The following is a 68,108-nucleotide window of genomic DNA, read 5'->3' as shown; positions in this document are numbered from 1 at the left end:
AAGCCAGGACAACTAAGAACAAGGACATTTTGACCTCTGGTGGACAACCAGAGCCTTACACCAATCAACATCTTCCCTGTAGAAGGATTGATTGGTTTCAACAGAGCTAGACGACGAACAAAGGCATCCACACGTAAATACATTCATTACTTATTTTCCCAAAACGGGCAGTGGTTCGTGTGCAAGGTATATGATTAATGTGAGAACAGTCCTAGAATGTATCCACGATAAGTGTCCTTTTCCTCTCTATCCCTCTTCCCCCCTCAATTAATGTTGTAACAAGCCATCATATCTTGTCAGTCCACTAGAGACTTTTGTCTCAAGTAAGTGTGTATGTGTTTTCTGTGTTATTATTTAGTTAGTTAGAAAATAAATAATTAAACCAATTTGTGTAGTACTGAATAATCAGCAAAGGCTCAGGTTCTTGCAGATCCAAGATGGTTATGACTGTTCAGAATGAGAACTGATGAGGTAATGATTAATAAGTGACTGTTATCAATATATACCTTATATATATATCATCTTCAGTTTAATTTGGGAGATGGTAACTCGTTAAACAACTTCTTCCGTGGTGCCCCAAATTCCTAATTAGTTAATTGTTACATGATTGATTTAATTGGGTAATAATTAAACATAGTTAGTGGCTTGAATAAATAACAGTCATCAGATTATATTGGGCTAGGGGGCAGTATTGAGAATTTTGAAAAAAATATGTGCCCATTTTTAACTGCCTCCTACACCAACTCAGAAGCTAGAATATGCATATTATTGTTCAGGTTTGGATAGAAAACACTGAATTTTCTAAAACTGTTTGAATGGTGTCTGTAAGTATAACAGAACTCATATGGTAGTCAAAACCATGAGACAAATTCTGACAGGAAGTGGATACCTGATGTGTTGAATTACATTTAAGCCTATACCATTGAAACTCACAGGGGCTTATTAATCGTTGAGCACTTCCTATGGCTTCCACTAGATGTCACCAGTCTTTACAAAGTGTTTTGAGTCTTATACTGTGAGATCTGACCGAACAAGAGCCTTGGAACGGTGGTGGCCGATTAGACTCTGGCGCGCGAGTTCATGTTGGGTACTCTCGTTCCAATACGTTTTAAAAGAGAATGCAATCGTCCGCCTTGAATATTATTCATGTTCTGGTTAAAAAAGGCACTAATGATTTATGCTATACAACGTTTGACATGTTTGAACGAACGTAAATATTTTTTTTCCCCTCGTTCATGAAGAGAAGTCCGGCGGGCATAGATAATGTGCTAACAACACGGAGCTTTTTGGACATAAATTATGAGCTTTTTCGAACAAAACTACATTTGTTATGGACCTGGGATTCCAGGAAGTGACATCTGATGAAGAGAATCAAAGGTAATGGATTATTTACATAGTATTTTCGATTTTAGATCTCTCCAACATGGCGGTTAGTCTGTATCGCAAAGCGTATTTTTCTGGGCGCAGTGCTCAGATTATTGCAAAGTGTGATTACCCAGTAAGGTTATTTTTAAATCTGGCAATCCGGTTGCGTTCAAGAGATGTAAATCTATAATTCTTTGAATGACAATATCATATTTTACCAATGTTTTCGAATAGTAATTATTTAATTTGTTGTGCTGATTGACTGGCGGTTATTGGAGGGAAACGATTTCCTCAACATCAACGCCATAGTAAAACGCTGTTTTTGGATATAAATATGAACTTGATAGAACTAAAAATGCATGTATTGTCTAACATAATGTCCTAGGAGTGTCATCTGATGGAGATTGTCAAAGGTTAGTGCATAATTTTAGCTGGTTTTCTGCTTTTGGTGACGCCTGTCTTTGAATTGACAAAACATTACACACAGCTATTGTCAATGTACTCTCCTAACATAATCTAACTTTATGCTTTCGCCGTAAAGCCTTTTTGAAATCGGACAACGTGGTTAGATTAAGGAGATGTTTATCTTTCAAAGGGTGTAAGATAGTTGTATGTTTGAGAAATTTGAATTATGACATTTAATTGTTTTCAAATTTGGCGCTCTTGATATTTCACTTGTTGTTGATAGGGTGTACCAGGGGTGGGACGCTTGCGTCCCACATAGCCCCTAGAGGTTATTAATGAAAGTCACGTCATTACACTCTATTGCGCCTTACGGTCAGATGCCGAGCAGTTGCCATACCAAGCGGTGATGCAACCGGTCAGGATGCTCTCGATGTTGCATCTGTAGAACCTTTTGAGGATCTTGGGACCCATGCCAAATCTTTTCAGTCTCCTGAGGGGGAAAAGGTTTTGTCGTGCCCTCTTCACGACTGTCTTGGTATGTTTGCACCATGATAGTTTGTTGATGTGGACACCAGGGAACTTGAAACACTCGACCCGCTCCACTACAGCCCCGTCGATGTTAATGGGGGCCTGTTCAACCCGCATTTTCCTGTAGTTCACGATCAGCTCCTTTGTCTTTCTCACATTGAGCAAGAGGTTGTTGTCCTGTCACCACACTGCCAGGTCTCTGACCTCCTCCCTATAGGCCGTCTCATCATTGTCGTTAATCAGGCCTACCACTGTTATGTCGTCAGCAAACCTAATGATGGTGTTGGAGTCGTGTTTGGCCACGCAGTCGTGGGTGAACAGGGAGTAGAGGAGGGGACTAAGTACACACCTCTGAGGGGCCCCAGTGTTGAGGATCAGCGTGGCAGGCGTGTTGTTGCCTACCCTTACCACCTGGGGGCGGCCCGTCAGGAAGTCCAGGATCCAGTTGCAGACGGAGGATTTTTAGTCCCAGGGTCCTTAGCTTAGTGATGAGCTTTGTGGGCACTATGGTGTTGAACGCTGAGCTGTAGTCAATGAACAGCATTCTCACATAGGTGTTCCTTTTGTCCAGGTGGGAAAGGGCAGTGTTGAGTGAGATTGAGATTGCGTCATCTGTGGATCTGTTGGGGCAGTATGCGAATTGGAGTGGGTCTATGGTTTCTGGGATAATGGTGTTGATGTGAGCCATGACCAGCCTTTCAAAGCACTTCATGGCTACCGACGTGAGTGCTACAGGGCGGTAATCATTTAGGCAGGTTACCTTCGCTTCCTTGGGCACAGGGACTATGGTGTTCTGCTTGAAACATGTAGGTATTACAGACTCGGTCAGGGAGAGGTTGAAAATGTCAGTGAAGTCATTTGCCAGTTGGCCGCACATGCTTTGAGTACACGTCCTGGTAATCCATCTGGCCCAGCGGCTTTGTGAATGTTGACCTGTTTAAAGGTCTGGCTCACATCGGCTACTGAAAGCGTTATCACACAGTCGTCCGGAACAGCTGGTGGTCTCATGCATGCTTCAGTGTTGATTACCTCGAAGCGAGCATAAAAGGCATTTAGCTCGTGTTGTAGGCTCACATCACTGGGCAGCTTGCGGCTGGGTTTCCCTTTGTAGTCCGTAATAGTTTTTACACCCTGCCACATCCGACGAGCGTTAGAGCCAGTGTATTAGGATTCAATCTTAATCCTATTCTAAGCGTCCAGATTAGTGTCACGCTCCTTGAAAGCGGCAGCTTTAGCCTTTAGCTCGCTGTGGATGTTGCCTGTAATCCATGGCTTCTGGTTGGGATATGTACGTACGGTTACTGTGGGGATATAGTCGATGCACTTATTGATGAAGCCGATGACTGAGGTGGTATACTCCTCAATGCCATTGGATGAATCCTGGAACATATTCCAGTCTGTGCTAGCAAAACATTCCTGTTGCGTAGCATCCGTGTCATCTGACCACTTCCGTATTGAGCGAGTCACTGGTACTTCCTGCTTTAGTTTTTGCTTGTAAGCAGGAATCAGGAGGATAAAATTATGGTTAGATTTGCCAAATGGAGAGTGAGGGAGAGCTTTGTATGCGTCTCTGTGTGTGAAGTAAAGGTGGTCTAGAGGTGTTTTTTCCTCTGGTTGCACATGTGACATGCTGGTGGAAACTAGGTAAAACAGATTTAAGTTTGCCTGCATTAAAGTCCCCGGCCACTAGGACTTCCACTTCTGGATGAGAATTTTCTTGTTTGCTTATGGCCTTATACAGCTGGTGCCAGCATCAGTTTGTGGTGGTAAATGGACTTCTACGAATAACATAGATGAGAACTCTCTTGGTAGATAGTGTGCTCTAAAGCTTATCATAAGGTACTCTACCTCAGGCGAGCAATACCTTGAGACGTCTTTAATATTAGACATTGCGCACTAGCTGTTATTGACAAATAGACTGTCAAAGCTATCCTTGATAGCAGGAAGGGGTAGAGTCAAGTGCAGGAGACTGAGGTCCGTTTGAACAGATGTTTAATAAACAGCGAAAAATAAAGTTGCCACAAGGCAGGGTGCACAGAACACAAGACAGGAGGACAGCTCCAAAAATCAAAACACACGGGGCGCAGTCCGGCAACCCTAATGCCTAATCCAAAATTACGCGGCGTAGCTGAAGCAGTGTAAAATGCCGACTACCACACAGAACATGACATGTAATATTCCCGCACGAATTCACAAACAAAAAAGACAAACTAAATACCCCCCACTAATGACTAACAGGGAACAGTTGCGGACCTAGACAGACAAAACCAAAAGACACAGAAACGTAGATCGGTGGCAGCTAGTAGGCCGGCAACGACGACCGCCGAGCACTGCCCGACCGGGGAGGGGCGCCACCTTCCGTGGACGCTGTGACAGTACCCCCCCCCCCCCCGACGCGCGGCTCCCGCAGCTCGCCGACGCCGGCCTTGGAGACATCTCGGAGGGCGAAGTGCAGGTCGATCCGGATGGAGGCGGTGGAAATCCTGCAGCAGGGCTGGATCCAGAATGTCCCCCACTGGGACCCAGCACCTCTCCTCTGGGCCGTACCCCTCCCATTCCACGAGGTACTGCAGGCCCCCAATCCCGGGAGTCCCGGATGGACCGGACTGTGTACGCCGGGGCCCCCCCGATGTCCAGGGGGGGCGGAGGGACCTCCCGCACCTCAGCGTCCTGCAGCGGACCAGCTACCACCGGCCTGAGGAGAGACACATGAAACGAGGGGTTAATACGGTAATATGAAGGAAGTTGTAACCTATAACACACCTCGTTTATTCTCCTCAGGACTTTAAACGGCCCACAAATCGCGGACCGAGCTTCCGGCAGGGCAGGCGGAGGGGCAGGTTCCGGGTCGAGAGCCAGACTCTGTCCCCCGGGTTAAACACGGGGTCTCACTGCGGCGGCGGTCAGCGCTCTCCTTGTACCGTCTTACAGCTCGCTTCAGGCACTCCTGGACAGCACTCCAGATCTCTTTTGAGCGCTGTACCCATTCCTCCACCGCAGGAGCCTCCGTCTGGCTCTGATGCCATGGCACCAGGACTGGCTGGTACCCTAACACAACCTGGAAAGGCGACAGGTTAGTAGAGGAGTGGCGCAGAGAGTTCTGTACCATCTCAGCCCATGGCACGAACCTCGCCCACTCCCCTGGCCAGTCCTGGCAATAGGACCGCAGAAACCTACCCACATCCTGGTTAATGCGTTCCACCTGCCCATTACTCTCGGGGTGAAAACCCGAGGTCAAACTGACCGAGACCCCCAGCCTCTCCATAAACGACCTCCACACCCGGGACGTGAACTGGGGACCCTGATCAGAGACGATGACCTCGGGCACCCCGTAGTGCCGGAAGACATGCGTAAATAGGACCTCCGCGGTCTGTAGGGCCGTAGGAAGACCGGGCAAAGGGAGCAGACGGCAGGACTTCGAGAACCGATCCACAACGACCAGGATCGTGGTGTTCCCCTGAGACGGCGGGAGATCCGTGAGGAAATCCACCGACAGGTGGGACCAAGGTCGCTGTGGAACGGGGAGGGGCTGTAGTTTCCCTCGAGGCAGGTGCCTAGGAGCCTTACACTGGGCGCACACCGAACAGGAAGAGACATAGCGCCTAACATCCTTAACCAAAGTGGGCCACCAGTACTTCCCCTTCAGGCCCCGCAACGTCTGTTCCACACCAGGATGACCCGAGGAGGGTAGAGTGTGCGATCGGATCAGTCGATCGCGAACACCGAGCGGAACGTACTTCAGACCCGCGGGACATTGAGGTGGAGTGGGTTCTGACTGACCCGCCCGCTCGATGTCCGCATCCACCTCCCAGACCACCGGTGCCACCAGACAGGAGGCAGGGAGTATGGGAGTAGGATCAATGGTCCGCTCCATCGATGTCGTGGAGACGCGACAGTGCGTCGGCCTTCCGGTTCCGGGAACCTGGAATGTACGTGAGGGTAAATTGAAACCTCGTAAAAAACATGGCCCACCTGGCCTGACGAGGGTTAAGTCTGTACTCCAGGTTACGGTGGTCAGTCCAGATGAGAAAAGGGTGTTGTGCACCCTCAAGCCAATGTCTCCACACCTTCAGGGCCTTGACCACGGCTAACAACTCCCTGTCCCCCACATCATAGTTGCGCTCCGCCGGACTCAGCTTCTTAGAAAAAAACGCACAGGGGCGAAGCTTCAGAGGCGCGCCCGAGTGCTGCGACAGCACTGCTCCTACCCCAGCCTCGGACGCGTCCACCTCCACTATGAATGGCAAAGAGGGGTCCGGATGCGCCAGCACCGGGGCATCGGTAAACAGAGCCTTCAGACGACGAAAGGCTCTGTCCGCCTCTGCCGACCACCGCAGCCGCACCGGACCCCCCTTCATCAGTGAGGTAATGGGAGCCGCCACCTGGCCAAAGCCCCGGATAAACCTCCAGTAGTAATTGGCAAACCCCAAGAACCTCTGCACCTCCTTCACCGTGGTTGGGGTCGGCCAATTACGCACAGCCGTAACGCGGTCACATTCCATCACCACCCCTGTGGTGGAAATGCGATATCCCAGAAAAGAGACGGCTCGTTTGGAGAACTCACATTTCTCAGCCTTGATGTATAGGCCATGAAACCCGGTAACTGAAACCCACCGTGATAGAATTTAGACCTCTATAGTCAATGCACGGGTGCAGACCTCGCTCCTCCTTCTTCACAAAAAGAAGCTCGAGGAGACGGGTGACTTGGATGGCCGAATGTATCCCTGTCTCAAGGACTCAGTGACGTATGTCTCCATAGCCGCTGTCTCCTCCTGAGACAGAGGATACACGTGACGCCTAGGAAGGGCCGCGTCAGCCTGGAGGTTTATCGCACAATCCCCTCGTCGATGAGGGGGTAATTGAGTCGCCTTCGATTTACTGAAGGCGATAGCCAAATCGGCATATTCTGAGGGAATGTGCACGGTGGAGACTGGGTCTGGACTTTCCACTGTGGTTGCACCGATGGAAACTCCTATACACCTACCTGAGCACTCCCTCGACCACCCCTTAAGAGCCCTCTGCCTCCACGAAATCTGAGGGTTGTGAGTGGCTAGCCAGGGGATTCCCAGAACCACCGGAAATGCCGGGGAGTCAATGAGGAACAGGCTGATACGCTCCTCATGCCCCCCCACGTCACCATGACCAGTGGCACTGTGACCTCCCCCACTTGGCAGGACCCTAGCGGTCGACTATCTAGGGCGTGCACGGGGAAGGGGTGGTCCAGCTGAACCAGGGGAATCCCTAACTTCTTGGCTACCCCACGGTCCATAAAACTCCCAGCTGCGCCTGAATCGAATAGTGCCTTATACTGGAAGTGAGGGGAAAACTCAGGAAAACAAACTGAGGTGTACATGTGGTCGACAGGGGGCTCTGGGTGTGGCTGGTGCTGACTCACCTGGGGGGGTCAATGTGGTGCTCTGCCTGCCATCCGAACTCCCTGGTGGACCTCTCCAGCACCGGTCCGCAATGTGTCCTCTACGACCACAGTGGGTGCAGGAGAGGCCCCCCCCCTCCGGTCTTCCTAGCTGCAGCCCCTCCTATCTCCATGGGCATTGGAGCAGGAGGGCTGGGAGGTGGAGCAAACAGGCCCCGACTGGAACGTCCCCGGGCAGCCAGCAGGTTGTCCAGCCTGATGGACAAATCTATAAGCTGGTCTAGGGTGGTGGTGTTGTCCCGACAAGCCAGCTCCCGGCGGACGTCCTCTCGGAGACTACATCTGTAGTGATCAATCAGGGCCCACTCATTCCACCCCGATCCTGCGGCGAGAGCCCGGAATTCCAGGGCAAAGTCTTGAGCGCTCCTCGTCTCCTGTCTCAGGTGAAATAATCGCTCACCCGCCGCCTTGCCCTCCGGGGGATGATCGAATACCGCCCGGACGCGGCGAGCGATCTCCGGGTAGTCGCCCCTAGCCGAGTCTGGGCCATCCCAGACTGCGTTGGCCCATTCTAGGGCTCTACCCGTGAGGCACGAGATGAGGACGCTCACCCTCTCTTCATCAGAGGGAGAGGGGCGGACGGTCGCCAGGTACAGCTCTAACTGGAGTAGAAACCCCTTGCACCCAGCGGCCGTCCCATCGAACTCCCTGGGAGGCGTGATCCTGATCCCACTCGAGCTTGACTCTGTAGGTGCCGGTAGGGACGCAGGATGGGGAACCGGCACTGCTGTGGATGGGGAAGCACCTCTCTCCCAGCTCTCCAACCGGGCTAGCACCTGATCCATAGCCGAGCCCAGGCGGTGGAGGAGGCTGGCATGTTGCGACACCTGTTCGGCCATGGACGGCACTTCTGCTCCTGCTGACTCCATCTGGGGTGCGGGATACTGTCAAAGCTATCCTTGATAGCAGGAAGGGGTAGAGTCAAGTGCAGGAGACTGAGGTCCGTTTGAACAGATGTTTAATAAACACCGATAAATAAAGTTGCACAGAACACAAGACAGGAGGACAGCTCCAAAAATCAAAACACACGGGGCGCAGCCCGGCAACCCTAATGCCTAATCCAAAATTACGCGGCGTAGCTGAAGCAACGTAAAATGCCGACTACCACACAGAACATGACATGTAATAATCCCGCACGAATTCCCAAACAAAAAAGACAAACTAAATACCCCCCCACCAATGACTAACAGGGAACAGGTGCGGACCTAGACAGACAAAACCAAAAGACACAGAAACGTAGATCGGTGGCAGCTAGTAGGCCGGCAACGACGACCACCGAGCACCGCCCGACCGGGGGCGCCACCTTCCGTGGACGCTGTGACATAGACTCACACCCCCACCCCTCATTTTACCAGACATAGCTTCTCTGTCCTGCCGATGCATGGAAAAAACCCACCAGCTCTATATTTATTCATTTTTATTTAACCTTTATTTAACTAGGCAAGTCATTTAAGAATCACAGGACAAGTACTTTCCAATAAGGACAAGTTATTGGAAACATAGCTACTGTGCACACGCAGAATAATAATAATTTGATTTAACAAGGCAAGTCAGTTAAGAACAAATTCTTATTTACAATGACAGCCTACCGGGGAATAGCCTTGTTCTGGGGCAGAACGACAGATTTTTACCAGCTCGGGGATTTGATCCAGCAACCTTTCCAGTTACTGGCCCAAAACTCTAACCACTAGGCTATCTGTCATCCCAGTTAATCCAGTGCAGAGTTAACACTGAAGGATTCCATTTTAAATCCACAGACTGTGGCTCCCCCTTGCCTCACACTTTTACCCCTTTCCTTTCCCTCTCTCCCTTCATCCCTCCTCCCCTTCATCCCTCCTCCCCTTCATGGGTGACACACAAACACAATGTCCCTGAGCAGTGTTTCTCAGCTTTAGAACTTCCCAGGAAAAGCAGAATTAAGAGGAGGAAGAGTAAAATAGCTTATATGACTAAAACTCAAGGGACAATCTACCGATAATCTTCAAACGGTACTTTAATCTCACAGAATTAGTACTTTTGATGGTACAGAGATTGTATGCCAGATTTGACAGAGACTTTTTGTTCTAAGATGTGTCTTGAAGAACCAGTAAGTCAGAAATGTGTGTTTGTGCTGGAACAGAACACACATTCCCCAGGAAAGGCCAGAGAGCACAGCAAAAAACAACTCAGAGAGAGACCACATGTAACTCTCCCTCTCACTGTTACTGTGTGGGACTGATCCTAGTCCCTGACCGCTGGGCAACCTCTCTGACCGGATTTGAAGTGTTTGTGGTTGTAGGGCGGAGAGAGAGTAGTTGTCTTAATCATGTCCTAACAACTCACCCGGGTCTTAGTCACTTCTCCTTGGAAGCTCAGTAAACAACATTCTTCAGTTCTCTCATACAAACTCTTAGACCGAACAAGTATTCCCATACACACAACAAAGCTCAGCTGAATGTCAGCCACTGCCACTCTCACACACAGTTAAGAAGTGGTGTCCTGTACCCACATCCAGTTAGGCTACTTTCAGCTACGAGGTACCAAAGGTAAAGTCATGAAAGAAAAACAGACATCCGCACACTGCTGAATGCCTCTGCAGTTCATCAAGGGGTGAATCTTAACTTCCACTTAAGTTGAATTTTGACTCTCAATGACATCAATGCGTGACTAAGTTATATTTGAAACTCAAGTGGAAATTATGATTCAAGCCAGGACATTGCACTCGATGAACAGCCGCAGCATTCAGCAGTGTGCTGGGGTCTACTTTGCTTTCACCACGCTCTCTCACACACAAATACACACAGATGTCGATAGAACACACTCAGCTCATTGGATAGTCTATGAATCAAACACACACACACACCGTTGAGGACGGCTCAAAGCAGGAATGTCTGTGTGTGTTTTGTCATAGATGTGTCGTTAAAACATGTCAATTCTACCAGTGTGCAGCTGCATGCACTGAGCTCTCCCCGCTATGTTTCTTCAAGCTCTTTCCCTTCCTGGTATGCAATTAAACTTCCTATTTTGTACATTGGGAAAACAGACAATACAGAAACACCAGTCATTTTTTAAATCATGTCAGCAGTTTATTGGAAGCCTTTTCCATGGGAATCACAATAGTAACACTTAGGAGACAAACTAACAGAGAGAATGTTGAAGAAACACACTGGTAATGTTTGTGAAATCTGTTTACAATAACAGTCATGCCCAAAGTTAGTCATTCAAATGCCTACATACTGTAGGCCTACAGTAATATTACCCAGCATCCAAGTTTATGTTCTAGATTATTCATATTTACATTTCTGCCTGTCTAGGATTTCTGACTCTGTTTTAATGCAACACACAGGCTCTTTTAAAGCTCGATAGCGACAGATAGGATTGTTGGTCAAATTCAATCCACACACAGTTCATTGAGAAGACTAGCTATATACTTGAATGTGTGTTTGGGTCCTGAACCGTGGGGCCCATGGGCTATAGCTCAGGTACTCAGTCTGATGGGTTAGCCAACTCTGTAAAGTCACACATTTAAAAACAACTCAGAAAACACCCATTAGATTTCATAGTGATCATCTAAATATGGTCATTTATACCAGCTAGCAACTGGTCTGGATACAGTCACAACAGCCACCCTGAGTCAAAATAACATACATCGTCTCAAGGACCAAATAACACTCTCAAAAAGGAAAAACAAAACAACAATCTATAAAACATTTTTTTGCATGAAAATCGCTTCACTGTCCAATCACTAATAGGCTACTGAAATAGTTTCATCAAATCATTGCTCTCTGAAATGACAAAAATATATTTATTCAACAAGTGAAGCATTCAAAGTAATTTCATCTCATGTTATCAATGCATTCTCATGTGTCTGTGTCTCTGTGTGTCTAAGTTTGTGTGTCAGTGTCTGTGTGTCTCTGAGTGTCTGTGTGTGTCTGTGTGTGTCTGTGTCTCTGTGTGTCTCTGTGTCTCTGTGTGTGTTTGTGTGTGTGTCTGTCTACTACTGTATGCATGTCTAATTATCTGTCAACATGTATGGTGCAGTTCAGAGGGAGTTCAGAGGGAGTCCACAGAAGGCAGGTCGGAGGTGAACAGCTCCTTGTATAGAGGAGGGAAGACAGAGTGGACGGTGAGCGGGTAGCGCTGGCTGAACCAGTGCAGCTTCTCTACATGCAGACTGCACAGAGACTGCAACACTGACACCTTCTGGTAGAGCTGGGGACATCACACACACAGAGCTAGTCAATGATAGTTCTACACACTGTCCAGTGATGTCATAGAGGGTAAACACCAGTGGTGGAAAAAGTACTCAATTTTTATACCTGAGTAAAAGTAAAGATACCTTAACAGAAAATGACTCAAGTTAAAGTTAAAGTCACCCAGTAAAATACTACATGAGTAAATTGTCCAAAAGTATTTGGTTAAAAATATACTTAAGTATCAAAAGTAAATGGAATTGCTCAAATGTTCTTAAGTATCAAAAGTAAAAGAATAAACCATTTCAATGTCCTTATATTAAGCAAACCAGATGGTAACATAAACAAAAAACATTAACGGATAGCCAGGGGCACACTCCAACACTCAGACATAATTTACAAATGAAGCATTTGTGTTTAGGGAGTCCGCCAGATCAGAGGCAGTAGGGATGACCAGGGATGTTCTCTTGATAAGTGTGTGAATTGGAACATTTTCCTGTCAAAATGTAACGAGTACTTTTGGGTATCAGGGAAAATGTATGGAGTAAAAAGTACATTATTTTCTTTAGGAATGTAGTGAAGTAAAAGTAAAAGTTGAGAAAAATATAAATAGTAAAGTAAAGTACAGATACCCCAGAAAGCTACTTAAATTGTACTTTAAAGTATTTTTACACCACTGGTAACGCTCTCCACTCACTACTCCGTCAAACTTGAATGTGTGAGTGTGTGTCTGTGAGTGTGTGTGCACGTGTGTATGTGCAAGTGCCTGTGTGTGTGTATGCCTGTGTGTGCGTGTATGTGCAAGTGCCTGTGTGTGTTACCTTGTGCTGAAGGCTCTCCTGGTTGTCTCTGCGTAGCATGTGGCTGAGGCATACCTCCAAGTGTCTCCTCATTCTATGTACTCTGCCTCTATCCTCAAGACAGGGGCGATCTACACACACACACACACACACACACACACACACACACACACACACACATTAAAAAAAAGACAAAAAAAAAGATTAGATAGAATAGATCATTTGATACCATTAATCAGCTTATGTTCTATGACATTACGAATCTATGACTTTATGGATCTATGACTATGACTTTACGGATCTATGACTTTACGGATCTATGACTTTATGGATCTATGACTTTATGGATATATGAGTTTACGGATCTATGACTTTACGGATCTATGACTTTATGGATCTATGACTTTATGGATATATGACTTTACGGATCTGTGAGTTTACGGATCTGTGACTTTACGGATCTATGACTTTACGGATCTATGACTTTACTGTTCCAGGACATTACTGTTCTATGACTTTACTGTTCTATGACTTTACTGTTCCAGGACTTTACTGATCTATGACTACAGATCTATGACTTTACAGATCTATGACTTTACAGATCTATGACTTTACTGATCTATGACTTTACTGTTCCAGGAGTTTACTGTTCTATAACTACTGATCTATAACTTTATTGTACTAATATTATCTGCAGTATCATTTTACAGAATGTGTGTGCATTTGTGTGTCTTACCTGAGTTAATGAGCACCAGTGAGCTGAAGAGAGCCATCTGCTGCTCAGTCAGTCTCAGGGCACACATACTGTGAGCAAAGTCGAACACCGCCACCATCAGATCACCACAGCCTGCAACAACACAGTTAGCACAGTTAGCATCACTAAGACTAGGAACCAATTGGCAAAGTTAATATGAGATCATGTCCTCCGTAATTATTGGGACAGTGAAGGATTTTTTTATTATTTTGGCTCTATACTCCAAAAGTTTGTATTTGAAGTTAAAGTTCATAAGGTTAGACACACCAATATCATACAGCCTCCACATTAACGTAGAAGTGTTAGCAAACATATTGTCTTCTTTACAATAAAAGTGACTCCAAAATGACACAATACATTATTTACCATTCATTTCTATTGGGCACAAAATAATCTGAAACACAACCAAAACAAACAGCAAATGCATCCAATAAATGTTTTGAGTCACAAGCTTGATGTAGTCATTGTGTGCTATGAATATGGGACCAAATACTTAACTTTTTACTATTTTAATACACATATAAGTGAATTCGTCCCAATCATTTTGGTCCCCTAAAATGGGGGTGCTATGTACCCTCAAATTAAAGTGGACGGTCTGCACTTTAACCTCAGTCATTGTTTGATTTAAAATCCAAACTTTTGGAGTATAGAGCCATAAGAATAAAAAATACTTCACTTTCCCAATAATGACAGAGGGCACTGTAGCATCCATTCAACAGCTAAGACTAGGAGCCAATGGACTTACCCAGAGACTTGAAAAGTTCAGTGCTGGCAAACTTCCCATCGAAGAAGACGGTGCTGTTCTCTGTGTTAAAACACCTACTCATTCTGACCAGAACCACCTCCATCGAACCTGAGAGAGAGAGATGGAGGGAGGGAGAGAGAGAGAGAGAGAGAGAGAGAGAGAGAGAGAGGGGAGAGAAAATTTAATAATGGCAATGTGCACTTCTTACAGGAAGACTTTTCTTGAGAGGATAGTAGAGTAAGTAGTGATTTAAAGGTGGGTTTGGCTCACCAGTCTTGAGCAGGGTGATCTGGTCGTTCTGTCCGAGCCCACGGAACCCTGGGATGCGTTTGGCGAACTCCACCACGTACTGTACTGCTTCAGTCAGCCTCACGGCACAGTGCTGCCACATCTCATCTATTGACTGGAGGGAGGGAGGGAGGGAGGGAGGGAGGGAGGGAGGGAGGGAGGGAGGGAGGGAGGGAGGGAGAGGACAGGAGGGAGGGAGGGAGGGAGGGAGGGAGGGAGAGGGCGGGAGGGAGGGAGAGAGAGAGAGGGCGGGAGAGGGAGGGAGAGGGGGAGACAAGAGAAAAAGAGAGATGTGAGGGGAGAGGGAATTCCAAAAAGAGGTGAGAATAAAGAGACAAGATTTCTTGACATCTGGGGCAGCAGGTAGCCTAGTGGTTCGAGCGTTGGACTAGTAAACGAAAGGTTGCAAGATCAAATCCCCGAGCTGACAAGGTAAAAATCTGTCGTTCTGCCCCTGAACAAGGCAGTTAACCTCCTGTTCCTAGGCCGTCACTGAAAATAAGAATTTGTTCTTAAAACCTGTTGGGGATACGGGGTAGCAATGAACCCCGAGACGGGATTGCTAGCAAGGCTGGAAATTCAAAACATCAAAAATCTAATAATTTCAATTTCTCAAACAATCAACTATTTTACACCATTTAAAAGATAAACATCTCCTTAATCTAACCACATTGTTCGATTTTCAAAGAGGCTTTACGGCAAAAGCATAAAGTTAGATTATGTTAGGACAGTACATAGCCACAAAAGTACAAACATCCATTTTCAATTCAAGGTCAGGCGTCACCAAAAGCAGAAACCAGCTAAAATTATGCACCAACCTTTGACAATCTCCATCAGATGACACTCCTAGGACATTATGTTATACAATACATGCATTTTTTGTTCCATCAAGTTCATATTTATATCCAAAAACAGCATTTTACAGTAGCGGTGAAATTCAGATTTTTTTCTTTCTGACTTACTTCGCTAAATAAAGGTCAAATAAAAAATAAAATGAAAAACTTGATTTCAGGGGTCAGACTTCTTTTAACTTACTAACGAAACTGTTATTTATTACTGACGACTGACTGATGATTTATAAGAGACCAGTGATGTGTTGGTACAGTACCTTGCTCTGGTAGGCATGAATCTCCTCTCTGCTGAACAACTTCCATCTCAGAGCCTGCAGATCCTCCAGTCTGAACTGACTGGTGTCCCTATGGGACCGCACGATACTGTCACACAGCTCCTCTATGTGTAGCAGGGAGGGGGGGTAAGGGCAGTAGGGGTCTTCTGGGTCATACGATCTAATTCCCATCCCTATTGTCTGGTCAGGAGACGGCTGACGGGAGTCGAACCCTGAAGAAGAGGGAGTGAGAAGGGGAAAGGGGTAATAGATATTAAACAGTGTTAGTCTGATTATGTGTTTATGTGTCCACTCCCTTACCTCTTTCATCTGAGTGCCCACTGCCAGGAGACACACAGGAGCCCTGGTAGGCCAGACCTGGAGCCTGGGACTCGCCTGGGGAGCACACCAGGTAGGGGAGCACATCTGTCGGGCAGGGTGGCAGCTCTGGCTCTCCCGGGAAGGAGTAGGCCAGAACCGGGGCCTGGAGCAGGTGGGGTGTCCGGAAACAGCATGCCTTGCTGGGGTAGGGCAGGGCGGGCTGGGCCTCTGCCTGGAGATGCTGCTGCTGCTGCTGACGGTGTCTCTCCACCTCGGCACGCAGAGACTCCCGCTGACGTTTCGACATCCGACCAAACTTCACCGCTGGGGAAACAAAAACAGTTTGTGGTGGAGTTGAGTTTAATTCTCTCATATAAAGTTAAATAAAGGTTAAATAAAATATATATATTTTTAAGTAATATGATCTGAAAGTGTGTATTTATTCAACCTTTATTTTTCCAGGAGCCATCTTTTTGTTTATGTGTGCGTGCGTGTCTCACCATCCCGGCTCATGCCCTGGTTCACACACTTCTGCAGTCGGCAGCTCTGGCAGCGGTTGCGGCTGGCTCTGTCTATAGGACAGTTACTCTGTCTGGAACAGGAGTAGGAGACGGACGGCAGCTGGCTACGTCGGAAAAAACCCTGAGGGGGAGAGAGGACCATTGACATAACCGATGAAACCACTGGAAATAAGTCTGTTTGTTATGTCTGCTTGGTCAGAGTGAAATCAGCTGTGTAGTGCTGCAGTCTCACCTTGCAGCCCTCGCAGGTGATGACTCCATAGTGAACTCCTGATGATTTATCACCACAGATCTTACAGGGAATCACCTCAATCTGAGCTACACACACATTACAGTTCACACACATTACAGTTAACAGTAACACAATACAGTTAACACACACATTACAGTTAACACTAACACAATACAGTTAACACACACATTACAGTTAACAGTAACACAATACAGTTAACACACACATTACAGTTCACACACATTACAGTTCACACACATTACAGTTAACAGTAACACAATACAGTTAACACACACATTACAGTTAACAGTAACACAATACAGTTAACACACACATTACAGTTAACAGTAACACAATACAGTTAACACACACATTACAGTTCACACACATTACAGTTCACAGTAACACAAACACCTGTGGACTACGTTGGCCAGCAGAGCCAATGTAGCCAATGTCCAAACCCAGATCTTTCAGAAGTACAGTGTGAGCCCATTCAGAACTGTCTATCAAGGAGATAAGGGAGACTTAGGGAGAGTTAGGGAGACTTAGGGGGAGAAGAGAAAGTGAAATATAGATGGTAAAGAGAATTGAGGGCAGGAAGGGGAAAGAGAAACCTAGACTGCAGAGAGGTAACATTAACACAAAATCAGACTGAGAAAGTTGGTTGACCACACAAATATGGAGTGGAAAACTGGTTTTTGGTCTGTGTACGTGACACCTGATTACGTGACACCTGCGTTGTGTGTTCAGCAGGTATGTCAGTATATCTATCCCATTGAGGTTTGGCCATTCCCCTAACAAATCAACAACACTCCACATGAACACACACACACAAACACACACACAAACACACATATTGCAACTTTGCTACAATAATACGGGCTTGTTAAAAAAGAGACAATTTGCTTGGTTGTCATCAAACGTTGCAATCAGAGTGAAAGAATGAACACTCTGTTTTCCTCTCATTAGCATTTCTTACATTGTTAAAAATGAACCGAATGACATCAAATACACAGCGGCAGACAGAAGAGACAACAGTAGAGGGGGAATATTTGCGGATGGAGAGAGGAGGAGGAGGTGAAGGTGTCAACCTCAGTCTTTTCAAGTGGTTAACTGGCTTCTCTTTTGCTCTGACTATCCTTCTTTCATCTCACCTCTCGCTCTCTCCATCCCTCTCTCTCTATCTGTCTCATAAAGGATAGTGCTGCCAGTAATAGAGTCTTTCATCTTGGTTGACACTGCCAGGAATGTCCATCCTCCATCCTCCTCCCCCCCACCCCCCCTCTTCCTCCCTCATCCCCCCTCCTCATCATTCAACAAATCATACATTATTACATTCAGAACATATGAAAATAAATACGCTATTCTATCGTGATTTTAGAGTTCTGGAAGAGTGTTTGTCTTTCTTTGTGTTGGTGTGTGTAAGTTAGTTTGTCAAGCGGTGAGACAATCCCTTGTGTTTACAGTACAGCAATAAATTGTGTGAAATGTGTGTGTGTGTGTGTGTGTCAGTGTGTCAAGTGTTTGTGCCCTCTATTCAGGTGCCACAGGAATCTCCCAGGCCGTAAGAGAGGGCAGTCAGCGGTGAAACTGAGAAACCCCCTGCACATCTGATAGAATACACACTATACTGCACATCTGATAGAATACACACTATACTGCACATCTGATAGAATACACACTATACTGCACATCTGATAGAATACACACTATACTGCGCATCTGATAGAATACACACTATACTGCACATCTGATAGAATACACACTATACTGCACATCTGATAGAATACACACTATACTGCACATCTGATAGAATACACACTATACTGCACATCTGATAGAATACACACTATACTGCACATCTGAAAAGAGTAACAAACTATAACCCTAAAGACTGCATGCATGGTATTGTCTATGTGCAGTAAACCAACTGAACAACACTTCATGAAGACTGACTAATTGTGTGAGAATGTTAATGGGAAAGTGGATAGACAGAATGGATGGGTGGGTAGATAGAACAAGTAGAGTGACTGCCTGCAAAACTGTATAGAGAGAGAGCTAAAGAGAGAGCAAGAGAGAGAGAGAGAGAATGTCAGTGGTCTCTGTTTTTTGCTCTCTCAGTTCTGATTCTCAACCTCAAACAACAGGAAACCAACCTGACCCACAACCTTTCACTGTTGACGCACATACACACATGTATGTTTCTATCTTTTCCATTCATTTGGGATTGAGGACCAGTATGTACTGCAGGGCTGTATGAGGATCAGCAATACCATAGACAACATATGGTGTGGGATGTGGACTCATCTCCACATTAGATCATTGATGATTGAAAACGCTTAGGAATAATTTGCAACTGCCACAGCAAACTGTGTTTCCATCTCGGTCGCTATCTCTCAAACTCACCCTCTAGCTCTCTATTCTCTTTCTTCATCTTATTCTGAAGCCACATTGCTGATATTGCTATTTCCTCTGTGTCCTTTATTCTCATATCTCTCCACCTATACAGACCACAGGCCTCTAGATAAATCTCTCTCTCAAATATATCTATAGATCTCCATCACCAAGACCAGTCAGTGATCTTCTGTGATGTGCACAGCAGCCCTAACTGTTACAGGCATCTCTACCCCAGGCAGCCCTATCCATCTAGTTAAGATCAACAGCTAACCTGGCTAACTGCTAACCTGGCTGACAGCTAACCTGGCTAACAGCTAACCTGGCTCTCCAACTTCATCAGAGCCGTCATTTACCCAGCCTCCTTCACATCTGTTGATAGCACCAGTGGTGGTATTGCTGGAGCGGATGAGGAGCGATGGCAGCTAGCTAATATAACATGACCTCCTACACTTCCGTCTCCTCTGACGGCACTATGGGCCTGGGACATCCTACACACTAACAAACAGCAGCTCGTCTAGGGATGGCAGGTGGATCCATGTTACTGTTCTCAACCTTTACTTGACTTTTCAATCTCCCCTCCCTGTAGTAAATGATGAAATGGTCTCGACAGTTACTGACATGATACTATTGACACTGAGTTCTCAGTCCCCCCTCATCCCATCCCTGATCTCTTTAGCCGAACCAGCTATAGGCCAGCTACAGAAAAAAAGAGGGAATTACTGATCTAAATTAAGAATGAAAAGCGGGAGAGAGAGTTGAGAGAGATAATAGAAGATGAGAGTAGCAGTGAGCGAGAGTGAAGTGACTGGTAAGGAGAGAGGGAGAGTGGGGATAGCGAGGGAGAGCAAGAAATACTGTAGAGAGAGCGAGAGAGATAAATGTTATGCAACACTAGTCCACAGATACACATATAATCTCTATTCCCCTCCCTCATCATCTTCCCTCTCTGTCAATGAGCATCAGAAAATACCTAGGCTACAACTGGATTGCATTAGCCGCCCCTACATACAAGTACTTTGGAGTATGGCTAGACGGTACACTGTCCTTCTCTCAGCACATATCAAAGCTGCAGGCTGAAGTTAAATCTAGTCTTGGTTTCCTCTATCGTAATCTCTCCTCTTTCACCCCAGCTGCCAAACTAACCCTGATTCAGATGACCATCCTACCCATGCTAGATTACGGAGACATCATTTATAGATCGGCAGGTAAAGGTGCCCTCGAACGGCTAGATGTTCTTTACCATTCGGTCATCCGATTTGCCACCAATACTCCTTATAGGACATATCACTGCACTCTATACTCCTCTGTAAACTGGTCATCTCTGTATACCCGTCGCAAGACCCACTGGTTGATGCTTATTTATAAAACTCTCTTAGGCCTCACTCCCCCTATCTGAGATACCTACTACATCCCTCATCCTCCACATACAACACCCGTTCTGCCAGTCACATTCTGTTAAAGGTCCCCAAAGCACACACATCCATGGGTCCCTGGTCTTTTCAGTTCGCTGCAGCTAGCGACTGGAACGAGCTGCAACAAACACTCAAATTGGACAGTTTTATCTCAATCTCTTCATTCAAAGACTCAATCATGGACACTCTTACTGACAGTTGTGGCTGCTTTGTGTGATGTATTGTTGTCTCTACCTTCTTGCCCTTTGTGCTGTTGTCTGTGCCCAAAAATGTTTGTACCATGTTTTGTGCTGCTACCATGTTATGTTGCTACCATGTTGTTGTCATGTGTTGCTGCCTTAGGTCTCTCTTTATGTAGTGTTGTGGTGTCTCTCTTGTCGTGATGTGTGTTTTGTCCTACATTTATATTTTATTTATTTCTTATTTTTAATCCCAGCCCCCATCCCCGTAGGAGGCCTTTTGTAGTTTGGTAGGCCGTCATTGTAAATAAGAATTTGTTCTTAACTGACTTGCCTAGTTAAATAAAGGTTAAATAAAAATAAATAAATTCATAACCCTTGACTTATTCCACATTTGGTTGTGTTACAACCTAAATTCAAAATGGATTAAATATAATTTATTTTCACACAACACCCCATATTAACAATGTGAAAATATGTTTTTAGACATTTTCGCAATTTTTGGGGAAATGCAATACAGAAATTGTCATTTCTAATTTACATACAGTTAAAGTCAGAAGTTTACATACACCTTAGCCAAATACATTTAAACTCAGTTTTTCAAACTTCATGACATTTAATCCTAGTAAAAATTCCATGGCTTAGGTCAGTTAGGATCACCACTTCATTTTAAGAATGTGAAATATCAGAATAATAGTGGAGAGAATTATTTATATCAGCTTTTATTTCTTTCATCACATTCCCAGTGGGTCAAAAGTTTACATACACTCAATTAGTATTTGGTAGCATTGCCTTTAAATTGTTTAACTGGATCAAATGTTTCAGGTAGCCTTCCACAAGCGTCCCACAATAAGTTGGGTGAATTTTGGCCCATTCCTCCTGACAGAGCTAGTGTAACTGAGTCAGGTTTGTAGGCCTCCTTGCTTGCACACACTTTTTCAGTTCTGCCCACACATTTTCTATAGGATTGATGTCAGGGCTTTGTGATGGACACTCCAATACCTTGACTTTGTTGTCCTTAAGCCATTTTGCCACAACTTTGGAAGTATGCTTGGGGTGATTGTCCATTTGGAAGACCCATCTGCGACCAAGCTTTAACTTCCTGACTGATGTCTTGAGATGTTGCTTCAATATATCCACATAATTTTCCTTCCTCATGATGCCATCTATTTTGTGAAGTGCACCAGTCCCTCCTGCAGCAAAGCACCCCCACAACATGAGGCTGCCACCCACGTGCTTCACGGTTTGGATGGTGTTCTTCGGCTTGCAAGCCTCCCCCTTTTTCCTCCAAACATAATGATGGTCATTATGGCCAAACAGTTCTATTTTTGTTTCATCCGACCAGAGGACATTTCTCAAAAAAGTACGATCTTTGTCCCCATGTGCAGTTGCAAACCGTCTGGCTTTTTTATGGCGGTTTTGGAGCAGTGGGTTCTTCCTTGCTGGGCGGCCTTTCAGGTTATGCCGATATAGGACTCGTTTTACTTTGGATATAGATACTTTTGTACCTGTTTCCTTCAGCATCTTCACAAGGTCCTTTGCTGTTGTTCTGGGATTGATTTGCACTTTTTGCACCAAAGTACGTTCATCTCTAGGAGACAGAACGCATCTCCTTCCTGAGCGGTATGACGGCTGCGTGGTCCCATGGTGTTTATACTTGCATACTATTGTTTGTACAGATGAACGTGGTACCTTCACGCATTTGGAAATTGCTCTCAAGGATGAACCAGACTTGTGGAGGTCTACAATTCTTTTCTGAGGTCTTGGATGATTTATTTTGATTTTCCCATGATGTCAAATAGAGGCGTTGAGTTTGAAGGTAGGCCTTGAAACACATCCACAGGTACACCTCCAATTGACTCAAATTATGTCAATTAGCCGATCAGAAGCTTCTAAAGCCGTGACATCATTTTCTGGAATTTTCCAAGCTGTTTAAAGGCACAGTCAACTTAGTGTATGTAAACTTCTGACCCACTGAAATTATGATACAGTGAATTATAAGTGAAATAATCTGTCTGTAAACAATTGTTGGAAAAATTACTTGTGTCATGCACAAAGTAGATGTCCTAATGGACTTGCCAAAACTATAGTTTGTTAACAAGAAATTTGTGGAGTGGTTGAAACTGCAACCTAAGTGTATGTAAACTTCCGACTTCAACTGTAAGTATTCACACCCATGAGTCAAAACTTGGAAAACCTTCCTGGTCTTTGTGGTGGAATCTGTATTTGAAATTCACTGCTCAGCTGAGGGACCTTACAGATAATTATATGTGTGGGGTACAGAGATGAGGTAGTCATTCAAAAATCATGTTAAACACTATTATTGTACACAGAGTGAGTCCATGCAACTTATTACGTGACTTGTTAAGCAAATTTTTACTCATGAACTTATTTAGGCGTGCCATAACAAAGGGGTTGTATACTTGACTCAAGACATTTCAGATTTTAATTTGTAATTCATTTGTAAAAACGTAAAAAAACACAATTACACTTTGACTTTATGGGGTATTGTATGTAGGACAGTGACAAAACATCTTACTTTAATCAATTTTGAATTCAGGCTGTAACACAACAAAATGTGGTGTGAATACTTTCTGAAGGCACTGTATTATCCATAAAGCGAGTCAAATCAAATACAGTGAGGTTGTGATGGTTTCCATGACAAGGTTCATTGAGCTAATGCAGAAGGGCAGTAGAAAGCTGCTATCAGAGGCTATGCAGCCTAATAAAAAAAGGGCCTTTTATATAAAATGTCCTTTGTCCTTCATAAGGGGTTGAATATCTTTGACATGAGCAGCGAGTGCCATTCAGCACCTTTCCCTTGTCTTTGTATAAAGTCCCCTGTCAGCATTCTGCATTTTGCTCTGTAAACGGACAAAAAACCTCAACTTTCCTCCAACGGAAACACACCGCAGAATTACACCCTCCAACATACAGATGCATGACAAAGAGAACACGGGGCATACGGTTATCCTTAGAGAGTAAGAGATTTACTTGAGATAACATTGGAACATTGTGTGAATACTTTGAAATAAAATCTTAAATCTAATTGATGGCACACTGACATGTTTTGACCAAAAATAACTCGTGTTTTTCTGTCATAAAATGTTGGTCTCAATAACGATTACTTGATATGATATGATTTTTAATCATATAAATATGAATAGATTTCTTATTACTGACAAGCAGTATTTGGACAAATTTGACTATAAAAATGTTCCAAAGGGAATCAGAAATGTTTATTAAATATGATCAAAGAATAAAATAGCTATAAATGTAAATGTATTTAGGTTGATTACTGATCCTTAATGTTACTTACTTCTTGGTAGATTTCAACAATTTGCTATAAATGAATCAATTCCACATTTCAAAAACCGTAATATGAAACATTACAAAATATAGAAGCAAATATCATAATTAGAATGAAATGACTTTAAATTAAACATCTGAGACTAAGAAATATATATACTGTAAATATCAAATACGTATCCATCACACTTAACCTTAATATGCTCTTAATGCTTTACAATTAAAACATTTTGTAAATGTGCTATAACATATTTATAATACTAACTTAATTAGTAAAGGAATCTCTGGAATTTAAGACACATTTAATTGAATGTATATTTTGAAGTTTCTTGTGCCGTTTGAGATCCATTTAATGTAAGGTATTTGTTATTGGTAGGTTATTGAGCGGTGATAGCTGATGTGGGGACAGTATGCCTCAAAATGGAAGTTGTGCATCACCCAGGTGGGTGCTATATTGAAAGTGGATGTGGGAGCTATACAATTGAAAGCGCTTTGAGAGATAGTGTAAAACTAAATTTTTATGCAAGATAATCCTAGATAAATAACATAAATAACTGTTTTTTTACAGTATTGCCATGAGAATTCTCTACATGACAAGCTTGAAGACTATATCTTAAATGAAATGATATGCATCACACTGAATTTGTTTTGAGTGGAGCCTCTGAATAATTATTTTTGAACGTGTAATTTGTGAGTAATACCATGCTGTCTGGTCACAAGAACTGTGGCTCTAGTAAGTAAAAAAAGAACTGAAATCTTCACAATCAATAACAAAGGCACCTTACGTATTTCAACATAAGCATTTTAGAAAGGCTGTTTTGAACCCCAGACTGAGTCCAAGGGGAACAATAATGAGTTGTGAGGTAAACCAAGTAATGGTGATGGGTGTGTGACCGTGTGACTGTGTGACTGCTCGCTTTCATTTGTCATGTTTGGGGGTGAATGTGTTACTTCAGATTTTGGTATCGACTCTTTGAAGTAAAGTGAGGTGCTTTGGAAGTGTGTATGTGTGTGCAGCTGTATGTACCCCCAACAGCGAAAGGAAAGTCTTTTGAAGTAAGAGAACATCAATCTGAACAGGAATCCCCCAGAAGCATCAGCAGACTCTTTGTTTGTGAATGGAGAACGTCGCCTGAATCAAGCCTATATGGCTATGGTGGTGGGCCACTCTCAGAGAAAAATGAAAGATTCGAAATGCATAAATGTTCACTGTTGTATTTAAGTAATGTCATCATTGTAAAACAGTCTACAGTTGTGTTAATTATTCTAACAGGGTTTAGGAGCTAAGGTGAAACCTTTCCTTCCTTGACATTAAAATTAGAACCCAGTGTGTGTAATATTAGAAATGACATCTGCATCATGTTATATTCAGTGACATACACACAGGAGATATACACTGAGTGTACAAATCATTCAGAACACCTTCCTGACATTGAGTTGCAGCCCCTTTGCCCTCAGAACAGCCTCAATTTGTCAGCGCATAGATTCTACAAGGTGTCGAATGCATTCCACAGGGATGCTGGCCCATATTGACTCCAATGCTACCCAAAGTTGTGCCAAGTTGTCTGGATGTCCTTGAGAGGTGGTCCATTCTTGATACACACGGGAAACTGTTGAGTGTGAAAAACCCAGCAGCATTGCAGTTCTTGACACAAACCAGTGCGCCAGGCACCATACTCCGTTCAAAGGCAATTCAATATTTTAACTTGCCCATTCGCCCTCTGAATGGCACACATACACAATCCATGTCTCAGGGCTTAAAACTCCTTCTTTAACCTGTCTCCTCCCCTCAATCTACACTGATAGAAGTGGATTTAACAAGTGACATAAGGGTTGGTAGCTTTCACCTAGTAATGTTTTGTACACTCAGTGTATATCACACTACCACACACACACACACTGAGACGCCAACCACAGAGGGGCAGCTGTGCTACGGTGTGTGTGTGTGTGGGGGGGGGGGGGGGGGGGGGTACCTATGGCGCCATATGGTTGTGTAAATAGAAACTGGTGCAGAGGATGCTCTGAGAGGACCATCTCACATCACAGTACAGTCTCATGCCAAACTCACTATCCCTCTCTCCCCTTCAGCCTACACAGTCCCTGTTCCTCTCTCGTGTGTCACATCACAGACTGTGTGAATGGTAGTTCTCGTGTGTCACATCACAGACTGTGTGAGTGGTAGTTCTCGTGTGTCACATCACAGACTGTGTGAATGGTAGTTCTCGTGTGTCACATCACAGACTGTGTGAGTGGTAGTTCTCGTGTGTCACATCACAGACTGTGTGAATGGTAGTTCTCGTGTGTCACATCACAGACTGTGTGAATGGTAGTTCTCGTGTGTCACATCACAGACTGTGTGAGTGGTAGTTCTCGTGTGTCACATCACAGACTGTGTGAATGGTAGTTCTCGTGTGTCACATCACAGACTGTGTGAGTGGTAGTTCTCGTGTGTCACATCACAGACTGTGTGAGTGGTAGTTCTCGTGTGTCACATCACAGACTGTGTGAATGGTAGTTCTCGTGTGTCACATCACAGACTGTGTGAGTGGTAGTTCTCGTGTGTCACATCACAGACTGTGTGAATGGTAGTTCTCGTGTGTCACATCACAGACTGTGTGAATGGTAGTTCTCGTGTGTCACATCACAGACTGTGTGAGTGGTAGTTCTCGTGTGTCACATCACAGACTGTGTGAGTGGTAGTTCTCGTGTGTCACATCACAGACTGTGTGAATGGTAGTTCTCGTGTGTCACATCACAGACTGTGTGAGTGGTAGTTCTCGTGTGTCACATCACAGACTGTGTGAATGGTAGTTCTCGTGTGTCACATCACAGACTGTGTGAATGGTAGTTCTCGTGTGTCACATCACAGACTGTGTGAGTGGTAGTTCTCGTGTGTCACATCACAGACTGTGTGAGTGGTAGTTCTCGTGTGTCACATCACAGACTGTGTGAATGGTAGTTCTCGTGTGTCACATCACAGACTGTGTGAGTGGTAGTTCTCGTGTGTCACATCACAGACTGTGTGAATGGTAGTTCTCGTGTGTCACATCACAGACTGTGTGAGTGGTAGTTCTCGTGTGTCACATCACAGACTGTGTGAGTGGTAGTTCTCGTGTGTCACATCACAGACTGTGTGAATGGTAGTTCTCGTGTGTCACATCACAGACTGTGTGAGTGGTAGTTCTCGTGTGTCACATCACAGACTGTGTGAATGGTAGTTCTCGTGTGTCACATCACAGACTGTGTGAGTGGTAGTTCTCGTGTGTCACATCACAGACTGTGTGAGTGGTAGTTCTCGTGTGTCACATCACAGACTGTGTGAATGGTAGTTCTCGTGTGTCACATCACAGACTGTGTGAGTGGTAGTTCTCGTGTGTCACATCACAGACTGTGTGAGTGGTAGTTCTCGTGTGTCACATCACAGACTGTGTGAGTGGTAGTTCTCGTGTGTCACATCACAGACTGTGTGAGTGGTAGTTCTCGTGTGTCACATCACAGACTGTGTGAGTGGTAGTTCTCGTGTGTCACATCACAGACTGTGTGAGTGGTAGTTCTCGTGTGTCACATCACAGACTGTGTGAGTGGTAGTTCTCGTGTGTCACATCACAGACTGTGTGAGTGGTAGTTCTCGTCTGTCACATCACAGACTGTGTGAGTGGTAGTTCTCGTGTGTCACATCACAGACTGTGTGAATGGTAGTTCTCGTGTGTCACATCACAGACTGTGTGAGTGGTAGTTCTCGTGTGTCACATCACAGACTGTGTGAGTGGTAGTTCTCGTGTGTCACATCACAGACTGTGTGAATGGTAGTTCTCGTGTGTCACATCACAGACTGTGCGAGTGGTAGTTCTCGTGTGTCACATCACAGACTGTGCGAGTGGTAGTTCTCGTGTGTCACATCACAGACTGTGTGAGTGGTAGTTCTCGTGTGTCACATCACAGACTGTGTGAGTGGTAGTTCTCGTGTGTCACATCACAGACTGTGTGAATGGTAGTTCTCGTGTGTCACATCACAGACTGTGTGAATGGTAGTTCTCGTGTGTCACATCACAGACTGTGTGAGTGGTAGTTCTCGTGTGTCACATCACAGACTGTGTGAGTGGTAGTTCTCGTGTGTCACATCACAGACTGTGTGAGAGGTAGTTCTCGTGTGTCACATCACAGACTGTGTGAATGGTAGTTCTCGTGTGTCACATCACAGACTGTGTGAGTGGTAGTTCTCGTGTGTCACATCACAGACTGTGTGAATGGTAGTTCTCGTGTGTCACATCACAGACTGTGTGAGTGGTAGTTCTCGTGTGTTACATCACAGACTGTGTGAGTGGTAGTTCTCGTGTGTCACATCACAGACTGTGTGAGTGGTAGTTCTCGTGTGTCACATCACAGACTGTGTGAGTGGTAGTTCTCGTGTGTCACATCACAGACTGTGTGAGAGGTAGTTCTCGTGTGTCACATCACAGACTGTGTGAATGGTAGTTCTCGTGTGTCACATCACAGACTGTGTGAGTGGTAGTTCTCGTGTGTCACATCACAGACTGTGTGAATGGTAGTTCTCGTGTGTCACATCACAGACTGTGTGAATGGTAGTTCTCGTGTGTCACATCACAGACTGTGTGTGTGGTAGTTCTCGTGTGTCACATCACAGACTGTGTGAATGGTAGTTCTCGTGTGTCACATCACAGACTGTGTGAATGGTAGTTCTCGTGTGTCACATCACAGACTGTGTGTGTGGTAGTTCTCGTGTGTCACATCACAGACTGTGTGAATGGTAGTTCTCGTGTGTCACATCACAGACTGTGTGAATGGTAGTTCTCGTGTGTCACATCACAGACTGTGTGTGTGGTAGTTCTCGTGTGTCACATCACAGACTGTGTGAATGGTAGTGAGAAAACATGGAAATGTGGTGCTGTAATTTAAGTCTTTGAAATATAAGCAGGTAAAATACTTAGTCATATCAGGACAGTATCCACGACCACAGTAATGACACTTAAATGTCCTAGTGCCCACTTACTAACCAATGAGAGGCTTCAAAGATCCCTCATTTGGTTTCAAAACAACCTAAACAAGTAGTCATAGTTAACCATTTACATATTTAGACAAAACCTATCAAATATTTTGAAGACTGATTAGGCCCAACTTCCACCTTGACATTTTATAACTACATCACTTGTGTATTTTTACAATAAGTGATAATGCTGTGCAAGATGTTTTGAAATATATACATTATTTTCAAGAGTATTATCAAAGTAAATGGTTACATTATATCACTTCTACAGCCCTGTAGAATCAGACGAAACGGTTCTATTCTGACTCCATTATGCTTCTAGAAGAACTACAACAAAAATACGCAGACACTTGGGGGGGCAGGTAGCCTAGCGGTTATGAGTTGGGCTCTTAACCGCTTGTTCGAATCCCCGAGCCCCTGAACCCCTGAAAAATGTGTCCCTTGAGCAAGACACTTAACCCTAATTGCTCCTGTAAGTGGCTCTGGATAAAAGTGTCTGCTAAATGACTCAAATGTGAAATGTAAACTTGAAGAGCAGCTACAGAGTCAAGTTGTTGGAGGTTTTGGAAAGAAACAGGACCAGGATCTGGTGAGGATGTTGGACATGCCAACAGGCTGAAACACAACGCACTATAATCATTCTGAAAAGTCTGTTTACATGATCAGGTTTTGAGTTTAGAAATGAATATGACTGTGAGCGGATACGTTGCTGTACTTGAAGAGTTGGAGGAATACGGAAGGAGAATGGGGGACAAAAAAAAGCCAAACAAACATACTTCAAATGTAGGCTACAGTACAGTATACACTCTCTCTCACACACACACAGATACGGTACTGTACAGAGTAACACATATTAAATCAAGGCCATCACTCCTACCTCGCATCATCTTCACTCCACTTCTCAGTCTTCTTGTCCCACTTTCACAAACTCTATTTCTCTCTCTCTTTCTTGTTCTCACCCTCACCCTCAATTCACAATCACTGTCAAATTGTCACGGTCACTGTCTTGATCTCTCTCTCTTTCCTCTCTTCTCTCTCTGTCTGTCCTTTCTCTTGCAGAGTGACTATCTTAGTGCCCCTACAGCATGTTTAGGCCTCAGAGTCTCCGCTAGTCACTGCTCAAGCGCTCTGTCAGTCACACAGTGTGTGTGTGTGCGTGTGAAAGCGCTCTATCAGTCACACAGTGTGTGTGTGTGTGTGTGTGTGTGTGTGTGTGTGTGTGTGTGTGTGTGTGTGTGTGTGTGTGTGTGTGTGTGTGTGTGTGTGTGTGAAAGACAGAGGGCCTTTCCCCTTTCACTCTCGCTCTTTTCTTACGGAACTTTTTCCCCGTTTTTTGTTGTGCGTAACCCACTCACCTAGTCACCCTCAAAGCCTTAACCACTCTCTGTACCCACCGTTCTATCTCCCTCAAATATACATCGAAACACAAAAAAGTTTTATTGGCATGAAAGGACATATACTGTACTTCTCTAACACGTCAAGAGGACAGGACTGTACCCACAGCACAGAGTGACAGCCTAACTAGCCAATTGAGTATGGACTGACATCTGAAACAGCAAATAAAGAGAGAGCTTTCTGATGATACACATTCCATCATCCGTATCATTATTATTCAAAGTGAAAACTAGTATCATGAAAACCGACCAGACATTTTTCAATATTCTCCCTACACTGAAAACTAACAGGTGTGTTGTAGTCAGGAGCAGAAACAGCCCAGAAACACCACCACATGTGAAGGAGATACTATCTGATACTATCTGCATCCAGATGCCAGAATACCAATATAGAGTTTATCTCCAAACCTAAATCCAGCAAACAGGAGAATACTGTCTGTACAAAGTACCACAGGTGCATAACAGCCATAATGTTGATGTTGGCACCACAGAGAAACCTGTGTGTGTGTGTGTGTGTGTGTGTGTGTGTGTGTGTGTGTGTGTGTGTGTGTGTGTGTGTGTGTGTGTGTGTGTGTGTGTGTGTGTGTGCGTTTTTCAGCACAGGTGCAAACGTGTGCAAATACTAGCAATCCTGACATAACCACACTGCATGCTCATATAACTAGCACACACATAACATATGGGCATGAACAGACAGGCATATTGACACATAACCAAACACACACACAAACACAAACACTTACTCAAATGAGTCTTCTTGGACACAGTGTCTCCTGTAGCAAAGAAAATACAAGTTAAATGCTGCTTGAACACAAGACACACTTCCTCTCTCACATCTTAGTTCAATGATCTACTGTAGCTTCAGCCCCATGTCCCTTATCATCCCACTCACTCCTAACTGGGCTCATCTCAGTCTCTCTGACAGAGGAGGACTGAGTCTATGCCTCTCTGGCAATAACAATAGGGCTTCCGAAAGGCGCAGCGGTCTAAGGCACTGCATCTTAGTGCTAGAGGCGTCACTACAGACACCCTGGTTTGATTCCAGGCTGTATCACAACCAGCCGTTATTGGGAGTTCCATAGGGCGGCGCACAATTGGCCCAGCGTCGTCCAGGTTTGGCCGGTGTAGGCCGTCATTGTAAATAATAATTTGTTCTTAACTGACTTGCCTAGTTAAATAAAGGTTACATTTCAAATGTAAAAATAACAGAGGAGGACTGAGTCTATGTCTCTCTGCCACAACAGAGGAGGACTGAGTCTATGTGTCTCTGACACAACAGAGTAGGACTGAGTCTATGTGTCTCTGACACAACAGAGGAGGACTGAGTCTATGTCTCTGACACAACAGAGGAGGACTGAGTCTGTGTCTCTCTGACACAACAGAGGAGGACTGAGTTTATGTCTCTCTGACACAACAGAGGAGGACCGAGTCTATGTCTCTCTGCCACAACAGAGGAGGACTGAGTCTATGTCCCTCTGACACAACAGAGGAGGACTGAGTCTGTCTCTGACACAACAGAGGAGGACTGAGTCTATGTCTCTGACACAACAGAGGAGGACTGAGTCTATGTCTCTCTGACACAACAGAGGAGGACTGAGTCTATGTCTCTGACACAACAGAGGAGGACTGAGTCTTTGTCTCTCTGACACAACAGAGGAGGACTGAGTCTATGTGTCTCTGACACAACAGAGGAGGACTGAGTCTATGTCTCTCTGACACAACAGAGGAGGACTGCATCTATGTCTCTCTGACACAACAGAGGAGGACTGAGTCTATGTCTCTGACACAACAGAGGAGGACTGAGTCTATGTCTCTCCGACACAACAGAGGAGGACTGAGTCTATGTCTCTGACACAACAGAGGAGGACTGAGTCTATGTCTTTCTGACACAACAGAGGAGGACTGAGTCTATGTCGCTGACACAACAGAGGAGGACTGAGTCTATGTCTCTCTGACACAACAGAGGAGGACTGAGTCTATGTCTCTCTGACACAACAGAGGAGGACTGAGTCTATGTCTCTGACACAACAGAGGAGGACTGAGTCTATGTCTCTCTGACACAACAGAGGAGGACTGAGTCTACACTGCGTGCACAATTATTAGGCAAATTGTATTTTTCAGGATTAATTTTATTGTTGAACAAACACAATGCTCTCAGTCAATCCAAAATGTTATTGAACCTCAAACCTGAATGTTTAACAAAGGAAAAGTGAGTTTTGTCTTTCTCAGGGAAATATATAAGTGTGCACAATTATTAGGCAACTATAAGTGTGCAGAATTATTAGGCAACTAAATTACAAAAATAACTTCTCTCAACTCACTTGTTATTCTCAATTTTTAGAGTAAGTGTAACAGATAAGTAACACAAAATGACAATTACATAACATTTTTGGACTTTTAAAAATATTCAGTGACCAATATAGCCACCCTTATTTTCAATAACTGCCATGAGCCTTCCATCCATGGAGTCTGTCAGTTTCTTGATCTGTTCACGATCAATTTTCGCTGAAGCAGCAACCACAGCCTCCCAAATGCTGTTCAAAAAGGTGTATTGTCTTCCATCACTGTAAATCTCACGTTTGAGAAGGGCCCACAAGTTCTCAACAGGATTTAAGTCAGGTGAGGAAGGGGGCCAGGTCATTATTCAGGCATCTTTGAGGCCCTTGCTGGCTAACCAAGCAGTGGAGTACTTGGATGCATGTGATGGAGCATTGTCCTGCATAAAGATCATGGCCTTCTAGAATGCTGAGGACTTCTTCCTGTACCACTGTTTGACGAAAGAATCTTCCAGAAACTGGCAGTAGGTTTGGGAGTTGAGTTTCAGTCCATCTTCAACCCGAAAAGGTCCAACTACCTCATCCTCAATGATAGCAGCCCATACCAGTACCCCTCCTTCACCTTGCTGGCACCTGACTCAAAGTGGTGCCCTGTGTCCATTACTGATCCAGCCACGGGCCCATCCATTTGGTCCATCAAGAGTCACTTTCATTTCATCTGTCCATAAAACTTTTGAAAAATCTGTCTTCAGGTATTTCTTTGCCCAATCTTGACGCTTCAACTTGTGAATCTTATTCAGTGGTGGTCTTGTTTCAGTCTTCTTGACCTTGGCCATGTCTCTGAGCACTTGACACCTTGTACTTCTGAACACTCCAGGTAGGTTACAGTTCTGGAATACGGTGGCGCTGGAGGATAATGGGTTCCTGGTAGTTTGACGTTTAATTCTTCTCAAGTCTTTTGCAGTTAATTTGCATCTTTTCTTCCCCATGCGTTTTTTGCACCCCAGTTGACTATTCACAACAAAACGTTTGAATGTCTGGTGGTCACACCTCAATAGTTTAGCTATTTAAAGAGTGTCGCATCCATCTGAAAGGCATTTTACATTTTTGGCATTTCAGTGTCAGTTAAATTTCTTTTTTGGCCCATTTTACCTGAGGTAATGAGGCTGCCTAATAATTATGCACACCTTGATATAAGGTGTTATTCACTTTCGCCACACCCTCCCTCATTACACAAATACATATCACCTGAAAATGATTCAATACAATAAGATATTCAATTTAATATGGTTTGGAATTCGAAAATGTGAATAGAAACAATGATAAGATCAGAATACTCACTTGCCTAATAATTGTGCACGCAGTGTATGTCTCTCTGACACAACAGCGGAGGACTGAGTCTATGTCTCTCTGACACAACAGAGGAGGACTGAGTCTATGTCTCTCTGACACAACAGAGGAGGACTGAGTCTATGTCTCTCTGACACAACAGAGGAGGACTGAGTCTATGTGTCTCTGACACAACAGAGGAGGACTGAGTCTATGTCTCTCTGACACAACAGAGGAGGACTGAGTCTATGTGTCTCTGACACAACAGAGGAGGACTGAGTCTATGTGTCTCTGACACAACTGAGGAGGACTGAGTCTGTGTCTCTCTGACACAACAGAGGAGGACTGAGTCTACGTCTCTGACACAACAGAGGAGGACTGAGTCTATGTCTCTGACACAACAGAGGATGACTGAGTCTATGTCTCTGACACAACAGAGGAGGACTGAGTCTATGTCTCTCTGAAACAACAGAGGAGGACTGAGTCTATGTCTCTCTGAAACAACAGAGGAGGACTGAGTCTATGTCTCTCTGACACAACAGAGGAGGACTGAGTCTATGTCTCTCTGACACAACAGAGGGGAACTGAGTCTATGCCAGGATGATGCTGGGCCTCTGCACACAGGGCCTGATGTGTTTATAGTGTCTGTTGTACAAAATTAATTGGTGTGGAAGAGCCTTGAAAAAGAGACAGTTGGGAGAGTAGGAGCTGACACAAGCAGAGTGTGGATGGAGTTTGAACTCTCTCTCAGGCACACGCAGGCACACGCAGACACACACACACACACACACATTTATACACACACACCTTGGTGAGTAAGAGACAGACACAGTTATAGTGGAGGAAGGTGGGAGTCTAGCTTTCTGACCACAATTGTGAGAAAGTTCATATTAGACTGGGTGTGTGTATGTGTGTGTGTGGGTTGTTTCCAAGCTGAGGTGTGTATTTTTAGTGTGTGTGCGTGTGTGTTGAGAGAGGGCAGGGGAGATAAGCATCGCTGGGTGGAGGCAGACAGAGGCAGAGGTAGCCTGGGTCTTTATGTCTGGGGTAGAGAAGATCTGCTGCGGCTTTCACTGCTTCCCTCTGTTTCCCCTCCTCATCAAATCACGTTTGCTTCATAAGCAGAACACAGAGGTCTGGTGAGAGCAGAGCAGTTGACACACACACAGAAAACATACACACCTAGACTCAGAAAACGCAGAGACACACACACACTGCCATTTGCGATTGTACGCAAAAAGTAAGGATTTGAGTCGCTTTTCAACCTTCAGTGGACTAAGAATGTCAACCATGCTGTCGGATCATGAGTCAATTTCATATGATTCCAAACTAAACTAAATCCTAAACCTAAGTGCTAATGATCTGATTCCAGTGAGAACTGCAGTGACATCTGACCCATGCCACTGAGTATCAGCCCAAGCCACAGTGTGGGGACTAAGAGGCCATGTTACACAAGACCAACATGAAGGCAATGGAAACCGCTATCTTCTTCTAACTCCTCAATGTGCTCTACTTTTCAAAAAGACAGGTCTGTCAGCATCAATACCAACCCACCCCATCTTATCTCTCTCTATCGCTCTCTTTCTCTCCTTATCTGTCTATCTCCCTTGCTCTCTCAATCGAATCAAACAGCAGCATTCTGTCTTTTTAAATCAATGCTTTATCTGACAATGGAAGTCTTGCTAAGATTTAGACGGCGCTATTTAATCAAAAGCTGTTTCCAGGGGTTTCTCTTCTCCTCGTCTCTCTATCCTACTCTGTATGGAGATATAGCAGCTGCAGGCTGGAGAGTGACAGAAGAACACACACAGAGATAACTGCTGCATGTTACACATTATCAGCTCCCCACACACACTCCACACACAATGTGATGTAATAAGGGAGCGACTGCTGGTGCATTTACGTGTGTGTGCGTGTGCATGCATGTATGTACACAGTATAGAAGAGAGTAGCTTTCTGTTGCATAACTGTATAGCTATCATGATGTCCTGTCAATGAGTAACAGAGAGAGTAGCATGCATTGTCACGGCACCTTGAGAAAGGGTTTTAATGGGTTCTAAAGCCAGATAAGTATCTAGAGGACAACTGTGGCATCATTGCAGGATATTTGTATCAGTGCACCCTCTCAGCCAGACCTGGTTAAATTTAGGGAATAAAGATGAAAATATCAATCTGAGTCTGTAGCCTATATTTAACTATGGTGTCCATCTCACTCCATGGAGAGCCCAGTGTCTGCAGGTTCTTGTTATTGAATTTCAATTTGTGTCCAATTAAGACCTAGAGTAGACAACCAGGTGAGGGGAGCTTCTAACTAATCAGTGACCTTCATTGATTAATCAAGTACAAGGGAGGAGTTAAAACCCGCAGACACTCGGCCCACCATAGAATGAGTTTGACACCTGTGGTTTAGGCCTGATGGATGACATCATTTAATGAATGACTATGGAGTATGTGTGATAGAGACTGAAGGAATCTAAGTTGAAAGCCATGGTTTGATTTTAGACTGTGTAGTGCTGGGAAATGCAGCAGGCCCAAAACAGGCCCACACAGCTAAGAGCTAATCCCTGGTTTTATAGAGGATTACTGCCATGTTTACCCTCAAGGAGCAAGAGTTACACCATCAAGTGGACAACAGAAGAGAGGTGAGTTAATGAGAGGCAGGGGGAGGAGGTAGGGAGGGAGGGAGGGAGGGAGGGGAGGGGAGTGAATGGGCTAAGAAGAAAAAGAGTGAGGGATAGGGAAGGTGGGAAGGTGGGAGGAGGGAGAGTGAATGAGGCAAGATGAGAAAGAGTGGAGGATATGAGGGGAAAGGCAGAGAAAGAACTTGGAGGGAGGGAGCCTTGGTGATCTGACAAAGACAGAGTGAGGGGGGTAAGAGAGAGAAAACGAGACAACTGATGTGTAAGAGAGAGACATAGTGACGGGGATAGATAAGAGATAAAAAGGAAGAAGGAGCTAAAGATAGAGAGAAACGGGAGGAGAGAAGGGAGAGATAAGCATTAGAATGAGGCTCTTTTAAAGGAAGGGACAGGGTGATGGGGAGGAGAGGGAGAAAGGGGCAGTGACTGTATACCAAAACTCATACAGCACTTCTGTAATCCTTAGGTGTGCTCACACTACACAATAGTCAATGGTATAGACTGGCAAACAGGTGTGTCTGTGTGTGTGCATGCATGTGCATCCACGCACACAAGCACACACACACACACAAGCACACATACGTACACACACAGAGTATATTGCAATGTGCACACATACACATGCATTCACCTTTAAATGTGCATTAATTTAAAATGCAATTCTGTGACCTTTTCAGTTCACCCAATCCACAATGTATAGCTAAAACAATAATAGATGCATCTGCAAATAATTGACATTTGTGAAATGTAAATGACTGAATACACTAGGCCTAGCCTATCAATAATCAAGATAATATATCTCACCTCTTTTGATTGGTTCTTCTGTAGTGATGTGTTCCGGTGATTCGGGCTCCTCATATTCCATAACTCCCCCAGTCAAAACAAACTGCGTGTGCTTGCACCTGGCTCTAACACACACTACGCGCACTTCACACTCCTGGGACAAGCGTGTCTACACCCCCCTTTTTATTGTCTATTCTACCGCACGTTTTACTATGCACTTAGTATGCAAGGCACCATAAATAACTTCAACAACTTTGGATCTTTAATTCTAAATATATAGAACTACCTGCTGTTCTAGAGACAGGGCCGGCGCATGCGCTTTAAAACATACACTACCATCTCTGTTAGAGTCAGTACGCTCATTTACTCTGACGTCTTTATCATTTTGTCATTCTCTGTTGTCACTCTCTCTCCATATTCCGTCTTGTCTTCACGTGAGGATAATATCAGCCAACTTCATTTTTGCAACGAACTTCCTTGTACAAGCAGTTCAGGCTACTCCGGTTTCAACCCGCTTGCTCTTTGCGCCCTGGCTGTCGTCCCGAGCTCGCGCTCAGAGGTTATGTCACCAGGACTTATGTAATAACTCACGGCCGTTTGTTTGTTGCAGCGATTCGGTCTTTATTCTGTAGTTCCCGGTTAAAACATAGCCCAACCAACGCATTTACCTAAATAAATATGAGGGCAGGCAAGCAAAACCCAAAACGTTTAGGCCTATATGTTTGTCTGGAGGTTTTTTTCAGTAGCTTGATATGATAAGGCCTATGGAAATACAAGAAAATGTGTTATTATAGACTAATTATCAAACGTATTTGATTTTATTGCGTTCCTTTTCGGTTTTAATTACGGTCATTAATAGAAGCGCATGTAGTCTCCAGCAGTGTGAATGGTAAAGGGTTACCAAGGCCCGGTTTACCCGTTACATAATCTACAACGCACTGAATTATCCGGTGTAAACAAATTACTTTATTTAACCACTACAGTTACTTAACCTGCTTGTTGTTGATGGTTCTAACTCAGGTCATATCAGATAAAGATGATTTAAGCAGTGTAATAATTTTTTGTGGGCTACACATAGCTACAATAGTTGGGAGCAAATTGTAACCAACCGTCCTTAACTAAAGCAACAGTGGTGACCTGCGCATGCGCTTTACAACATGCACTATCATCTCTGTTATAGTCAAATCAAATCAAATGTATTTATATAGCCCTTCGTACGTCAGCTGATATCTCAAAGTGCTGTACAGAAACCCAGCCTAAAACCCCAAACAGCAAGCAATGCATGTGAAAGAAGCACGGTGGCTAAGAAAAACTCCCTAGGAAAAACTCCCTAGAAAGGCCAAAAACCTAGGAAGAAACCTAGAGAGGAACCAGGCTATGAGGGGTGGCCAGTCCTCTTCTGGCTGTGCCGGGTGGATATTATAACAGAACATGGTCAAGATGTTAAAATGTTCATAAATGACCAGCATGGTCAAATAATAATAATCATAGTAGTTGTCGAGGGTGCAACAAGCACGTCCGGTGAACAGGTCAGGGTTCCATAGCCGCAGGCAGAACAGTTGAAACTGGAGCAGCAGCACGGCCAGGTGGACTGGGGTCAGCAAGGAGTCATCATGCCAGGTAGTCCTGAGGCATGGTCCTAGGGCTCAGGTCCTCCGAGAGAAAGAAAGAAAGAGATAATTAGAGAGAGCATATTTGAATTCACACAGGACACCGGATAAGACAAGAGACATACTCCAGATGTAACAGACTGACCCTAGCCCCCCGACACATAAACTACTGCAGCATAAATACTGGAGGCTGAGACAGGAGGGATCAGGAGACACTGTGGCCCCATCCGATGAAACCCCCGGACAGGGCCAAACAGGCAGGATATAACCCCACCCACTTTGCCAAAGCACAGCCCCCACACCACTAGAGGGATGTCTCCAACCACCAACTTACCGTCCTAAGACATGGCCGAGTATAGCCCACAAAGATCTCCGCCACGGCACAACCCAAGGGGGGGGGGCGCCAACCCAGACAGGAAGACCACGTCAGTGACTCAGCCCACTCAAGTGACGCACCCCTCCCATGGACGGCATGGAAGAACACCAGTACGCCAGTGACTCAGCCCCTGTAATAGGGTTAGAGGCAGAGAATCCCAGTGGAGAGAGGGGATCCGGCAAGGCAGAGACAGCAAGGGCGGTTCGTTGCTCCAGCCTTTCCGTTCACCATCACACTCCTGGGCCAGACTATACTTAATCATAGGACCTACTGAAGAGATAAGTCTTCAGTAAAGACTTAAAGGTTGAGACTGAGTCTGCGTCTCTCACATGGGTTGGCAGACCATACCTCCAGCCGTTTGCTTAGAAATTCTAGGGACAATTAGGAGGCCTGCGTCTTGTGACCGTAGCGTCTTGTGACCGTAGCGTTACTAAACTCATCTACTCTGAGAACTTCTTGTCACTCTCCAGATTCCGCCATGTCTTCTTTTTGCAATGAACTTCCTTGTGCAATCAGTTCAGGCTACTCAGGTTTCACCCGGGATGAACAGTGTGTTCCCGTTAATTTTGGTGTGGTCTCAATAAGATGACCGTAGAAATCTCGACCACTGCGTTTGAAGCTCTGCGGACTGTTGCGCTTTTGCACATTTGATAGCGCAAGAAAGGTGCGTCAGTGCTATCCTTTTTTAATTACAGCCGTGTGGTTTAGCAACTGTCGGTTTCCTTCGGCTGGACCAGAGATATAGGCTTAACTGTCTCAGTGAGGTGATCTGCTTATTATTTATTCTATATGATATGGCATTTGTGTGAGCAAGGCCATCAATCTGTAAAGAGATAAAACAGATCAATACATAACCGACAATATGCCAGGGCCACAGATCATGGCATTCAAAATATGAGATAAAATAAGATCAAAATCTAATCTCTCACAGTGAAAGAAAGCAGTACTACTCTCTGGACATACAATGTATGTGTGTTTAAGTGGTTTTAACAAAATGAAATGACTGGAAAGTTGTCCACCTCAGTTCCACTGCACCCTCGCTCCTCAAAGCCCATCTGACCACACCTGAGTCTCAGGCTCTCCCTACCGCTGCTCTGGCTGTGTCCTCCACGCACACACACACACGCACACACACACAACTCTCTCCAATATGAGGACAGAAACTCGAGGGGCCTAAGGGAAGGGGGATGGAGGAGTTCACACCTAACCACACACACACACACACACACACACACACACACACACACACACACACACACACACACACACACACACACACACATACACACAGCAAAATACTCCAAAACCACACCAGTAAACTGTGCGCATATATTTCATGAGGAGGGACACTGTAGGGTTCCTGTGAAACACTAATTATATCAGAAACTCCAGAGAAATGAGCCACTAGCATCAGTTAGTAACCAGACATATTGTGTTCAGTTATTTATCATGCCTAGTATTATCAGTTAGTTACCAGGCCTACTAGTATCAGTTAGTTACCAGACATATTATTTTCAGTTAGTTATCATGCCTAGTATTATCAGTTAGTTACCATGCCTACTAGTATCAGTTAGTTACCATGCCTACTGGTATCAGTTAGTTACCATGCCTACTAGTATCAGTTCATTACCATGCCTGCTAGTATCAGTTAGTTACCATGCCTACTAGTATCAGTTAGTTACCATGCCTACTAGTATCAGTTCATTACCATGCCTACTAGTATCAGTTCATTACCATGCCTACTAGTATCAGTTAGTTACCATGCCTACTGTTATCAGTTAGTTACCATGCCTACTAGTATCAGTTAGTTACCATGCCTACTAGCATCAATTAGTTACCATGCCTACTAGTATCAGTTCATTACCATGCCTACTAGTATCAGTTAGTTACCATGCCTACTGTTATCAGTTAGTTACCATGCCTACTTTTATCAGTTAGTTACCAAGCCTAGTAGTATCAGTTAGTTACCATGCCTGCTAGTATCAGTTAGTTACCATGCGTACTAGTATCAGTTAGTTACCATGCCTACTAGTATCAGTTAGTTACCATGCCTACTAGTATCAGTTAGTTACCATGCCTGCTACTATCAGTTAGTTACCATGCCTACTAGTATCAGTTAGTTACCATGCCTACTAGTATCAGTTCATTACCATGCCTACTAGTATCAGTTAGTTACGATGCCTACTAGTATCAGTTCATTACCATGCCTACTAGTATCAGTTAGTTACGATGCCTGCTACTATCAGTTAGTTACCATGCCTACTAGTATCAGTTAGTTACCATGCCTACTAGTATCAGTTAGTTACCATGCCTACTAGTATCAGTTAGTTACCATGCCTACTAGTATCAGTTAGTTACCATGCCTACTAGTATCAGTTAGTTACGATGCAGCTACTATCAGTTAGTTACCATGCCTACTAGTATCAGTTAGTTACCATGCCTACTAGTATCAGTTAGTTACCTTGCCTACTAGTATCAGTTAGTTACGATGCCTGCTACTATCAGTTAGTTACGATGCCTGCTACTATCAGTTAGTTACCATGCCTACTAGTATCAGTTTGTTACCATGCCTACTAGTATCAGTTAGTTACCATGCCTACTAGTATCAGTTAGTTACCATGCCTACTAGTATCAGTTAGTTACCATGCCTACTAGTATCAGTTAGTTACGATTCCTATAAGTATCAGTTCATTACCATGCCTACTAGTATCAGTTAGTTACCATGCCTACTAGTATCAGTTAGTTACCATGCCTACTAGTATCAGTTAGTTACCATGCCTACTAGTATCAGTTAGTTACCATGCCTACTAGTATCAGTTAGTTACCATTTCTACTAGTATCAGTTAGTTACGATGCCTGCTACTATCAGTTAGTTACCATGCCTACTAGTATCAGTTAGTTACCATGCCTACTAGTATCAGTTAGTTACCATGCCTGCTACTATCAGTTAGTTACCATGCCTACTAGTACCAGTTAGTTACCATACCTACTAGTATCAGTTAGTTACCATGCCTACTAATATAAGTTAGTTACCAAGCCTAGTAGTATCAGTTAGTTACCATGTCTACTAGTATCAGTTAGTTACCATGCCTACTAGTATCAGTTAGTTACCATGCCTACTAGTATCAGTTAGTTACCTTGCCTACTAGTATCAGTTAGTTACGATGCCTGCTACTATCAGTTAGTTACCATGCCTACTAGTATCAGTTTGTTACCATTCCTACTAGTATCAGTTAGTTACCATGCCTACTAGTATCAGTTAGTTACCATGCCTACTAGTATCAGTTAGTTACCATGCCTACTAGTATCAGTTAGTTACCATGCCTACAAGTATCAGTTCATTACCATGCCTACTAGTATCAGTTAGTTACCATGCCTACTAGTATCAGTTAGTTACCATGCGTACTAGTATCAGTTAGTTACCATGCCTACTAGTATCAGTTAGTTACCATGCCTACTAGTATCAGTTAGTTACCATGCCTGCTACTATCAGTTAGTTACCATGCCTACTAGTATCAGTTAGTTACCATGCCTACTAGTATCAGTTCATTACCATGCCTACTAGTATCAGTTAGTTACCATGCCTACTAGTATCAGTTCATTACCATGCCTACTAGTATCAGTTAGTTACGATGCCTGCTACTATCAGTTAGTTACCATGCCTACTAGTATCAGTTAGTTACCATGCCTACTAGTATCAGTTAGTTACCATGCCTACTAGTATCAGTTAGTTACGATGCAGCTACTATCAGTTAGTTACCATGCCTACTAGTATCAGTTAGTTACCATGCCTACTAGTATCAGTTAGTTACCTTGCCTACTAGTATCAGTTAGTTACGATGCCTGCTACTATCAGTTAGTTACGATGCCTGCTACTATCAGTTAGTTACCATGCCTACTAGTATCAGTTTGTTACCATGCCTACTAGTATCAGTTAGTTACCATGCCTACTAGTATCAGTTAGTTACCATGCCTACTAGTATCAGTTAGTTACCATGCCTACTAGTATCAGTTAGTTACCATGTCTACTAGTATCAGTTAGTTACCATGCCTACTAGTATCAGTTAGTTACCATGCCTACTAGTATCAGTTAGTTACCTTGCCTACTAGTATCAGTTAGTTACGATGCCTGCTACTATCAGTTTGTTACCATGCCTACTAGTATCAGTTTGTTACCATTCCTACTAGTATCAGTTAGTTACCATGCCTACTAGTATCAGTTAGTTACCATGCCTACTAGTATCAGTTAGTTACCATGCCTACTAGTATCAGTTAGTTACCATGCCTACTAGTATCAGTTAGTTACCATGCCTACTAGTATCAGTTAGTTACCATGCCTACTAGTATCAGTTAGTTACCATGCCTACTAGTATCAGTTAGTTATGATGCCTGCTACTATCAGTTAGTTACCATGCCTACTAGTATCAGTTTGTTACCATTCCTACTAGTATCAGTTAGTTACCATGCCTACTAGTATCAGTTAGTTACCATGCCTACTAGTATCAGTTAGTTACCATGCCTACTAGTATCAGTTAGTTACCATGCCTACTAGTATCAGTTAGTTACCATGCCTACTAGTATCAGTTAGTTACCATGCCTACTACTATCAGTTAGTTACCATGCCTACTACTATCAGTTAGTTACCATGCCTTCTAGTATCAGTTAGTTACCATGCCTACTAGTATCAGTTAGTTATGATGCCTGCTACTATCAGTTAGTTACCATGCCTACTAGTATCAGTTAGTTACCATGCCTACTAGTATCAGTTAGTTACCATGCCTACTAGTATCAGTTAGTTACCATGCCTACTAGTATCAGTTAGTTACCATGCCTACTAGTATCAGTTAGTTACCATTTCTACTAGTATCAGTTAGTTACGATGCCTGCTACTATCAGTTAGTTACCATGCCTACTAGTATCAGTTAGTTACCATGCCTACTAGTATCAGTTAGTTACCATGCCTACTAGTATCAGTTAGTTACCATGCCTGCTACTATCAGTTAGTTACCATGTCTACTAGTATCAGTGTGTTACCATCCCTACTAGTATCAGTTAGTTACCATGCCTACTAATATAAGTTAGTTACCAAGCCTAGTAGTATCAGTTAGTTACCATGTCTACTAGTATCAGTGTGTTACCATGCCTGCTACTATCAGTTAGTTACCATGCCTACTAGTATCAGTTAGTTACCATGCCTACTAGTATCAGTTAGTTACCATGCCTACTAGTATCAGTTAGTTACCATGCCTACTAGTATCAGTTAGTTACCATGCCTACTAGTATCAGTGAGTTACCATGCCTGCTACTATCAGTTAGTTACTATGCCTACTAGTATCAGTTAGTTACCATGCCTACTAGTATCAGTTAGTTACCATGCCTACTAGTATCAGTTAGTTACGATGCCTGCTAGTATCAGTTAGTTACGATGCCTGCTACTATCAGTTAGTTACCATGCCTACTAGTATCAGTTTGTTACCATTCCTACTAGTATCAGTTAGTTACCATGCCTACTAGTATCAGTTAGTTACCATGCCTACTAGTATCAGTTAGTTACCATGCCTTCTAGTATCAGTTAGTTACGATGCCTACAAGTATCAGTTCATTACCATGCCTACTAGTATCAGTTAGTTACCATGCCTACTAGTATCAGTTAGTTACCATGCCTACTAGTATCAGTTAGTTACCATGCCTACTTTTATCAGTTAGTTACCATGCCTACTAGTATCAGTTAGTTACGATGCCTGCTACTATCAGTTAGTTACCATGCCTACTAGTATCAGTTAGTTACCATGCCTACTAGTATCAGTTAGTTACCATGCCTACTAATATCAGTTAGTTACCATGCCTGCTACTATCAGTTAGTTACCATGCCTACTAGTATCAGTTAGTTACCATGCCTACTAGTATCAGTTAGTTACCATGCCTACTAGTATCAGTTAGTTACCTTGCCTACTAGTATCAGTTAGTTATGATGCCTGCTACCATCAGTTAGTTACCATGCCTACTAGTATCAGTTTGTTACCATGCCTACTAGTATCAGTTTGTTACCATGCCTACTAGTATCAGTTTGTTACCATGCCTACTAGTATCAGTTAGTTACCATGCCTACTAGTATCAGTTAGTTACCATGCCTACTAGTATCAGTTAGTTACCATGCCTACTAGTATCAGTTAGTTACCATGCCTACTAGTATCAGTTAGTTACCATGCCTACTAGTATCAGTTAGTTACCATGCCTACTACTATCAGTTAGTTACCATGCCTACTAGTATCAGTTAGTTACCATGCCTACTAGTATCAGTTAGTTACCATGCCTACTAGTATCAGTTAGTTACCATTTCTACTAGTATCAGTTAGTTACCATGCCTGCTACTATCAGTTAGTTACCATGCCTGCTACTATCAGTTAGTTACCATGCCTACTAGTATCAGTTAGTTACCATGCCTACTAGTATCAGTTAGTTACCATGCCTACTAGTATCAGTTAGTTACCATGCCTACTAGTATCAGTTAGTTACCATGCCTACTAGTATCAGTTAGTTACCATGCCTACTAGTATCACTTAGTTACCATGCCTACTAGTATCAGTTCATTACCATGCCTGCTACTATCAGTTAGTTACCATGCCTACTAGTATCAGTTCATTACCATGCCTACTAGTATCAGTTAGTTACCATGCCTACTGTTATCAGTTCGTGACCATGCCTGCTAGTATCAGTTAGTTACCATGCCTACTAGTATCAGTTAGTTACCATGCCTACTAGTATCAGTTAGTTACCATGCCTACTAGTATCAGTTAGTTACCATGCCTACTGTTATCAGTTCGTTACCATACCTACTATTATCAGTTCATTACCATGCCTACTATGTGTTATGCGTGTCTACGATACCCAAAGAGTTGAATAAAGTAGCATTTTGAAAGGGCCAGATTGGGACCATAGTGTCTATGTTTTGTCCTCAGTATCAGTCTCAGTAGTGAGAGTGCTGGTTAAGGCTATGTGGTCTGCTGGGTTTATGCTGACAGAATCCTCTGAACTCTGATGTGGACAACGTGTCAGTTTTTACCGTAACGCCGCCTGTCATTCATTTCTTACTGGAAGGGGATCATTCACAAAGAGGGAGGGGTCAGAGACAAGATAGACTGACAAATAAAGAAAAAGAGAGACAGACAACGACAGAGAGAGAGAGGGAGGAAGGAAGAGGGGAAAGAAGAAAGAAGGGGTGAGAGGGGGATGTAGATTTGAAGAGAGGTTGACAGATGAAGAGAAAAGGGTCTGTATGACATCAGTCTGTCTGAAGGTTGTTTATAACACATGGACCAGTGAGAATGGAAAAGTTATCCCACATTGAGCCAGATACCATAGAAAAACAGTCTACAGTACCCAAGAGGTAAGGCTTTATTCAAGAGGTCATAATGGTCACATAATAACGTATTAGCAATGTTTCAAATCTCAAACTGTAAAGGCCCAATAAAGTATTCAGAATTATATAAATAAAATACAAAAAATAAACAATCTATTAAATATATTGGAGTGGCTGTGGATCCAACTTTTCTAGACCCCTCATTCCGACGGCTAAAGGTCCTGAAGCTTCTTTACACACAGTCTCTGTTCTACTCATAGAGAACAAGCTACTCTGGTGAATGGTGCTCGTTTAATAAAGTTAGATCAAAGCTGAATCAATGTCTGCCAGATCACACAATGATGGTATTCTACATAATAGAACCCAATATAATAGCGTAGTATAAAATTACTGTAAGACAAAACGCCACCTCATTTCTTATGAGATTTTAGGATGATTGTGCGAACGGGCACATTTTTCTCTCATGTGGCCAAAACTCAACAGCAGGTGCCACTAGGCAGAATATGTGCTATGATTGAAACTAGACACAGGTATGCAGATGCTGCATGGACGTTTCACAGGTAAAACATGAAGATTATCATTCACAATTGACTGAGAAATGTGAAGGAAGGTGCGTAAAGTAGAGAATCCTGCACATGCAGAAGTGTCGGGACCTTTAGCTGTCGGGAAGAAGGGTTCAGAAAAGTTTTATCCACAGCCTCGACCTAAATATAATATACCAGAGGTTATGTCCTTCACTCTGACTGGAGCTGGTGGTCCAGGAGTGTGTAACAGTGGAGAAAGAGAGGTACAATATCCACAACTGGTTGTGTCTATGATATACAGTATCTGTAGGCTATGTCAGCGCAAGGCATCAGGTGTCTCAGGCAAACTGCTAGAGTTAAGAAGATTACTGGATCTGACAGTCATAACCACACACACACACACTAAAGCATACACACTCCCACACTAAGGTACTGATACACACCCAAACATTTGTGTGCAGACAAACACACCCCCTAGGAAGTCAGTGCTGTTTCTGATGTTGTGTGTTTGTAGCCTCTGGTTGGTCGATGAGCTGGCCAATCCATCATCCTCCTAATAGGTGTCCCATTGTGATTGACAGAAACAGCCCTGAGAGAAGGAGAAGGAGAGAGAGAGAGGGAGAAGGAGAGAGAGAGGGAGAAGGAGAGAGAGAGGGAGAATGAGAGTGAGAGAGAGAGAAGGATGAGGGAAAAGAGAGAAACATACTAAGACTGAGAGAACACTTCAGACTGACTGAAAGTCCAATGACACAAGTCTAAAAACACAACCAACACGTGAGGGTGGGTGACAGTACCTGTGGCCTCTGTGTGTAGTTTGGAGCTGTCCGTGTTGGTCACTTGACAGGAAACAAAGGTTTTCCGTCCCTCCTTCTTATCCAATGAGCAGGTGAGCAGCACTGTACTACCCAATGGGATGGGGCTTTGGGGAAGAGAGGCGGGATACAGTATGTGTCATAACCAGGAAATGTGGTCAGGAAAAATCTAGAACCTCACTTAGAACCTTACAATAATGACCACAATAACATGAAAACATGTTTTTAGAGTTTAATAAGCCGTGAGTGAGTGATGGAGAGAGTGAGGAACAGAGTGAGGGAGAAAGTGTGTGTACCTGCGGTAGTTGATGTTGAGGTTGGCAGTCATGACAGGCCCAGAGAGGTAGGTGGCATGGGTCCCTGTTACAGTGTCAATCATGGTAGCTATTGCCCCCCCATGGACGTGCCTGGAATCACACACATAATTTATAAACATTACACTTCTGACTAAATATGATGTTTGAATGCTTGCAGTTGACTGTGTCATTTTTACAGAGATACACACACAAGGACAAACATTGTCACAGTATACACATGCCATCAGCACACACAGACACAAACAGCTCACCCCGGGGGTCCCTCCAGTAGGTGGCCAGTGTTGTACACATGCCATCAGCACACACAGACACAAACAGCTCACCCCGGGGGTCCCTCCAGTAGGTGGCCAGTGTTGTACACATGCCATCAGCACACACAGACACAAACAGCTCACCCCGGGGGTCCCTCCAGTAGGTGGCCAGTGTTGTACACATGCCATCAGCACACACAGACACAAACAGCTCACCCCGGGGGTCCCTCCAGTAGGTGGCCAGTGTTGTACACATGCCATCAGCACACACAGACACAAACAGCTCACCCCGGGGGTCCCTCCAGTAGGTGGCCAGTGTTGTACACATGCCATCAGCACACACAGACACAAACAGCTCACCCCGGGGGTCCCTCCAGTAGGTGGCCAGCCTGGAACACACACACACACTTCTGCTCCTGCTTGTTGACAAACACGACGTACTCGAACGCTGCACCCTGCTCCCTGATGTTCCGCGTGAACAGACGCGCCTTCGACTGAATGATCTTACTCAGATACACCCCACCTTGGAAGGAGAGACACACATATAGACAACATCTTACTCAGATACACCCCACCTTGGAAAGAGAGACACACAGAGTTACACACATACACACAGCATCTTACTCAGACACTATGCCCAGGACATGAGAGAGACAGGGTTATACAAACACGTTTTTTTACGTCACATTTTAGCAATTTATCTAGTCCAGAGCGATTTACAGTAGTGAGTGCATGCATTTTCGTACACACACACACACACACACACACACTCCATCCATAAGTGAAAGAAACCGTTCCTTAGTGTACCTGTGGCATACTTGAGGGAGCGGTTATAGCTGGGCAGTCTTCTCCAGACCCCCCACTTCTTCTCTCCGTCATCTGTCTCTACCTCACACTGGCTGTTATAGTGCTCATACAGACGCCTCATGTCGGAGCCCCAGGACGAGTTGGGCAGGCTGAAGTCCCGTGGCTGGAAAGAGAAAGGCCAGGGCAGCACCTAGTGGACAAACACTACTATTACACTCTTATCCATACTTTTTTACAGTATTATCTGACTGAGTACAGGGGGTCCCACTGTATGACAACAGAACAGCATGACACGGCAGAAACATCCATAACGAAATACATTACAGCACAGTTCACAATGCACATTGTGAGAAAAAATACTGTTTCTATCGGCAGTAACGTTAGGGAAAAGGGAACCATGACAAATGTTTAGGTAAGATGAATCATGACTCACATGTTCTCACTCACATTGCCCTTGACAGTAGGCTACACTAATGTTATGGCTGTTTGTAGCTAGCTAAATATGTGTGGCTGTGTGTGTGTTTCTGGACCTACCGCCATGGTTCGGACACTGTTGATAGAGGACCAGGGAAACTGGATAGTCCCTCTTGGAGTCATTTGTTGTCTGATGTTGTTGTTGAAATTTCCCTTTGAGATTTCACGTCCCATTATTTGGCACAGTCCCCTGGCCATCTGCTGCACTCCTGTTCGTATCATGATGACAATGTTGGGGTAAGATTGCCAAGGCCTATTCTGATGTAACTACAAATTACTGTAACGTTACGGTTACTACTAGCCAGCCCTTCAGCTTTACTGACTAGTGGCTGTTCTATGATAGCAATACATATTCAGAATCAAACCTAACATAGAACTATAACTTTCTACTGTAACAAACTAACAACAGGAGGATAAATACGGAGCTTTTGTCAATTTTGTCTCGCCTCTGGTTTTGCCAGTAGAATGACTTTCATGTGTATCTCATCGCCCCATGTTACCACTTCCTGCACAAGGAACGACGACGGGCAAAACGCGTCATCCTGGTCATGTGATCTGTATCGTTTATTGTAATTGGCAGCGAAGGAATGATATTTCCGGCTACATAGGTTAGTTACCATGCCAACGTAGACAGACTCTCCTCCATCTATGAGACGCTGACATTTTTTTTTTTTTTTTACCATTTATTCGTTTATTGTGCAGTTTTTGTTAAAGCAAGCACCTTTGTGATTATTTACTTCAAATAAACTGCCAGCCGGATGTTTGGTTGTGAGGAACGACGTTCCAAAAACAAACGTGTGCAGAGGGCGAGAGACAGAATCAAGGTACGCATGTCAATACTAGGCAACACACAGACAAAAAAGTGGTCAGATACCTATAACTAAGTGGCTGGAAATATGTTATAGTCTGCATTTTCACTCTTTTATAGAAAGATGGCGAGATGACTAACCGCATTGCAGAGCTGGACAGGTGTGTAAACTATTCCGTTCTGTACTGTTGGGCTAATTGTAACTGCAACGTTTGATACGTTTTCCCTGAAATTCCTTGAAGTTACAGTCCTTTCACTTCTCAATGTGGTGAAAGGACCCCCCCCCCTCTCTTTCTTTCTCTCAGTATCTGTGGTGTGATGCAAAAGGCTGAGTTTGAGGGCTCCACCCAGGCTGGTTCCATGAAGACCCTGAAGCTGAGAGAACTGACCCAGCAGAGAGAGACTGAGCTGGGAAATGCTGCTCTGACGATGGTGAGGGAGTGGATGGGTGCTGAAACAGGGCCCTGTCTCCTCAGCAACACTAAAAAAGTACTTCCGGGTCACAGAATTTCAGAATGTTCCGAATAAATTTCTGCACGTAATAGCAGAAAAGTGTCAATAGCCTAAATGCCCCCAATGCAAATCACTGTGTATGGAATACATATTGGCTTGTAGAGCAAATACTATTCTAGGTGCCGCAGTAGAAGTGTTGTAGGGAATACTCAGTAGGGTCTGTTGAATGTATATATGGTGTAATTTCATAGGGCTCTGAATAACACAGATCAAGACACAGATCATTTAACACCATAGTACCCTCCAAGCTCATCATTAAGCTTGAGGCCCTGTGTCTGAACCCTGCCCTGTGCAACTGGGTCCTGGACTTTCTGACGGGCCGCCCCCAGGTGGTGAAGGTACTGTAGGAAAAAACACCTCCACTTCGCTGATACTCAACACTGGGGCCCCACAAGGATGCGTGCCCGCTCCTGTACTCCCTGTTCACCCATGACTGCGTGGCCATGCACGCCTCCAACTCAATCATCAAGTTTGCAGACGACACAACAGTAGTAGGCCTGATTACCAACAATGAAGAGACAGCCTACAGGGAGAAGGTGAGGGCTCTGGGAGTGTGGTGCCAGGAAAATAACCTCTCACCCAACGTCAACAAAACAAAGGAGCTGATCGTGGACTTCAGGAAACAGCAGATTGAGCACCCCCCCTATCCACATCGATGTGACCGCAGTGGAGAAGGTGGAAAGCTTCAAGTTCCTCGCGTACACATCACTGACAAACTGAAATGGTCCACCTACACAGACAGTGTGGTAAAGAAGGCGCAACAGCACCTCTTCAACCTCAGGAGGCTGAAGAAATTTGGCTTGGTACCTAAAACCCTCACAAACTTTTACAGATGCACAATTTAGAGCATCCTGTCGGGATGTATCACTGCCTGGTACAGCAACTGCACCGCTCGCAACCGCAGGGCTCTCCAGAGGGTGGTGCGGTCTGCCCAACGCATCACCGGGGGCAAACTACCAGCCCTCCAGGACACCTACAGCACCCGATGTCACAAGAAGGCCAAAAAGATCATCAAGGACAACAACCACCCGAGCCACTGACTGTTCACCCCGCTATCATCCAGAAGGCGAGGTCAGTACAGGTGCATCAAAGCTGGGACTGAGAGACTGAAAAACAGCTTCTATCTCAAGGCCATCAAACTGTTAAATACTGTTTAATAGCCATCACTAGCACATTAGAGGCCACTTTAATAATGGAACACTAGTCACTTAAATAATGTTTACATATTTTGCATTACTCATCTTATATGTATATACTGTATTCTACTGCATCTTAGTCTATGCCGATCTGATATTGCTCATTATATATTTATATATTCTTAATTCCTTTCCTTTAGTTTGTGTGTATTGTTGTGAAATTGTTAGATATTACTGCACTGTTAGAGCTAGAAACACAAGCATTACGCTACACCCACAATAACATCTGTTAAACATGTGTATGTGACAAATTACATTTAATTTGATTTAATTTTCACTGTTGTCAAACAGCTTAAATTGGGGTGCCTAGACACTATAAGGTGCAAATATAGCACTGTACAGAAAGGAACACTCCGTGTTATTCAGAGCCCAATGAAATGACACCATATATACATTCTACAGACCATACTGAGTATTCCCTACAATGCTTCTACTGCGACACCTAGAATAGTTTTTTCTCTATAAGCCAACATGTATTCCTTATACAGTGATTTGCATCGTGGCCAATGGAATGGGTGGAGTAAAAGGCCAGCAACACTAAATTACACTATTACATTCTACAGACCCTGAGTACTCCCCACCCCATTTTTACATCTGCACAAATAATCGTATAGTGACCAGGCACCACATTTTAAGATGTTTGACCACAGTAAAAGTACAGCAACTCTTCCTATGACCTAGTTTTTTGTTCTAAGTCATCTGATTTGTATTCTAGGAACTCTAGTAAGTAGACTGGGCCCTGGTTTTATGGATACACAATCAATCGCTTTTCCTGTGTGCAATTTGTCTGTGCAATACAACAAAAATACAGTACTTTTTTTCTAAACATTACATTTCAAATTGCACCCTTAAACAATAGCACCAGTAAATAAACAAGAATCATACAATCAAAATATATAATTTTTTTTTATGTTTAACATATATTTTTTTTACCAGTAGGATATTATTAAGCGCCAACCATTTTCTCATTATGCTCCACCTTATAATATTCTTTAATATTACTTTACATTGACTCTGTACCGGTAGCCCCTGTATATAGCCTCGCTATTGTTATTTTACTGCTGCTCTTTAATTATTTGTTACTTTTATTTGTTATAAAAAATATATATTTTAAATGTATTAATAAATTATTTATTTAACTTTTTTATAAATATTATATTCGTTTTTTTTTATTAATTATTATAAATTTTCTAACTGCATTATTGGTTTGGGCTTGTAAGTATTTCACAGTAAGGTCTACTACACCTGTTGTATTCGGGGCATGTTTGATTTGATTTATATAAAATACTTTAGTTTAGATTTTTACCCCATGTAGTTATTATATTTCTCCTAATTTTATTATGCACAAAGCTGAAAAAATATATATATATATTTTGTGGCAGACACAGCGTTTTACGGCAGACTTTTATTTTGAAGGCAAAATCAGGAAACCTGAAGTATATATTAATGTGGATAGGATCCAGCTAGTGTTGTTGCCATGAAGCTAATCCCTGTCTCCATACCGTTTTAGAGACCTTGTTCTCTTAGGGGACGTCATTAAATAACCTATTATCAGCCCTTTCATGAAGGTTCGTAGCATCATATCTCTAACCTATTCCTCTGAATGAGGAAAATGAATGGTCTTATTCTTGTTAATTTGTGTCCCTTACACACATACACTGTCAGAGCAATTACACATTTGTAACACCAGGCAGGGGTAAAAGTAGGCTACACATTGTCAGGTTTTCCATATAGGACACACCAACTTATGAATTGCTTGCATTGTCCATATTTGTACCAGAACTTCAACTACGGTTTCCCCTGTATCTACAGTACATGCTCTCCATGATGTCTGCTTTCTGTGTGTGTGCAGGTCCGTAGAGCAGCACTGCAGGCCCTCCTGGAGCATGAGAGACAGCAGTACGTCATAGAGCTCAACAGACTGGGCAAGACCATCTACAAACAGAGAGTCTAGACTCTAGTCTCCACTAGACCCATAACAACACCAAAGACCATCTGAAGTTTATGCTGAAAGCCATCTAGCAGCAAGGATGTGTGAACAACTATAGAATACTTTGAAGTATTAATGTGAAAACATTTACTCACAGCCATCTACAAGCACCTTGTTTACAATCAGACCTTTTTTTATTTATGTAAATACAATGATGTAAAACTGTAATCCTAAAGATAAAACACATAAAGTGTTTTATCTTAAGGATTACAGTTTTACATCGTTGTATTTACATAAATAAAAAAAGGTCTGATCTATACAGAAGCAGAGTGGATAAACTGCTTCTGTAAAAGTACACTTTTAAGCAATTTACATTCCAGTAACAAATTACTGGGCCTCATGTCACATGACTCATGTCACCTTAACAAAACAGGAATTTGTGTGACAGTCAGGGAGGTAACACTGTACATAAACAAAACAAATATTTGGTTAACAAACAGGTCTCCTTGTCAACAGCAAGCAAGACCAAAAAAATCTACCGATACACAGTCTGGCATTTGTCCATTCAGTAGAACTCTCTACTGGTCATTTGCTTCAGTCTTTGAGGAGTAATTATGTAACATATGAGCTCACTACATTTAACATACTGTATTGTAGCTCACAATGACAGGTCCAATCTCTCTAGCCATATCTGGGACACTTGGTCATGCAGGGTTGGAGATTCTAACACAGACTGAGAAAGTAACTGGAATTTCCAGATAAACAAAAAGGAGAGCAGTTGTTGATAATATCAATCAGAGATCAATTCAGTTTAATACAATCATTCAGGGAGACACCTCCAGAACAGAAGCACAGAAAATGTCCAACAGGGCTCTTGGAGACCGAACCTTCATATTCTTAACAGGCAGTACCAAATGTTCTCTAAAATATCAACCAGAGAGGCTTGGAGTCAATACAAAAGACAGTGACTTTGCCGGCTGCTACAGAATCACACAGTGTTCATAATGTCATCAATACAATAATAATCAGTGTGTTCTCAGTCCTTGTACCTTCAGTAGCTCAGGTCTAGTGACCATCAACCCATACAAAAGTGAGTGTCACAAATAGAACATTGGAAATCATGTGTATTACAGAAAGGGAAAACATATAAATATGGTAATCATTGTGTTAATTACTGTTAACTGAATATTCACTTTATTCATCTTACATTTTCCCATTACCCACACAGGGCAATGTTAAACTCTGATTAACGCACACCACACCCAAATGCAATAAGGATAAATCTATACACAATAAAGGTAAATCATACATCTATGCTCTATACAGGTCAATCATACATCTATGCATAATAAAGGTCAATCATACATCTATGCACTATAAAGATCAATCATACATCTATGCATAATAAAGGTCAATCATACATCTATGCACGATAAAGGTCAATCATACATCTATGCACTATAAAGATCAATCATACATCTATGCACTATAAAGGTCAATCATACATCTATGCATAATAAAGGTCAATCATACATCTATGCATAATAAATATTTAATAGACAATTGAACCAGATGGGCATGCACCTGCACACTTCTCTAGAACTCTTCTCTAGAACCTTTGCAACATTCAGAAGTCACCTCAGAGACACCTTGCTCCATCTGAGGGAATTATCCCTAACCTCTTTCAGTCATTCCTACATTAATGTACTGTACCATAGGATGAAACTCACTCATTAAAAACATGTAATGTCTCCCTTCCTTACCTGCATACATAAACTAACAGTGTACTGTATGTAATGAAGACATGACATTCAGACTGGGTTTTCCAAACCCTTCTTGTTTTTTATTTTCCTGAGTATTGAGAGGTCCAGTGAAGTGAAGGTGGTTGTAGGTGGTGAATGTTATGAGCTGCACAACGATGATGTGTATGGGTGTGTGTGCATCACGGCAAGCATGAGGGAGGGAGGGATGGAAGCTGATAGTGTAGTCCAAGTCTTCATTTTGGGGCCTCTGTGATTCCACACAGCTTCCTGCAAAACAACAAAGAAAACAACAACAACAACAACCATTAGTTATCAATAGCATGTGAGCACCCAGTAACCACAGAACTGCATGACACACAGTACACCGTGACCATAGAAGTCTTTCATAATGGTGACCACAAGACTGTGTTACTGGGTGTGTGAGTGTGGCTGAATGCCTGGGTGTGTGTCTGCTCTTACCGTCCTTCCTCATTGGTCTGGTCCACAAACGCACACAGTGCCTTGTCCCGGTCCAGAATCTGCTGTTTCAACGCCTGGATCTCCTCCTGAGCTTTCTTCTTCTCTGCTTCTTGATCATCTAGAGGGGGAGCGAGGGATAATGAGAGAGGGGTGGAAAGCGGGAGGGTAGGAAAAAAGACAGAAGGAAATGGGTAGATAAGGAGGAAAGGGTATTGAGAGAGAGGTGGGAAGGAGGAGAGAAAGACATGGAGGGAAATGGGGAGGGCAGGAAGAAATGTATTGAGAGAAAGGTTGTGAGGTCTGGGGTCCGCTCAACAACCAAGAATTCACAAAATGGGACAACACCAAATTGAGATTGTATGCAGAATTCTGCAAAAATATCCTGTGTAAAATGTAAAACACCAAATAATGCATGTAGAGCAGAATTAGGCTGATACCCACTAATGATCTAAATCCAGAAAAGAGACATTAAATTCCAGAACCACCTAAAAGAAAGCAATTCATAACTGCAGTAAAATAGCCATTGTACCTTTAACTTTCTGAAGGGCCGCCGACGCGTCAGTCTTCTTTTTCTCCGCATCGGCCTGAGGAGAAAAAAAGAGGGGAGATGAGGAAGATGAGGACCGGTATTTGAAGCATTGTGGGCCTTATCTAGCTAGGCATTATTAAGGGCTACATAAGGCATACAATGAGTCCTTCATAATATGCACTTTGTTTAAAGTGTGACTAATCATTTTCGTGACTAATAAGTGAGAACAAAATGTAATTCCTGACTGATCACTGCTAAGAGAATATCTGGCAGAATACCTCTCACGTGCCACTCAACACAAAACATACAGTACCTTCAGAAAGTATTCACACCCCTTGACTTTTTCCAAATTTTGTTGTGATACAAAGTGGCATTGGTTTAATTGTACTTTTTTTGCCAACGATCTACACAAAATACTCTGTAATTCAAAGAGGGAAATAAAAAAAATAAAAAAGTAATAATGGAAAAATAAAACACTAATATATCTTGATTAGATACTGTACGTATTCAATCCCCCTGCCAATACATGTTAGAATCCCCTTCGGCAGCGATTACAGCTGTGAGCACACAGCTTTGCACATCTGATTGTACAGTATTTGCCCATTATTCTTTAAAAAATTCTTAAAGCTCTTTCAACTTGTTTGTTGATCATTGCTAGACAGCCATTTTCATGTCTTGCCATAGATTTTCAAGACGATTCAAGTCAAAACTGTAACTAGGCCACTCAGGAACATTCAATGGCGTCTTGGTAAGCAACTCCAGTGTATATTTGGCCTTGTGTTTTAGGTTATTGTCCTGCTGAAAGGTGAATTTGTCTCCCAGTGTCTGTTGGAAAGCAGACTGAACCAGTTTTTCCTCTAGGATTTTGCCTGTGCTTAGCTCTATTCCATACATTTTTATCATAAAAAACTCCCTAGTCCTTGCCGATGACAAGCACACCCATAACATGATGGAACCACCAACATGCTTGAAAATATGAAGAGTGGTGATGTGATGTGTTGTGTTGTGTTGGATTTGCCCCAAACATAAAGCTTTGTATTCAGGAGAAAAATGTAATTTCTTTGCCTTATTATTTGCAGTATTGCTAAAGTGCCTTATTGCAAACAGGATTCCTGTTTTGAAATATTTTTTATTCTGTACAGACTTCCTTCTTTTCACTCTGTCCTTGAGGCTAGTATTGTGGAGTAACTACAATGTTGTTGATCCATCCTCAGTTTTCTCCTATCACAGCGAATAAACTCTGTTTTAAAAATCACAATTAGCTTCATGGTGAAATCCCTGAGCGGTTTCCTTCCTCTACAGCCACTGAGGACGCCTGTATCTTTGTAGTGACTGGGTGTATTGATACACCATCCAAAATGTAATTAATAACTTCACCATGCTAAAATGTGTCCTTTGCGAGGCACTGGAAAGCCTCCTTGGTCTTTGTGGTTGAATCTGTGCTTGAAATTCACTGCTAGACTGAGGGACCTTACAACTAATTGTATGTGTGGGGTACTTAGATGGGGTAATCATTATGTGGGGTAATCATGTTAAACACTTGTGGCACACAGAGTGAGTCCATGCAAAATCCCCATCAAAAAATCTGTCTGTTTAAGATAGAGATACTGTATGGGCTGTGTCTCAATCCACTGCATCCACCTTGTGCATCTGCAGTGGAAAGTGGCAGAGCTACAATGCTGTTTGTCATTTCAGCATACATCCCGAAAATCGGTCTCCTCACGAAAACGTCTGTAGTGTCCGAACAAGTGTCATGGGGCTCATCTGAACGTAACCCTGTAATGGGTCAAAAAATGAATGGAAGTATGTAAGTAGTTTTGTGCCAAAGAATTGTTTATTTCCTGAGCTTTCTTATATCTCCTAGATATAGGACAGACACATCAAAACCTTATTCCTTATTATTTATTTTTTGACTGTCTGTTTTGCCATTTATGAATGAGTTATTCAATGCGTTTCTATGTGCTATATTTATCTTTATATACCTAAAGGTATAAACAATTCCAAATAAAATAGCTAAATAATCCATGGTATGACCATCTTAAAACAATTAGTTTAGCAGAAGCAGATTTTTACTCCTCAATTTATTTTTGGCTTGCCATAACAAAGGTGCTGAATACTTATTGACTCAAGACATTTCAGTTTTTCATTTTTTATATTTTTTTTACAATTTCAGAACACATAATACCACTTTGACATTTTGAGGTAGATCAGTGACACAAAATCTCAATTGAATCCATTTTAACTTCAGGTTGTAAAACAACAAAAAGTGAAGGAGTGTGAATAGTTTCTGAAGGCACTGTAATATATCCCTTGTCAGTTTACCTTCTAGTGTGTGTAATCTGCCACAGTGGTGAATGATGTGGTGATCAGATCAAGTTGCCCTCTAGTATGAAACACAAAACATTAACACACCTCACCTGACATACACCACTACATGTAAAAATGTACGAATTACCTTGACTAACCTGTACCCCCGCCCATTGACTTGGTACCGGTACAACCTGTATATAGCCTCGTTATTGTTATGTAATTTTCTTGTGTTACTTTTGATAAAACATTTTTACTTGAGTTTATTTAGTAAATATTTTCTTAACTCTATTTCTTGAACTGCATTGTTGGTTAGGGCTTGTAGGTAAGCATTTCACGGTAAGGTCTACTACACCTGTTGTATTCGGCGCATGTGACAAATTCCATTTGATTTGATGGTGATCGGTGAATACAGGGCCCTTACATGAGGGTTAGGAGTACTAATGAATCTACGGAAAATAAGTCAACTGACCATCATCGTATCCAACACTCCCACTGTAAGTGAATTTGACCTATAAACATATCACAAGCCAGTCTGTTGCCAATGGTTTCACAATGGATAGAAATATTGTTTTAGTGCTGCCTTTGTTTCAGTGTTCTAATTCCTAATTCTCTAGTTCTGTGTCTCTGGTGAGACTTGGCACAAGCATTCTGTTAATGGATTATTATAGATCATAACACGAGTATAAACAGTGCTGTACCTTCTCTATGTAGCAGGTGTCTGTTTGCATAATGTGTGTGTGTGGGGGGGGGGGGGGAGCTACCTTCTCTGTATGACAGGTCTTTAGACTCTTGTCCGCCTCGCCTGTGGCTTTAGCAGACTGCTCCTTCTTCTTAGTCAGCTCGTCTCTCTTGGTGTTGATGGGCTCAAGCTCACCATTCAGCTTCTGCATTTTCATCTTGACCTGGACGATGTCGTTCTCCTTCTGCTTGACCTGAGAGGAGCTTTCCAGAGCGCGGGCTTTAAGACCCCGCAGAGTCAGCTCCTGGTGGACCGCCTGGTACATCAACACCACCATTACACCCACGGACAGGAACACTAGCGCAGACACAGCCCGCATACTGCTGGGACAGGACAGAGAGAAGGAGAGAGGGGGGGGCAGAGAAAGAGAGAGGGAGAGAGAAATGAGGCTCAAGTCAGGTCCAGTTTGTCTTTCTTGGCTGCTGTCTTGATCGGTCACTCCTCAACCATCTCCGTAGTCAGCCTGTGTGTGTTGGAGAGTGTGTGTGTTCACATTCCCTCCCTCTGGTTGCAGATGGCAGTCTGTCCACCTGTAACCAGTTCGTCCTGCTAGGCGGAATGTTTGGTAGACAAAGCGAAATCTACTTCCTTGTTTAACTACCACACCCCCACCGCTTTTATCTCCCTCCCTCCCCACTTCTCTCTCTCCCTCCCTTCCTCTCTTGCTCTCTCACCTTCTGTTTCAGAGGTCACGTTTTATTACTAACAGATATGCTCTCTCTCTATTGTTTATCTATCTCTTTCATTTGCATTTAATTTCTCCTCCCTCTTCCTCTTAGAGGGTACACAGACAACCAGAGATTATGAAATTGTTCCATGTAGTACGTCATCATTTAGGGTGCAGTGTGTACAATGGGGAGATTTAAGATCATTAAAGTTCATATTCAGTTTAGAGTGATTAACACAATGTTTAGCATATTAGTAGATATTATGTTCCTTCTGTAAAACACATGATTTCCAGTGTATGTGACACTCAAGGTGCGGGTTGATGGTCACTAGACTTGATACTGAATGTTATGGATTATTCTCATATCTGTTGATAGTGATTAACGCCAGACTGGATGTACAAGGACCGAGGACACACTGATTATTCATATTGTATTGATGACATTGTGTAAACACTGTATGATTCTGTAGCAGCTGGCAAAGTAGCAGCCTTTTGTTTTCACTTCCTACCAGCCTCACGGGCTGCTGTTTACTCTGGTGCTGTCTGCTTAGGATATAAAGGGCCTGTCTCCAAGATGCTGGTGTTTACTCTGGTGCTGTCTGATTAGGATATAAAGGGCCTGTCTCCAAGAGGCTGGTGTTTACTCTGGTGCTGTCTGATTAGGATATAAAGGGCCTGTCTCCAAGAGGCTGGTGTTTACTCTGGTGCTGTCTGATTAGGATATAAAAGGGCCTGTCTCCAAGAGGCTGGTGTTTACTCTGGTGCTGTCTGATTAGGATATAAAAGGGCCTGTCTCCAAGAGGCTGGTGTTTACTCTGGTGCTGTCTGATTAGGATATAAAGGGCCTGTCTCCAAGAGGCTGGTGTTTACTCTGGTGCTGTCTGATTAGGATATAAAGGGCCTGTCTCCAAGAGGCTGGTGTTTACTCTGGTGCTGTCTGATTAGGATATAAAGGGCCTGTCTCCAAGAGGCTGGTGTTTACTCTGGTGCTGTCTGATTAGGATATAAAGGGCCTGTCTCCAAGAGGCTGGTGTTTACTTTGGTGCTGTCTGATAAGGATTTAAAGGGCCTGTCTCCAAGAGGCTGGTGTTTACTCTGGTGCTGTCTGATAAGGATATAAAGGGCCTGTCTCTAAGAGGCCAGTAAGACATTGGGATCATTTGAGTGGGAAGGTGAAAGCAACCGACTGCAGACAAAAGTCGAGGAGTGAAGTCGGGGGAGGTGCATCTGCAACAGCCGAAAGTTGGACACTGATGTGGTTTTCCAACAGCAAGGCTCAGTGCAACATGGCAGTGTTCCCATTGTTTATAAAAGTTGTTCTTTATTATGTCAAAATAAACATGTCTCCAACCCGCATCTCACACACACTCACAAACTGAAAATATACATTGCATTAGGAAAGTATTCAGACCCCTTGACTTTTTCCCAATTTTGTTACGTTACAGCCTTATTCTAATATAGATTACATTTTTTTCCCCCAATTCATCAATAAGCATGCACCCTGTAAGGAAGTCCAGGATCCAGTTGCAGAGGGAGGTGTTTAGTCCCAGGGTCCTTAGCTTGGTACATTTCTATATTTCCTTAAATATTTTTTACACCGGCGGGGGAGTTCCAAGATGGAGGCGCAGGTGGCTTCAACACAGCGCCCCATGTCAGTCATCTACTGTATATAAATTATTGGTTGTAACTAATGCACCAGATACGATTTTTTTATTGACTTTACCAACTATTTTACTCTGCTTTTTGTTTTCCTGTAAATTCCTAGTTCACTTGACAAGTTACTGGAAACTTAGCTAGTGTGGCCTTACATGAAACTGGCAGAGCTTTATAGGTTAATAGGTTAATAGGTTTGTCATGACAAAATGTTTATAATAGAACTAAATCAAACGTAGCCGTAGCCTATAGGCTAGGGCGTGTTATAACAAATTATGATAGCATTCCTAATTCGAGTTGCGCATGTTATACAGTATTATCACGTTACCTTTTTACGTTTATATTCCCTTGAATTCCGTAGTGCTGATGACCATTTTGCATTCATCCACTTACTTCCGCGTAGCAGTGCCAGGTATGCTAGTGCTATCTGGGAGCCTTGGGACGTCCATACCCTAAATCCTAACCTTAAACCCCACCCTTACTCTAACCTTAACCATAATCCTTACCTAACTTTAAGCATTGTTAACCATTTTAAATGTCAACTTCAAAGGGAGGTAGGCCCGTCCCAAGGATCCCAGATAGCATGGACCGTGACAGGTGGGCGGGCACGGGGATGGTTTTGGTGAAGCGCTCTCCAAAAGAAAAAAGAAGAAGAAGAAGTGCGCTCTCTTCGGAGTCGACAGAAGCAGATGTTTCTGTTTTTTAAGGATATAGTGGATATTGTATATTCAACCTGACTTCCGTTTCACCTGACAACTGAAGTACGGACCCGCTCAAGTACAGTGGGCGTCCACCTGTCCTTTCACACTCCATTGGTACTTCCGCTGTAAGCCTGCTAGGACGTCGTCAACACTTCTGCCGAGCAGTCGACAGGGACCAACGAAAACGACTGTTCCTTGGTCAAACTCCACGGCATGATGAAGACGCAGGGTGTGTTGGTGGGGGTGTCTCTGCTGACTAGCGTAGCTCTACTGGGACTGATAAACGTGCGGCGGAAAGAAGAGGTGAAGGAGCAGAAACATGTATCGTTCGAGACGATTAAACTGCGTGTGACCAGAGACGTACTGGGAGAGTACCAACACGAGGTAATCAGAGCCCACAACCTGCTGGACAAGACTAAGGCTCAGGTGGATACTCTGGGGTCAGAACTCCCCCCACTGCAGGCTGCAGAGGCCAAGAAGAAGAGTGAACTGGAGGCATGCCAGGGAGAAAAGGTAAGGAAGGAGGGGTATGTCTGGGGTTTAGAGTGTACACAATTGATTTCCTCTGTGCTCATCGTGTGTGTGTGTGTGTGTGTGTGTGTGTGTGTGTGTGTGTGTGTTCTCTCTCTCTCCTGTCACAGAAACATGTCGCTGATGAGGTGGGGGCCGTTGAGGCAGAGAACAGTAACTCCAAAAGTGAGAGTTTCAGGTTTTTAAACAATGGTTACATCAACACTGTTCTGAAAGGATCTTCGCCTTATTCCTGGTACGACTATGATAACATGTATGATAGTTCACTGCTCCTCAATGAAGTGGACGTCGATTAAGACAGCTCCCCGCACCTCTGATTCAGAGGGTTGGGTTAAATGCAGAAGACACATTTCTGTTGAATGCATTCAGTTGTGCAACTAACTAGGTCTCCCCTTCCCTTTCACAGTGAACTATAACATAAAACAGGTTTAAAACAGGTCCGTGACCAGTTCTAGGTGCAAGCTTTTTCTCTTCTAAATATTTTGGTGGATGAAAGAGACATCTTGTGGTGGAATAGGCTCATTGCAGGTCGCTGGGATTAAGAGTAGTATTAGTAGTATTCTGTATATGCGACGGGTCTTATTGAATATGTTTTATTCACTAACCTGTCTTTTAGTATCCCCCTATCTCTGTCCTGTAGCCTCTCGCTCCATGTTGTGTCTCTGTCCTGTAGCCTCTAGCTCCATGTTGTGTCTCTGTCCTGTAGCCTCTCGCTCCATGTTGTGTCTCTGTCCTGTAGCCTCTCGCTCCATGTTGTGTCTCTGTCCTGTAGCCTCTAGCTCCATGTTGTGTCTCTGTCCTGTAGCCTCTAGCTCCATGTTGTGTCTCTGTCCTGTAGCCTCTCGCTCCATGTTGTGTCTCTGTCCTGTAGCCTCTCGCTCCATGTTGTGTCTCTGTCCTGTAGCCTCTCGCTCCATGTTGTGTCTCTGTCCTGTAGCCTCTCGCTCCATGTTGTGTCTCTGTCCTGTAGCCTCTCGCTCCATGTTGTGTCCTGTAGCATCTAACCCCCTGTTCTGTCCTGTAGCCTCTCGCTCCATGTTGTGTCCTGTAGCATCTAACCCCCTCTCGGTCTGGTCCTGTAGCTGAGTTTGAGAAGCAAAAGGCTGCCTGGGTAGCAGAGGTGACGTCTCTCAAACAGCAGGTAGAGCAGCACAGCGAAGTGTGTGTCTTTGTGAAGAAGGACTCTGTAGAGGGAAGGTAAGAGACTGGGACTGAACATGGAACACCTCTATACATGTCCCCACACAGTTTCCTTTGGGATGTACACCACAGGTATATGGACACATGCACACTTTAGCTCTATCTGTCTCTGACTCCCAAAGGAAACTGTGTGGGGATGAACCGCCTAAACAAGAGGCCGCTCCAAAACCAGATGCCCCCAAACCAGAAGAATCCAAACCAGATGCTCCCAAACCTGATTCTCCTAAAGAAGCCCCTAAACAAGAGGCCGCCCCCAAACCAGAAGAACCCAAACCTGATTCTCCTAAAGAAGCCCCTAAACAAGAGCCTGCCCCCAAACCAGAAGAACCCAAACCTGATTCTCCTAAAGAAGCCCCTAAACAAGAGGCTGCCCCCAAACCAGAAGAACCCAAACCTGAGGCCCCAAAGATGAGATGAGCAGAGCTGGGTATCTTTTGTTCTGTCTTTTTCTGTTAGCATTCCACTGATTTGGTATTGTCTTGATAGCATTAGGAAACAGCTTATAGCAGTGAAGATGCATGTTATTATGTAGAAATGCCAGATAAGACTCAAAAACACCATCATAAAAAAAGGCTTCTATCATTAAAAATGATAGTGACACTGTATTTGACTGAAATACTATCTTTTGAGTCTTGCTGTCTGGGACTGTATTAGAGTTGACTGGAGTATGATGTTAACCAGCTTTGTGATGTCCTAGTTATAATCCCCATCTCTCATTGTTGACAGAGGTGTGTGTGTGTGTGCATGACAGATGTGTGATCTGTCTTCTCTGGAACAATGTCTCATCTGTCTATCAGGATGTTGGTTGTATTTGCCTTTATTGTGTGAAGGATGACTGACTTTCATTTTGACCTTTGTTTGTTTTTAGGGTGGGCGACGAGAACGAGAAGAGAAACATGGATTCAAAGAAAAGACATAAATAAGGAAGGCGGATGAAAAATGGAGACCATCTGCAGGACACTTCTCTGTTCCTTTTTAAACTCGTCAGAAGTTGTCCTTCATGCTACTTTAGAGTGTCTATTAACTGCCATCTAACATGAGTGGATATTGAATAGTTTTTGTTAACCTTGTCCATTCCTCTCTCTCAGTATGACCCTCCCTCGGGGGGTGTTTGTGTGTGGGACTAGAACAAATGTGTATGTGCCACCAGTATCGACCAATCGGAAAGTCCATAGCCTTTCTCTGTCACTCCTCATCATCCTCACTCTGTTACCCCGGTGACGGTATTATGCAGTGGTGGCGACCATAGCATTGACCAATCAAAAGTCGTGCATTAAACTAACTGTTATTTCTGTTAGTCTGATTCTGATGTAATAAAGCTTAACCCTAAAGGAAAATGTTGAATGTGTGAATGTGGATTTTATTAACTATTGATACAGAACCATTTCATATTTAATGTGAGCACAAATATTGGCATTGTTTACTGTATGTTCTGATTCCCTCCATCTTTAAACATTTCAAGGCAAATAACTAATAACAGCTGCTGGAGATCTGTTAGAGTATCAAAATGATGTATAATTCATATAGAATGATGTCATCTCAAATTATTGGCACCCTTGATAAAGATGAACAAAAAGTACTATATAATACAAATATTAAGCTATTGTGTATATTGTATGCTCAAATAAATAAAATATTTATAGCAATACAATTGCTAAGAAAAAAATATTTTGAACAAGTATTTCTTTTTTTTATCTCAAAGACAAGTGTCAAAGTTATTGTCACACCTGCTTTCAATGCTTTGTGTACCCACACCTAGCCAGGATAATGTCTCAGCCTTTTTCTAGAATGTTTTATGAGATTGAAGGATCTTAGACCATTCTTCCATACAGAATCTTTCCAGATCCCTGATATCTGTTGGCCTGTGCTTATGGACTGGCCTCTTCAGTTCAAACCACAGGTTTTTTTAGTCTGGAGACTGAGATGGCCATTGCAAAATGTTGATATTTTTTTGTGGTCAATTAAGCATTTATTTGTGGATTTCTGATGTTTGCTTGGAGTCATTGTCTTGCTGGAAGATCCACTTGCGGCCAAGTTTCAGCCTTTTTGTCAAAAATATTTTCGTACTACTTGGTAGAGTTCATGATGCTGTTGACCTTAACAAGGGCCCCAGGACAAGTGGAAGCAAAACAGCCTTTTAACATCAAAGATCCGCCACCATATTTTACAGTAGGTATGAGGTTATTTTCTGCATATGGTGTACATGGCTGGTTTGTGGTTCTAAACAAAGTGCCAATGCCGTTTAGTAAACCCCAGGCGTTTCCATATGCTGGTTGCTCTCAGTAAAGGCTTTTTACTGAAGCCCTTCCAAATAGCCAACTGGCATGGAGGTGGCATCTTATTGTAGATTTGGTGACCCGAAGATGCGACCAAGTTTTGCAGTTTTACCACTACACCACTGGGGACAAGATATACTTGCATCCGATACCAGGCAAGTTTACCACTGTTCCAGTGGTTTTAAACTTCTAAATTGTTGCCTTAATAATGTTAAGTGGTATATTTGGTTTTTCAGGAAAAAAAATCGTACACACTGCCTGATTTTATGAAAGTCAACAACCATGTCTCTTCTTATTTGTGAGTGCTTTGCCTTTCCCCATGGTGATGAATGACAGAGGGATTTTACATGCGTGTTACCTCATTTTTATGCCCCAGTGAAACAGGAAGCAATGGAAAGCCACAATTCAGTTCCTTAAACTGAGATCAACTTAAAAAATAAAAATGTTAATTCGGATAAAATAAAATAAGAATATTTAAGGGTGCCAATAATTTAGACATGTGTCTTTTTGAGAATTAAATGTTTTTCTCTGCAATTGTATTCGCATAAAATAAAATAATTGTGCTTATTTGGTTTCATACAATATACTGTGGAGACCTCTGTCTTTCTGTCACTCCATCCTGTTCACTCTCTGTCCTTTTATCTTTACCTTTCGCTTGCTCTCCCTCTCCTATCCATTTAATGTCTCCCCCTCTCCACCTTTCTCCCTCCTATCTCTTCCCCTCTACCTCCCCCTTCTCTCTTTCTATTCCCCCCTACCTCCCTCCCGCTACCTCCCTCCACAGATGACAATGCTCCCTTCAGGCTTAAATTAGGCCTAGCCAATTAGGGAGCTATCATTCCGCTCCAGCAAACTCACAAGGTCACTGTTACCGCCTGGCAACTGTAGGACAGGGAGAGCAGAGAGAGT

General features: G+C 43.4%; 4 protein-coding genes across 12 annotated transcripts; 1 reads left to right on the top strand and 3 right to left on the bottom strand.

The window, feature by feature from the left end:
* Positions 1 to 10,772: 10,772 nt before the first annotated feature.
* Positions 10,773 to 38,647, bottom strand: LOC115176420 (nuclear receptor ROR-gamma-like). Of its 3 annotated transcripts, XM_029736460.1 has the most exons (11): positions 37,415 to 38,647; positions 31,110 to 31,139; positions 16,671 to 16,756; positions 16,418 to 16,559; positions 15,918 to 16,241; positions 15,600 to 15,829; positions 14,474 to 14,606; positions 14,204 to 14,311; positions 13,441 to 13,551; positions 12,726 to 12,835; positions 10,773 to 11,923 (listed from the first exon to the last, which is right to left on the bottom strand). In XM_029736460.1, the coding sequence occupies exons 1-11, from the start codon at positions 37,473 to 37,475 to the stop codon at positions 11,765 to 11,767; spliced, it is 1,494 nt and encodes a 497-aa protein (XP_029592320.1). In that variant the 5' UTR covers positions 37,476 to 38,647; the 3' UTR covers positions 10,773 to 11,764. The 3 variants fall into 3 exon arrangements, with proteins under 3 accessions (XP_029592320.1, XP_029592321.1, XP_029592322.1); XM_029736461.1 differs by lacking the exon at positions 31,110 to 31,139; XM_029736462.1 differs by lacking the exons at positions 31,110 to 31,139; positions 37,415 to 38,647 and adding an exon at positions 29,850 to 30,179.
* Positions 38,648 to 46,751: 8,104 nt separating this feature from the next.
* Positions 46,752 to 50,442, bottom strand: LOC115176417 (acyl-coenzyme A thioesterase THEM4). Of its 3 annotated transcripts, XM_029736451.1 has the most exons (7): positions 50,371 to 50,442; positions 49,985 to 50,133; positions 49,451 to 49,640; positions 49,004 to 49,166; positions 48,372 to 48,482; positions 48,058 to 48,182; positions 46,752 to 47,852 (listed from the first exon to the last, which is right to left on the bottom strand). In XM_029736451.1, exons 2-7 carry the CDS (start codon positions 50,120 to 50,122, stop codon positions 47,809 to 47,811), a joined length of 771 nt encoding a protein of 256 aa, XP_029592311.1. In that variant the 5' UTR covers positions 50,123 to 50,133; positions 50,371 to 50,442; the 3' UTR covers positions 46,752 to 47,808. The 3 variants fall into 3 exon arrangements, with proteins under 3 accessions (XP_029592311.1, XP_029592312.1, XP_029592310.1); XM_029736452.1 differs by having other exon boundaries at positions 49,085 to 49,166; positions 49,985 to 50,436; XM_029736450.1 differs by having other exon boundaries at positions 49,985 to 50,435.
* A 4,714-nt stretch (positions 50,443 to 55,156) lies between these two features.
* si:dkey-87o1.2 (restin homolog) lies at positions 55,157 to 62,940 on the bottom strand. 2 transcript variants are annotated; one of them, XM_029736459.1, is made up of 5 exons: positions 62,820 to 62,940; positions 60,194 to 60,491; positions 57,123 to 57,177; positions 56,594 to 56,711; positions 55,157 to 56,401 (listed from the first exon to the last, which is right to left on the bottom strand). In XM_029736459.1, exons 1-5 carry the CDS (start codon positions 62,870 to 62,872, stop codon positions 56,368 to 56,370), a joined length of 558 nt encoding a protein of 185 aa, XP_029592319.1. In that variant the 5' UTR covers positions 62,873 to 62,940; the 3' UTR covers positions 55,157 to 56,367. The 2 variants fall into 2 exon arrangements, with proteins under 2 accessions (XP_029592319.1, XP_029592318.1); XM_029736458.1 differs by having other exon boundaries at positions 60,194 to 60,494; positions 62,820 to 62,929.
* Positions 62,941 to 63,013: 73 nt separating this feature from the next.
* Positions 63,014 to 66,264, top strand: LOC115176418 (pollen-specific leucine-rich repeat extensin-like protein 1). 4 transcript variants are annotated; one of them, XM_029736457.1, is made up of 6 exons: positions 63,014 to 63,705; positions 63,834 to 63,888; positions 64,806 to 64,920; positions 65,046 to 65,169; positions 65,290 to 65,345; positions 65,792 to 66,264. In XM_029736457.1, exons 1-5 carry the CDS (start codon positions 63,406 to 63,408, stop codon positions 65,338 to 65,340), a joined length of 645 nt encoding a protein of 214 aa, XP_029592317.1. In that variant the 5' UTR covers positions 63,014 to 63,405; the 3' UTR covers positions 65,341 to 65,345; positions 65,792 to 66,264. The 4 variants fall into 4 exon arrangements, with proteins under 4 accessions (XP_029592317.1, XP_029592315.1, XP_029592314.1 ...); XM_029736455.1 differs by having other exon boundaries at positions 65,290 to 65,350; XM_029736454.1 differs by having other exon boundaries at positions 65,046 to 65,345.
* Positions 66,265 to 68,108: the final 1,844 nt, after the last annotated feature.

Source organism: Salmo trutta, chromosome 37 (assembly GCF_901001165.1).
Source record: "Salmo trutta chromosome 37, fSalTru1.1, whole genome shotgun sequence".
Classification (NCBI taxonomy): Eukaryota; Metazoa; Chordata; class Actinopteri; order Salmoniformes; family Salmonidae; genus Salmo; species Salmo trutta.
Note: the sequence above shows the minus strand (reverse complement) of the source record. Positions and strands in the feature narration are given on the sequence as shown.

Excerpts from the sequence above, each read along its gene's own strand:
- LOC115176420 (XM_029736460.1), bottom strand. The coding sequence starts at position 37,475 with ATGGAATATGAGGAGCCCGAATCACCGGAACACATCACTACAGAAGAA. Across the intron at positions 16,757-31,109 it reads GTCCAAGAAGACTCATTTGA|CTCAGATTGAGGTGATTCCC; the intron begins GTAAGTGTTTGT and ends ATGTGTGTGTAG. Across the intron at positions 16,560-16,670 it reads TCACCTGCGAGGGCTGCAAG|GGTTTTTTCCGACGTAGCCA; the intron begins GTGAGACTGCAG and ends TCTCCCCCTCAG.
- LOC115176417 (XM_029736450.1), bottom strand. The coding sequence starts at position 50,146 with ATGATACGAACAGGAGTGCAGCAGATGGCCAGGGGACTGTGCCAAATA. Across the intron at positions 49,641-49,984 it reads ACAGTGTCCGAACCATGGCG|GTGCTGCCCTGGCCTTTCTC; the intron begins GTAGGTCCAGAA and ends TTTGTCCACTAG. Across the intron at positions 47,853-48,057 it reads ACTACACACAGAGGCCACAG|GGCTGTTTCTGTCAATCACA; the intron begins GTACTGTCACCC and ends TCCTTCTCTCAG.
- si:dkey-87o1.2 (XM_029736458.1), bottom strand. The coding sequence starts at position 62,872 with ATGCAAAATGGTCATCAGCACTACGGAATTCAAGGGAATATAAACGTA. Across the intron at positions 57,178-60,193 it reads AGACCTGTCATACAGAGAAG|GCCGATGCGGAGAAAAAGAA; the intron begins GTAGCTCCCCCC and ends TTTTCTCCTCAG. Across the intron at positions 56,712-57,122 it reads GGCCCTTCAGAAAGTTAAAG|ATGATCAAGAAGCAGAGAAG; the intron begins GTACAATGGCTA and ends CTCCCCCTCTAG.
- LOC115176418 (XM_029736454.1), top strand. The coding sequence starts at position 63,406 with ATGATGAAGACGCAGGGTGTGTTGGTGGGGGTGTCTCTGCTGACTAGC. Across the intron at positions 63,706-63,833 it reads AGGCATGCCAGGGAGAAAAG|AAACATGTCGCTGATGAGGT; the intron begins GTAAGGAAGGAG and ends CTCCTGTCACAG. Across the intron at positions 63,889-64,805 it reads AGAGAACAGTAACTCCAAAA|CTGAGTTTGAGAAGCAAAAG; the intron begins GTGAGAGTTTCA and ends CTGGTCCTGTAG.